General features: G+C 38.0%; 1 protein-coding gene and 1 pseudogene across 1 annotated transcript; one reads left to right on the forward strand and one right to left on the reverse strand.

Annotated features, from left to right (window-relative positions):
• Window positions 1-7,226: 7,226 nt before the first annotated feature.
• Window positions 7,227-30,201, reverse strand: LOC122115520 (ubiquitin-like modifier-activating enzyme 1). Its single transcript, XM_042689016.1, has 25 exons — window positions 30,094-30,201; window positions 29,927-29,982; window positions 29,679-29,847; window positions 29,458-29,592; window positions 28,489-28,595; window positions 28,151-28,241; window positions 27,718-27,850; window positions 24,822-24,919; window positions 24,577-24,723; window positions 24,265-24,441; window positions 24,063-24,167; window positions 23,899-23,979; window positions 23,406-23,561; window positions 20,051-20,216; window positions 19,723-19,919; window positions 16,564-16,628; window positions 12,056-12,251; window positions 11,361-11,435; window positions 11,053-11,242; window positions 9,113-9,201; window positions 8,835-8,927; window positions 8,530-8,721; window positions 7,708-7,809; window positions 7,504-7,604; window positions 7,227-7,362 (listed from the first exon to the last, which is right to left on the reverse strand). Exons 1-25 carry the CDS (start codon window positions 30,199-30,201, stop codon window positions 7,227-7,229), a joined length of 3,165 nt encoding a protein of 1,054 aa, XP_042544950.1.
• Window positions 30,202-65,713: 35,512 nt separating this feature from the next.
• LOC122115528 lies at window positions 65,714-66,375 on the forward strand (annotated as a pseudogene).
• Window positions 66,376-72,089: the final 5,714 nt, after the last annotated feature.

Raw genomic sequence — 72,089 nt, forward strand, 5'->3', positions numbered from 1 at the left:
GGGGCAGCCTCTGGCTCTGTTTACTCAGTGAAGAAAGTCACTCCTGGGGGTGGGCAGATCTTTCTCTGCTTGGGCAGATTGAGTTTCCCTGGATGGAGCCTTGCCTCCCAGGTCAGTTCAGGTTCCTGTGACCTGCTAAAAGCCTCTTTTGTTTTCTTCCAAGGCCTGAGGTGGAGCTAGCTGCTCAGCTGGACCTTTGTCAGTATCAAAGATGGAAATCTCTGGTGGTGGGGGAGGGGTGGCCTTCCCTCTTCTGCTCCCCGAGAAGGAGTGAGGATGTCAGGGTTCTACTCAAGCCAAAGTCTTGGTTCCTGGGCCATCTCTGGTCTGTGATCTGCAGGATGAATATATCTGCTCCTTGTCAGTTCTTGGTGGTGTTGAGTAGAATCTGCTTACCCACTGTGTCTGGCACCTTTGTCCCAGACTTTCTGTGTTGTAGGTATGGCAGCTACAGATGCTGCCACTGCAGCCGCCACTACCAGTAAGTGCTCAGATCTGTCTCCTTGCCTGGGTTTTCCCACTCTGGCCAAACTCTCTGTACTGTAATGGCACACTTGGTGTGATTCTCTAGCCTAGGACTGTTCACTGGAGCACTAAAACTGCTTTCTATGCAAGAGCTTGTTTAGCCTCTAGCTTCTCCTCCACCATCTTCCTCCGAACCTTAGCCTGTTACCTTTTTAAAGAGAGAGAGGAGTAAAAAAATACAGAAAATATAAAGGTCTAAATTCAGTCAGTACTGTCTTTATAGAAGTTTGCCATTCACTCCTCCCTTATCCTCTCCTCCCATCCACCTAAGTCTTGTTTTAAAAATTCTCTGCATTCCTAGTCTGAGAATTCACTCTGTGAACTGCCTTATATAGGTTACAAGAAACTGCTGGGGTGCTCGCAGTTTTCTTGTCTTTTTCTCTGCAGCCTCTGAGAGCAGACTGTTTATCCTCAGCTCAGTCTGCCAATGCCCTGAACACCAGCTAACAGTAAGGACCTGTTGAATGTGTAGAGTTGAGTGACAGGCCATCTTTCACTGTCTGTTCAGGATTCAGGTGTCCTGTGTGTGGGGCATTGAGTGTGATATAGTATCATTTTCATTCTGGGAATCAGAGATCATACATCTTCCACACATGTCCTAAGGTTGTAGCAAAGTTTGCCAAATTTCTCCCAGTTTGGAACACCTATCCCTGGTGGTGGTAAGGTTCAGCATCATCTCATTCCTGGAGTCTTCTTGGGCCTCTAGGTGGTTTTTCTTCTGGTGAATGAAGGTACAAAATAGTCTTTGTTAACTACCTGTCTGGGGGGAGAATTGTGGACATTTATGTCAGAAACTGTAAGCTCCTGCTTTGCAGTAGCTATTGTTTTCCAAGACTTCAGTCCTCCAAAGCTGGAATTGTTGGTCCCTATCTTTTGGCTTGTGGTGGGCACATTAGTTTTTTTTAACAAGAAAGAAAAAATGAGGCAGAGCAGAAGCAGCTAGCTAGACATTTCTGCCAAATTGCAGTCCAACAGGTTCAAAGTATGTTTATTGTTTTATTTATTTTTGCCTTTTCCCTTCTTCGAAGCTTTATAATCTAATACCTGTTGGTTGCAGTCAAATTCTGACCATGAATAATTCTCTCCTGGGCTGGATTTCTTTGCCAATTCCTATACCTCTATTTAATCTGACCTTTTTCTGACTTATTTTCCCAGAGTGATAATAAGTATCTCTAATGACAAGGATGAAATGAAGTAAGAACTAGTAGCTAATAATATGTCAACTCATCTACCAAAGCAAACCCAAACTCATACAAGAAAAGATATTAAAGGTCAGATCACAGAGCAAGGAAAATAGCAAATTACAGTTACCCAATAATTTCCTACAGTACCACAACTAAGAACAAAAATTATTACCTGCATCATGTCACAACACAGAGATAAGTATATCTTTAAGACACAGAGCATAACATTAAACAGGAAGCACATATAGACTAGGTGCTATCTAGAACTTTACAGATTTGAAAGAAAAACAATGTGGGGTAATAAGTTGACAGAGAAAAGTATAATAAGTGGGAATTTTCCCACCAAGTACTTTAAAGCCAAGAAAAAAGCCTCCATGTGCTCTGCAGATTCAAAACCTAGCACTCTGGGGGAGAAAAAGATCACCTTATGCTTGCTACCAGAACACTGGATAAAAGTAAGCAAGCAGGAAGCTCTTTCACATATGCCAGAAAGATACTTAGGCCCTTTGATAATTGCCTTTCTGGGTCTGTTGCACAGTTGCATCTGTCTTCATGTTCAAGCAATCAAACCAGGAAGAAGCAATGAAGGTTCAAGACCAGGATGAAGAGCTGGGGACTTCTGACTACCTGGTGATATGGGGAAGGACCCTTCTGCCTTGGGATGTGCTCAATCTCTAGTAAGAAAAGTGAACTCTTGCCAGGCACCAGTGGCTCATGAAAATAATCCTAGCTACTCAGAAGGAGATTTGAGGATCAAGGTTCAAAGCTAGCCAGAGTAGGAACATTTGTGAGATCCTTATTTCTGATTAACCACCAGAAAACCAGAAGTGCACTGTGGCTCAAATGGTAGAGTGAACTAAAGAGCTGAGGGACAGTAGTCCAGAGTTCAAGCTCCATGACAGAGAGAGAGAGAGAGGGTGGGGGAGGGAGGGAGAGAGAAAGAAATGAAGAAAGGAAGGAAGGAAGAGAGAAAGAAACAAAAGTGAACTCTCTGTATGTGAATTTCAATGGCAGCTGAGACAGTGATGGTATGGCCACAATAGTTGAGATCACACATTGACTATATCTGTAGATCACTTTCTGTGGCTGGACTGCTTTCCACACTCCCAGGGTCTTTTGGTGGAAATGCAGCTAATTGTCAGGCATTTACCACATTCATAATCCAATAGTATGTTTCCAATACAGCAACATGAATACAACTCCAACATTTTCTGGATTGCCAGACCTGCATACACAGATCCTACAGGACATTCTTTTAGCAATACCAGTAGATCACAGTGATAAAGGCAAGAGTGATGTGCCCAAAGCATTATCAGTTACCTACCAAAAATGTAGCTTAGAGAAAGGTGACACGTCATGTAAGTCAGTAAAGAAATTATGGGTGTCCTTTCTTCTCTATTGTTATAATTAACTTCTTTCTCTTTCCTCACCTTTCACATTTCTTTTTCTTACTCTATATTAGTTATTATGCTACACTTACCAGATTTTCAAATACTAGTTTGTCCTGGAAGCTCTTCTCTCTATTGTTCTGTGAGTTACTCTCTTTCTTACCTTTCTCCATAAAGAGATGTTACTTAAAAAGGAATAATTTTAGTATCTGGTGGTTAGTGACTTTAAAAATCATTTAATGAATAGAAAGTTTTTTGACCAATGTCATGTTAGTGATTTTTTTTTGTAACTTTGATGTGCTTTCTCTTCTCTTCTTGTTTCGTAGTGTAGATGGAGACTCAGGAAAGCTGCTCACTGAAGACACTCCATATAAAAATGAAAAGCTGTAAACATCCTAAATATCATACAAATGACATCAAAGAAAACACTATGAATCCTCTAAAAGATCATAAATTTGAAAATACCTAAATGGTATTTAAATGGGAAAGCTCCCATTAAGTTCTATACCTTTTTGTTTGATATTCTCCTTTCTTTCAACACATAATCTTTGAATTTTTGGTTGAAAATTGGACAGTTAAATCCAATAATGTACTAACACTCAAACCATAATCTCCCTATTTGTGTTCAGTTGTTGGCCCATTATGTTTTTCTTGCAGTAAAACTGAGTACTAAGGGCTTCTTAGTTTTTATACAAGTTCTTTACATGTGCTATGAAAAATTGTTTTCTAATTCTCTGAAATATACAGTTGTGACTTCAATGTCCAGTTCCTCAGTATGGAAAGTAAAAAATAAAAGACAATGGAGAAAAAGATTAGTATTTCCCAATTCCCAGAAGTGACTAACGTTGCTTACATTGGGAGAATTACTGCTACCTCTTTGTCTTTCTGTAGTCAAAAAAGGCAATCTTGAGCCAGATCTCTCATAATTAAGAGAACAGAGTGTTCTTTGCCCATCCTTGTTCTTGCAAGCCATTCAATTTATTCTAAAAAGAGACCGAGAACTATCAGGGGAGGGAAAGATAATGAATAGCTACCACTTATTGAAGAGATGTAATGGAGTGAAATAAACTACAGATTCCTAGCTAAGTCTTCTGTTACTTGTACCCTTTAAAAATTCCAACTCTACTAGGTCCTTGTTATCCAGAATTGTACCATTCTCAGAAAAAAAGATTATCTGTAATAATCAAGCTATGCAGAGTTCAGTACTGAATGAATTAATTCATTTCTTCTGCAAAACCATCCAACTTATACTAAGAACATGCTACTTTTCAGCAAGCCTTGTATTTTCACTTTATCTCCTTTAGTTTGTCTTAGGAACTCCATTTTCTTATGGGAAGGATTACTTTCACAAAATTAAGGGCAGACATAAAATTAGAAACCATTTTAAACACAACTCAAAAGTTGGGAATTAGAGTTTTTAACAACTAAGATTGGTAATATGCCAATCAAAATCTAAGATTTTGTCTCCAAAGTTTCTTTTGTGTGTGTGTATGTGTGTGTAATTTAATTATACCTGGTGAAACACAGCCTAGTGGTGAGTTTTCAGCAATCATATAATAGGCTATGCCACTGCAAATGTTTTCTAGGTGGCTAGAAAAAAATCATGCTTTTTACTCAAAGCATCATCCTGAATTCCTGAGGAGTCTTCAAACTATATTGCCTGTGTGTTCAAAAATATAATCTCAATATATAGAACTGTAAACTTTGATCAAATTTTAATATAAGCCCAGAAGCCTTCTGTCATTTCTGGTTCTTGGTTAAAAAAGTTTCATTTTACATTATAATTTCTATTCTCATTTGATTTCTGCATGCCTGATACATTTTAATCATGTAAGCAGTACAGCTTGACATGAGTGCAGCCATTTTGTTCCCCAAGAGATCCTGTCATAAGCTACAAGAATTATAAGTTGTTGTTTAGATTCCCAAGATTGGAGTGCCAGCCACTCACAGGTAGTGAGAAATGATGGGGACATAGTGGTTGATTATGGCCCTCATTTGCCTATATTGGCATATAAACCCATCTTATCTTAGATGCAGGGAGCCATCTATTGTGCTATAGATATATTGTGTGAAATACATTTATTTCCACATAAATTGAATTGTGTGCAACCCTGGAACCATCTTGCTTTTGGTCTCAAAGCACCTTGTGTTCAATTCTCAGGGATTGCTGAAGTCAGAATTTGTAAATTTGCTTTAACAGATATTGAACATACCAGGATTAGATATTCTGGGCACCAAGGCTAGAGGCAGAGATTTGTTGGACATTTGTCAAGAACTTAATGATATGCTTAGAGAAGTTTCTTGCTCCTATAGGTTTGTTTATTGTTTAAATGTATATTGTTTAAATGTATAAAAGATACATCCTCTAAAACTTATGTAGCCTGCCAACATAGGAGCTGTGAGATGAAATTTAATCCTTAGAACTGCCCTTCATACCTTCAGGATTTTGCAGGGGAATCACCAACAGGACAGGTACAATGAAATATTTTTTCAATTACTTCATGCCATGCTTACAATTTGGAGGTTTCCACACTTGTCAATAGACAAAAGTATTCCCAGACCTTTGTGTCAGAGATGGACCCTATAGAATCTATCCTGTAACCTGATGCAGTTAGTTCACATGTAAATGTACTGATCAGACCTCAGCTAGACTGGATGCATTGTCTTCAGACTTCTCATTCCCAGGGCTCCTTCTCCAATGCCTTGTGCTGTGAATTCTAGATGTCTTCCAGATTCATAGTTGTATTTCTCCAAGGGCTCCATTTAGGTTACCTTGTTCTGCCACAGTCTTAAAATTCAGCTGGGTACCAGTGTCTCATGCCTGTAATATCAGCTATACAAGAGCTTGACCTCTAAGGATCATGGTTCAAAGAAAGTTGGGCAGTTAAGTCATTATGATTCATCTCCAATTATATGCCAGAAAAGCTCAGAGACAGTGCAATAGCCTAATTACAAGCCCAAGGCTTGTAAAAATTTTGACACAGTGAGATACACACAGGCGGTTCTCAATTTTCCAATGTTTCTTCTAGAAACCTTCCTAATGTCTGAAAACCAAATTTAGGTTGCTTTTCCCTTTAAATATTCTATCTGTTTGAGATGTAAAGAAAATTTAATCTCCTATTACTGATACACTTCAAAACATGTTTTAAATCAAGGCTTTATATTGTCTTGCTGAATGCTATGGTACTCCTTATGACCTTCCTTAGGCTGCTGCTCTCCAAGTAGGAGGTATGGCTATTCTTTAACAAGAGGGAAGAATACGGTTGAAGGAGGTGATTGGAACTTGACAGGACCTGAAAAAATGTATGCTTACCATTATATATGTGGACAGTGATACCTCTCAGTCTATTGAAGAGTTAAAGTCCTATATATAGAAACTCTGTCCAAGTTCCATGGACAAAATGTCGTGAGGTTGGCTAGCCTGCATAGATAGGGAGATATGGAGAGACTATATATTAATAGCAAATGTATTTGCAAACATATACTATGTATCAATTGCTAAGTAAGATTTTCACAGATATACTCATTATCCTTTCTCTGAGACCTTACATTCCTTCCCTACTTATTCATGTGGGAGTTTAAAAAAGAATATAACAAATCCACTGTCTTGTCTCTACAAGGAAATTAACTCAAATTCAGGTAAGCAAAGTATAGAATCTCTACTTGTCCCCTGTCATCATCATGGTTGAAGCTGGAAGTAGAAAAGCCAATGGGTCAAATGGATTGAGGTTGGGAATGCTCAATGATCTTATAATATAGATTTCTTGACAAAATGTGCAAAAAGAGCTGTCATTGTATCCCACATTTGTAGGTACAGGCACATTTACTCTTCTTTGTCTTGGATTTGGGACAATGTCCATGCCATTTATGTGGGATCAGAACTTTGACGTCAACTATTAACCTATCTTAGTTGTACTAAGTATTGCAAATATGCCCTCCTATGAAGGGCAAGACTCTCACTTAGCAGAAAAAGGACACACCACAGGTAGGCAAACTCTTTATTATGTATTCCAATTCTAAACAAACAGAAAACTACATTGTACAGAGCTCTTAGAAAGAAGACACATGGGCTTGGCTGGAATCACATGTAGGAGGGACTTGGAAATAGACTGATAGGGTTCAAGGTGTATCAGCGTATGATGTATCGTACATAAGGGACTTCGATGTCCTCTCCACTTTGGTTGTTGCAACATAGTTCAAGTACCAGGGTCCGTACGTGATGGCCTAGGCTTTGCTTTGAAACACAGCTCACAATCTCAGTCATTCTAAATCAAACAGCAGAGTGTCAGGAAGCAGAAATCAAAAGGGGAAATTCAGATGGAACAGTGAAGATAATGAACTTTGAGTGGTACTGCAGAGAGTTTAAAGTATCATACAAAGCCTCCTCCTCCCTGCCCAGAACTCACCGCTGATTCAATCTTTCCTTAAGCTTGGTGGCTGGCATAAACATGGAATAGAGCATAGACACACCCTGAGATAGCATGGTGATCTCTAATCTGTGCTCCCTCTGGAGAGAAGAGGAAGAAAGGGAACAGTGGTTTCAGTGAGCTGGGACAGTACACAAGTATTAGCCCAGAGTTAGTGGTAAGTAAAGGTGAATAGAGCCTTACCTTAAAATACTCTAGGAATTGCTTCAGGGTCATCTCTTCACCATCAGGCTGCATGCCTTGTACCTCAAAGCGATCCCACAAAGTCCACTCATGCTCATAATACTGAGGGACAAACAGATATGACTAAGCATAACCTGAAATGGCTCTCACATCACATCTCCAAAACCTTATTGTTCCCCACATCTTATTGCAACCAAATCCAAACAGAAATTTGTATAATGACCAGCAAGGTATAATATTGGAGTTCCTGTGATCTCTTTCACTCACAGACCATATCCACTATATTTCACAGTTTTCCCCAACTACAATGACATTCCTTCTTTTGCAAATGCAGTAGTCAAGAGACTTATTTTCCATAAGCATATCTATGGCACAGAATGATAATGAAGTAGGCTATACATGTTTGAGTATATACATACCATGTTTTGTAGGTACCATGTTTTATGATCCTATTCTGAGACCTAGAACTGGTTAACTGAAGTCATTTCCCTTTTTCTTTTTTTTTTTTTTGGGGGGTCCGGTCCTGGGGCCTGAACTCTGGGCCTGGGTGCTGTCCCTCAGCTCTTCAGCTCAAGGCTAGCACTCTACCACTTGAGCCACAGCGCCACTTCCAGCTTTTTTTCATTTTGCTTATGTGGTGCTGAGGAATCAAACCCAGGGCCTTTGGCATGCAAGGCAAGCGCTCTACCACTGAGCCACCTTCCCAGACCCATCCCTTTTTCTTTTTGTCTTTTACTTTTCTCTTTTTGTCTCTCTGAACCACTAATAGACTTATAGAATGAGAGGTAACATGGAAAATTTCTAGCCAGACAGCACCCCTACCTGGTGATGTGGTGGAGGAAGGGGTGCAGAGAAGCTGAAGAAGGGCAGGGCCAAGTTGATGAAACTGTTTTTATATGACTCAAGCTGCTGGTGTCCCTGGACCACCTTGTACAACTCCAGACACACAAGGCCAACTATAGCTGCTGTGGTGGTCGCAATGGCAGGGATGATCTTCCCTGCAATCAGCTTGCTCTGTTATAACAGGCCCAGAAGATATCATGGTTCAGAGAGAGCAGGTTCAATGGGAGGCAAGAAATGTAAGAAACCCAAGTTTGGCAGGAGGGGATCTTAATTTAAGCCTTCACCTTATGCCGGTCTGCAGGGGAAATATCATAGTTCTCTGCCCGGAGGTTGGATGCAGCCAAAATGAAATCCATATGGAAGTTACTGTCATCATCCTGTTGGCAGTCGGAGAATCAGATGAGAAAAAGACTTCTGTAGCCATTTGGGAAGACAAATAACTTCTAGACCCAATTATGTGGAAACACATGGAACAACTGAGCTACCCCAAGAGGCTAATAATCTTGAAACAAGCCCAGCAGTGAACAACCCTCCTGTGCATTCCAAGACCCCTGTCCAGCACCTTTTCAAAGTCAATAGGGTACATCTTGAATCCAGGGAGCATAACTGGACTTGGAAGGGTCGCAATGATTTTTTCTAGTTGGACATCATCTGTGGAGTGGAATGGAAGATGAATACCATCAGCCCTGTCAAAACCAAGCAAATGTCTGAGGTAGAAGCGAAAGTTCACAGTATAAGTATTCAAGCAGGTAAAAAGCTTGAAAAAGACAGAAATTCTTGAAAATAATAAAGGAGAAGAGAAAAAGAAAACAACCCAACCATAGTACGGCAAGAAGTAATTGAGTTGTCAGAAACACAAACAGATGCTAACTCTGGAGGTTCAAAGGACCAGAAATGATAGAACTATGTAAATGTTATTTTGTAAGGGCCAAAAGGAGAGAACCATGGAAATTTTAACACATTAAAAAGAAGACTATTCAGCCTTACTGGGAAAGGAACTTCTTACGTAAAGAATGACATTGACAATGTCAGTAGGGAGTATGTATCTTGGAATCTGAGACTACTTTCCTTCGTGAAATAAGCAATTTCTTATTTCATGATTTCACTTACATATATGATTTCACTTACATGACATAAAATTTCCATTTTAATGGAATTGAGAGAAACAGAAAACAGAAGCAAGTTGCTAGGGTCTGTGAGAAGGGAAAGATGGCATAAACTGTTTAATGGACATACACTTTCAATTCTGTAAGATGATAAAAAGTCAGAGACATGTTGCACAGAAAATGTTAACACTGGTGAATACAAACCCTTAGAGTTAAGATTTAAATCCTGTAGGTGTTTTGACTGCATTTAGAATACAGAATAAGTATCAGAAAGCATGCAAAGGAAAAAATAACATGATGGCGACCCTGAAGGAGAAGATTAGAATGAAACAAGACATCGTAGGTGAAAACAAAGAGAACAATAAGAAATTTACTTATTTTCTTGCTCATGTAATTGTATCCCCTTTGTACAGAATTTTTTACAATAAAAAGTGTACCAAAAAAACAAGACATGGGAGCTTAAGACAGAAATGAGATGTAATAGGGCAAATAGGAAGAGAACTTCAAGGAAATTCACAGAAAATGTATGTAAAATTTTGGCATGGAATAATGGGGAACATTCTGAAGAGACAGAGAGGTAGAACAGAGAGAACAGTAGAGCTAAGGGAATGAATGATCATTTGTTTACTCAACAAAATATATAGACAAGGACACAGCTGAAAAATACATGTATTATAGAAGCACAGGAAGAAATATCAGAAGACAAAATACTTGTAAAAGGAAATGGGGAAAGTATGAAAGTCAGAGATAAGCACAAGAGATAAAGATAAGAAGAAAAGGAAGAGATAGCATGATACATAATGATTCAGAAAGAGGGATAAAGAGCTGAACACTGAAATAAGAGGTTATTACCAGGTACATAGTATACAGAGTCAAATTTGAAGTAGATATGCAGCCTGGAAGGCAGGAATCATCTCTAAGGACATATATCATGTAAAGAATCAAGGGAGGAAAAACAGTTAGAAAACATGTTCCTTTCCTTTTCAGAAAAAAAAATCAAGGACAAACTAAGTAGGAGACAAATGCACATATGAAAAGGAAAGAATATGCTAAATGGGTATATTCATAACTTTAATTCCAGAACTTGGGACTCTAAGGCTGTAGAATTCTAGGTTTGAGTCAGCATCCAACTCAAAAATGAATGGTGGCATTACAGTTCTGAAATCTTGCAGAGGAAGCAAATAGTGAATTTGCCTCATCCAACTTCAATCCTTGTTTTAAATACTTTATGTATCCCCACAATATATAGAAGATGGAGGTGCATGAGAAAGGTGTATGAGTAAATCTTGGCCACAGGGTCACACTGCACCACCAATGGCAGAGGTTACTGAGGAGGCATACACAGATAAGCAGGGAACAGGCAGCGACTTGTTGACCCAAGTCTAAATACTCTCACCAATAGAAGCACTGGCATTCTGTAGCTCCTGGTCAGAAACATGAATCTTGATGCCAGACTTGGGAGTAAACTTGGGGACCTGAAGGGATTGTAGGAAGCTTGCTACAGCAGTGCGATCCTGAGACCCTGTCAGTCCATACGTCTGGGCAAACAGATTGGCAGCAGCCATCACATAGTCCAGATGCAGGGCCTGGGGAAAAAGGAAAGCATAAAAGAGAGACTACATGAGACTAGGGTAAACAGTCTCTGCCAACTTCTCACCCATCCAACTGCCAGTAGATGCTTGTGAACCCTCTGAGAAGACTTACGTTGTTCACATCAAAGATGAGTGGATGAGGGCAGCGTTTGGGCCCAGACCAGAACAACACTCCTGAGCTTGAAAGCTATGAGAAAAGAAAGTTGTAATGTTTTTGCTGTTGCTGGGTTTTGTTTCATATAGGATATACAATGAAAGACTAGGAATTCTAATTTTGGTCCTTGAAGTCCAAACTCAATTTTTACGCAATTTATATTGGTTCAGATACACACTTTGTTAACAAACTTGTAAATATGTTAATATTAACAATGAAAATTAATCTTCACAAGTCTCCTATGCGATAAACAGTCATCATGAGACATATCTGGATATGTTGGTAGAGAGAGAAAATGTGTGCATTCCCTTAGGCTTGCTGAGACTTGAGTCTACAAACCTATCTATTCTGTGTAACTCCAAAATGTCTCACCATTAACATGTACAGTTCTCAGTATTAATTAGGTATGATCCAGTTCCCCTAAATATGCACTAGTAAATGGAAGATTAACCCCTATTTGAGTGACAAGGCAGGCAAGCCTGTATTTGAGCAAACAGGACAAAACTGAATGTTTGCAGAAAGCACTGGCATAAACAGTCAGTGACTTGGGAAGGGTGTAATACGATAGCCTGGAATAAGCTATACTGAAAATCTAGGTTAAACTTCTGTTATCCAGAAATGGTTGTCACAGAGACCCAAGAAACAGGCAGTACCTGGTTAGGAGGGAAGTTGTACAGCAACTGCTGGATGTTGTCAGAGTACTGGGTATGCCAATGGTGGTAAGCCCATGTTACACAGTCACACCAGCTATGGGGCAGCTGTAGCACCAAGCTACGCTGCACAACCTCCAATACTTCCAAAGGCTGGTTCCCTGCCAGACGTAGTGTTTGCTCCACAAACTTGGGATCTCTATTAGGAATTTGAGAAAGAAAGCAAATAAAGTATTACTTGACAGATCCAGTAGTTCTTTGTGGAAGAAAACTTTTCCAAAGAATCCACTCTTGAGTCCCATGAAATGAGACGAAGACTTTAATTAATTCATTCAGAAAATCTGTCTAATAAAGTCAATTCTTTAATGCCAATGTTCCTCTAACTATTCCATGAGGTACAAAAAGAAGGAAAGCTAGCAAACTGACTAGATGAAGCTAGTATTTTCTTGATATCAAAACCAGACAAGAATACAACAAACTTACACACAAACTTACATAGTAGGGTCCTGACAAAAACAGCCATAAGAGTATTCCCAATAAAATATTTGCAATAGAAACAAATTGAGACAACCAGAAACCAAGACCTATTTGGGACATCACTCTGGGGATGCAAGGATGGTTCTCATTCACAAATCAACATAATACATTACTTAATTCATAATTCACAAATACACATAAAACAACAAATAAACAGAAGAGGAAAATCAAATGATCATATCAAGTCCTTCCAGACAAAAAGCCTTTACAGGATGGGCACAAAAAGCTAAGATATGAGGACTGAGGTTGGACAAGGGCAGAGAAATACCATCAGACTCTTATCTACAATCTACTACATACAAACTGGAAATGGGATTGTGGCTCCAAGAGGTAGAGTGGTAGTCTTGAGCAAAAGAGCTCAGGAAAAGCACTTAAGCCCTTTTCCAAACAAAACAAGAAAAAAAACCTTCAAAATATTTAACACTATTTCACAATAAGCTTTGTAGGAAAGTAGTAGCAGAAGATACATAGCTGCATATCACTATCTGATAAACATACAGCCAACTACATTCTTCACAAGAAGCCATTGAAACCAATTCCTTTAAATGGAAGAATAGGCCTAGGTATATATGCCCTCCACTCTTCCAGTAATTAGCTTGAAGCCTTAACCAGTGCAGTAAGGCAATAGAAACGGAAGAAGTCAAGTCATCCCTATGGTCAGATTGTCTGATACTACATATTAGTAGTTCTATAGCAGCCATCAAAACAAAACTACATCTCATCAATACTTTCAGCATAGTTGTAGCACACAAAATTAACATACAAAAGTCAGAAATGATTATATGTACAAATTAGGCCAAGAAAGAAATCAGGACAACAGTTCTTACAACAGGCTCAGAGAAAAGAAACAGACATCAGGAATCAACTTGACTAGGAGGTTAAAAGCATTCAATGTTTTAACTTTATACAATATTGGGAAGTATACTAAAAATAATTAGGAAAATATAAAATTGTATGCAGAATGTTCGTTCTTCACCATCAATTCTAATCTAAAAGAATTTAAAACCAGAAAATTGCCATATAGTGAGGTTGCAGCATGGTTTCTTTTCAGTCATCAAAATGGTGACTTAAGCAATGTGTCTTTATCATTGGATGCATCGATGTTAAAACTTCTAAGAATGTGAAGCACTATGATACAGACCCTGAAGAAACTCAGAAGAAGCTGTGAAATGATGTTGGAATAAAATTAATGACTGGGCTGGGAAGGTGGCTCAGTGGTAGAGCGCTTGCCTTGCATGCCTGAAGCCCTGGGTTCGATTCCCCAGCACCTCATAAGCAAAAAGAAAAAAGCCGGAAGTGGCACTGCAGCTCAATGGTAGAGCGCTAGCCTTGAGCTGAAGAGTGGAGGGACAACGCCCAGGCCCAGAGTTCAGGCCCCACAACCAGGCCCCCCCAAAAAAAAAGCATTCAAAAGAAAAACTGAAAAACACCAAAAAGAAAGGAACTGAAGTCACAGGAAGATAGTAAAGACCTGTTATGTTCATCGATTGGCAGAATTTAAGAAATTCCAACCAGAATCCTAACGTTATTTTTCACAAAAATAGGAAAATGCTATGGACACAGGAAAGGACCCAATAGTAGAAGAAATGCTGATGGAAGACTACAATCCTGGATGTATATAAAAAAAATACATACACACAAAAACTGGCCCCAAATTTTACTCCAGAGCAGGAGTAATGAAGTATTTTTGTCTGGCACTGTCACAAGAACAAACACACATACAGACCAGCGGAACACTGGTCCCAAATTTTATAGCCATCTGATTTTTAATGAGAGTCAAAACACATCAGACAGGAAAAACAATGTCAGTAACAAAAGAAAACTGAGTTACAGAAGACTGAAAATTAAAACCCTACTTGTCACCTTGTACAAATGCTAACTGAAAATGGATCCAAGGCCTCAATGTAAATTATGGGAGAAAACACTAATAAATACAGGTAAAGGTGAAGCTCTTTCCAAATAAGAATTCAATACCCCATGAAATAAAGAGCAAGAAGTAACTTTTGGGAGGGCATTACGGTGAAAGCCTTCAACAGAACAAGGGAAAGTGTTACTAAAAAGAAGAGAAAATCATCAGAGTAGGCAGAATAAACTTCTGTCAGCTATTAGCTCACAAAATTAACAAAAGCCCATATCCATTCTCAGGGTGGTAGTGGCACATGCCTGTCACCCCAACTATATCATAGAATATAAAGATTAATTTGTCTCAGAAATCAAAACAATAATTAGAACATAAAGAGGACTTGGGAGCATGGGTCAAGTGGTAGAGTGCCTGACTAATTAACAGAGGGTTGGTTATCAAAGGTATCACCAAAACCAAAACTCAAAACAAAGAACAAAGGAAATTGAAGGATACAGCAAACACACAAAACTCAAAAGATGTACAAACAGCCAATACACACATGAAGATGTAGTCCACATCCCTAACCATAAAACATGCATACTCAAAAGACACTGAAATTCCTGTCTCCCCAGTGAGATGGCTAGCATCCAGTAAACAAACAAAACAAATAATGGTATCCATCATGTGGAGTAAAGCAAACTCTCATATGCTACTGGTAGGCATGTAAATTAGTGCAGTTCATCTGGAAATAAATATCAACGTTATTCATAAAACTAAAAACAGAACAGGTGATGATGGCTTATGCAACAGGTGAGATACCCATGGGAAAAAACCTGCAAGTTTCTAACTCCAATTCACCAGGAAAAATGATTGACTTGAAGAGACAATGCCAGCCATTGAGTATAAAAACAGGCCTTGAGTTAAAACCCTAGTACAAGTTCACACAGATATACGCACACAAACATAAAACCTAGAACTACCATATTACCCCACCTGACATAGAATTCATGGGCATATGAGTTGTAGTCTAACTCAAATTACCATACATGAGATCCATGCAAATTACTGTTTGGCAAACTACTGTACACAAAAGACAAACTTTATTATTACCCTATGTGCAGCATTGATAAACAAAGAAAATGGGCTATATTTACAATGTAGTATTATCTGGACCTAAAGAAGAATGAAAAGAACAGAAGAATGAAAAGAAAAAAGCCTAAAATAATACTACTGCTGCTGTCACTGTAACTACTATTACTATACTACTAATAATGAGACCTGAATGTACAGGTGGAAGTGACAGGGGAACTAGGAGGCAGAAGGAGAGAAAAGAAGGGGTGAAATAGCATTCATGTATATACATACATTAATACACCACAAAACCAACCATTTATCAATAAATACATATATATGTGTAAAGGTATTTGTTTATATTCACGTTTATATACAAATATACAAACATACACACACACATGCAGATATATACACACAAATATGTTGTGTGTAGATGTGTCTGTATATATGTATAGAAGTATTAGTGATTACAGAATGGGTACCGAATGTTTGTTATTGTACTGTTTGCAGTATTCCGCCCCCCTTGATTTCCTTTGTTACTGTTTTTGATTTCTGTATCCTTGGTCTTCTACTATATAAGTTTATCTGATTTGGAGACAGGAAGGGGAACCACAGAAATAGTGGGACAAAAGTGAACCAATTCAGTAGTGAAACTCACTCGACATGATGTTGGGAATGAACTTTACAATCTGGAGGACAGGTGGCTGGGAGGGGAAATAGTGGGAGAAAATAAAGGAGGGGAAAACATTGTTCAAAAAGAAGTGTACTCATTATTTAACTTATGTAACTGTAACTCTCTCTCCACATTAACTTCATAATAAAATTTAATTTAAAAAAATAAAGGCAGGGAGGCAATAGGAGATAGGAGAGTACAATGGGGAGGAATGAAGTTGATCAAAGAATATTGTATGTGTATATGGTTGTGATGCAACCCCTTTTTGCAATTAACATTAATGATAAGGAAAAAAGAAAACTCCCTAGTGCCTGAGTGTGTATGTTAGGGAACAAGGGAAGTGCTATAATGCCTGGTTTGATAGGCAGAGTGAATTAGACGTACATGAGGTAATGGTTGACGATTTCTGCCGGCTTCTTGAAGAGTCCTTCAAACTCATCCCGAGCCCACTGCAGACAGAGCAAATGGAATTATGTAGTGCACTGGCTGATAACATAAGTCTCCTTAGATATTGGAAAGTCAATTAGTGAACAGGTCCAGAGGAAATGTACACAGTGCTTCTAGGTGGGAATTCATTGAAGCTCTCACAGAAGCTCCTAAACAATCTCCAAACTTTCTTGTATTTCACCTAAACTATAAAAACTAATGAACCTGACTAGCACAAGTATTTACATGTGAAAACTTCTGTAAGGGCTTTATGTCAAGTATCTCAATAAAAAGGAAAAGGATCAAAATTAAAATAAAGATATGATCCACTTTTGCAGTTCCTGGGTTCTATGCAATAGACATGATGTACATCTACATGGAGCTTGACTTAGGATGTCTCTGAGATTACATGATCACTGACTCTGGCAGCCTCTATCTAGACTCTGGATATTCAGGCTCAATTTCAATTCCCCACACTACCTACCTTTCTGACTTCAGCAGGTACACAAAGAAACACCCAGGTCTTGGTATTTTTTTTAAGTAACATATTTACAACAGAAACATTTATGCCTCATGAACTGCTATGAAGAAAAGAATAATCACATCTAGACTTAAATCTCACCAGTAGCATCAAGTACATGGAACATGCCAAGTGCTTTGCATATGAGAAATACTCATGACATGCACCTTTTGGAGACAGAGAATCTCAGGCATTTGTAATCCCTGATAGCAGGCACAATCTGTTTTAAAACATCCTTTGAAGCATTCCATCATACTGGGCAGACAATAAGAAAACCAGAGTTTACTAGAGATCTAGATGCGAATAGATAGACACTGATAAATGCAGCACACATATTCTGTAAAGATTAAGGTATCAATAGGACTGGATTTTTATCTCTCTATTTCTTCCATCTTACACTCCTAACATGCCTCAAAACCTGAACTAAAAACCTTCTGAAAGCAGAATCTTTATTCAAGGGTTGAAAGAAAAATGGAATTACCATTTGGTTCTTATAGAGTTTCTTACATGTATTATGTCCAGCTAGAAAATACATACTGTTATATGTTTAATACATGACAGAAACTGAGATGACCAACCAGCTGCTGAGTACATTTTTCCCAACAGTTAGGAAAGCCTAAATATATAGGACATTCTAGAAAGAGTAAAAGTGATGCAGGGACTACAATATATTAGCTATTTGTGAGAACAAGATCTAGAGCTAACACAAGCACATTTTTATGATCCCATCTTAACAAATATTGGGAAGTTATAGCACATTGTGTCCATACATCTACAAAAAGTAGAAAATAGAATGATGCAACTCATGCCCAGGCTTATGCTGGGCAAGAAATTGAGACCTTGCCTCAAAAATTAGCAGACAAAATGGACTTGGGAATCATAGCTCAGCACATACCTCATAACTACAAAGTTCAAATACAAGTAGTATAAAAAGATATTTTTGCCAGTCATGGGGCTTGAACTCTGAGCCGGTAGACTGTCCCTCAGCTCTTCAGCTCAATGCTACCACTCTACCACTTGAGCCACAGCACCATTTCTGATTTTCTAGTGGTTAATTGGAAATAAAGAGTCTTACAAACCTTCCTGCCTGGGATGGCTTTTAACTGCAGCTTAGGATCTCAGCCTCCTGAGTAGCTAGAATTATAAGCATGAGATACTGGAGCCCAGCTTTCAAAAGTTTATAAAACTTAAAAACATTCTCGGTTGTCTAGATATGCAAGAACTTTATATAACCATTCTATTTTTTTCAAGATTAAAAAAATGGAAAAAAGTGGTGGATTAGAGGTGTGGCTTAAGTAGAAGATAAAATGCTAATTTGTCAATAGCAAAAAGATCTAAAATCAAATCCCAGTACTACTCAAAAACAAACACACAAAATCAAGTAAATAATTTCTGATAAACATAGTTATGCTGGTAGCTTTAGTATAGCCTTGCTTGTGATCATTTCGGTAAATGCTTAAAAGTGGGATTGCTGGGTGGGTCATAGGGGAGCTCTATGTGGAGTCTTTTGAGGAACCTACATACTACTTTCCAAAGTGGTTGAACAAGTTCACACTTCCACCAACAATACAGTAGGTTTACGATATCTAAGATATGGAACCAATCCAGATGCCCCTCAGTAGATGAATGGATCAAGAAAATGGGATATATATATGTATATATATATATATATATAAAATGGACTTCTCTGCCTTCATCAGAAAGAATGACATTGACCCATTTGTTAGAAAATGGAAAGACTTGGAAAAAATTATATTAAGTGAAGTAAGCCAGGCCCAACAAAACATAGGACCCATGGTTTCCCTTATTTGCATTAACTAATATATGTGTAGGACAAGCAGAAAATGTCAAAAGCTATGTAAATATGACCATATAGGAGGTGGGAGGGAAGGAATGGTAGGGGGAAAACAAAGGAGAAGGCAACTATGCTCATTACCTTGCTCATGTAACTGTAACCCCTCTGTACAGCAATTTTACAATAAAAAATGTAAAAAAAAGGAGATGATGTTAAGTCAAAGTAACCCCAAGACAGGGACATAATTTGTTTTTTTTTTCTTTCTTGCTATTGTTTTTAATGTATCTAAAACGTACTATGTGATTTTTTTGTTTCACGGTTTTCACTGTATTTGATGTCAATACCCTGCATCTTGTATATACATTTTTCTAATTTGGGAGGGGAAGGGAAATAACAAAATGCTGAAAGAAGGATACAGGTTGACCATTGTAACAATGAGATGTATAAAACACTATGTAGAAAATGAACTTTACAACTTGCCGGGGGGGGGGGGGGAGGGGGGGGGCGGGGGGCGGGAAGATGGGAGTTAAGGAGGTGGGATGGGAAGCAATGGTAGGGGGAAAACAGGAGAAGGTAACACTGCTGGATAGGAAATGTAATCATTACCTTACTCATGTAACCCCTCTGTACACTATTTTTACCATACAAAACACAAAAATAATTTCTGAAAGGTTATGCTGCTTGTGCAATCTCAGAAAAAGTTGAGATAATAAAATTTGGTTTGCTACACTTAAATAACAAAGGGTGATAGGACATCATGCATCTGTCTATCAATACCACTTCTACTCCTAAGATTGCTTACCTGCAAGGTGTGCTCGATAGCGTTAGGGAAGTTTTTCAGTGTGCAAAGAGGAATAGATTTCTCAGGTGGGTCCTGGCTAGAGCTGTAAGACTCAGTCAGGTAGGGAATGACCACCTGCACATTCCCTTTGGTCCCCAGAGTACCAGATTCCAACAGAGGCTTACGATAGTACACACAGCGGCGGTCCATGTATAAGCCTTCAGGGAAGAGACAAAGAATGGCATACAAACAGGAGGAATATTGGGTAAGACAGGAAGAGAACCATTCCCCAATACCCTTTTTCACACCTCTGCTCCCTGCATCCTTATCCACCAACCACCAAACTTACGTGCATCCACACTGTCCAAAGCATTGGCCACACCGTCCAAGTTCTGGAAAAAGTCATCGTCATAGACATGCTCTGTATCAGGGCCCACACGGTTCTGGTGACTCATCACCCTTATGTGGGGATTAATTTGGCGTACTGCTGTGGCAGCTGTGTCAGACTTTAGTTTCTGGGTGGCAATAGGGAACAGAGATATTTCTCATGTATCCACTTACATGTTTACCCTGAATACAGAGTTACCTACACAGTTCTGGTGGTTTATCACCCTGACGTGAAGATTAAAATTTGGTGTATTCCAGAAAACCAGAAATTGCACTGTGGCTCAAGTGCTAGCCTTGAGCTGAAAAGCGGAGGGATAGCACTCAGGCCCAGAATTCAAGCCACATGACCAACAACAACAAAATTTGGTACACTGCTTCAGCAATCATGTCAGACTTTAGCTTCTGGGTGGCAACAAGGGAACACATATATTTCCCATGTAACCACTTACATACTTAACCTAAGGATGGATTTATGAATGATGGTTCCAAGTTTAGCAGGGGCCCTGATTAACAAATGATACTACCTATGACAATGTCACAAGACTTTAACTATGAAAAAGGTGAGAAGAGGGGAGAGAAAAAAGAAACAACTCACACAATTAAGAACCAATAGATTAGAGACACCTCACCAACATTTAACATTTCTATTTTAATTAGTGACACCCAGAGTTGGATTATATTTTACCCAAAGATAATCAAAGTGGAAATGTTTGGGATAAGTAAAATCTGTTCAGAACCCAAGTCATCCTCCCCCTATCAAAAACAATCTCTATTAGATCCCACAATTTCTTGGGATAATTTCTTTCCTCGGATGTTCTCTTATTCTCCTATGTTCAGGTCTTTGAGCAGATGAGTTTTTCCAAGTATTCTTTTCCTTTTTCACACTGCACAGTAGCACACTCTATGGCACCTCCAATTTACTCTGTTTCTCACAGAGCTTTTGTACTTATTGGAATCTTTAACAATGACTTTATAACTTGTGATTGTATTTTTCTTTTGCAGTAGTGAAGAATCATAAAGAAAGGTTGGCTTTGAATTGTGATCCTGAGATCTCAGCATCCTGTGCAGCTAGGGTTACAAGAATGAACTATCAGTACTGGGCTCAGAATTTTATTTTGTTAAAATCTTTCTAATGCTTGTTTTTGCCCAAATAAGATATTTAAAGATAAGAGAATTAATCATTTTAAATTGCACATAAAATATATAGGAACACAGCCAGACACCAGTGACTCATGTCTGTAATCCTAGCTACTCAGGAAGCTGCGAACTGAGGATCAGGTTCAAAGCCAGCCTGGGCAGGAAAGTCCGTCAGACTCTTATCTCTAATAAACTACTAGAAAACCGGAAGTGGTATTGTGGCTCAAGTGGTAGAGAGCTTGCCTTGAGTTGAAGAGCACAGATATAAGGTCCAAGCCCCATGACACACACACACACACACACACACACACACATAAACACATACCCCTGTACAAAAGACAAGGTGGTTCTAACACAGGGACTGTTTAATGGGAAAAGAAAAATAAGCAGGGAACTGGAAGGGATAAAGAAGTGTGGAGGTGAGTCAATTTCAAAATGCAACTTATTATGGACATGGTACAAAAATCTTAATGAAAGAGGCTGCTGACAACAGGGATGGGTATGCAGGGAATGAGAAAGCAAGGAAGAGAATTATTCTGGTAAAAAGTAACATATGGGCCATATGCCATGGCTCATGCCTGTAATCCTAGCTAATCAGGAGGCTGAGATCTGAGGGTCACGGTTCAAAGCCAGCTGGGCAGGAATATCTGAGAGCCTCATTTCCAATTAACCACCAGAAAACTGGAAGTGGTGCTATGGCTCAAGTGGTAGAGCATAAGCCTTGAGCTGAAGAGCTGAGCAACAGTGCATAGCTCTAGAATTCAAGCACCACAACCGACAAAAAATAAAATAAAACAAAAAATCATGGAAATAGGATGGTGAGAACCTTGGTACAACAATGAATACACTTAAAAAGGGGGAACAAACCTCAAACTTTCTTTTGTTGTAGTTATATACCACTGGAAGGTAGGAGGATTAATGGACTTGATAAATAAGGATGAATGGATCAAAGAAGTTCATGTGTACTTATAAAAATAAAACACTGATGATTGAGAAGGTGCCTCAGTGGTAAAGTTCCTGCCTTTATGCATGCGGCCCTGTGTTTGCTATCTCAGCACCACATAAGCAAACAAAAGCTGGAAGTGTTCCTGTGGCAAATAGTAGAGCGCTAGCCTTGAGAAGAGCTGAGAGACAGGGCGCAGGCCCAGAATTCAGGCCACATGACCAACAAAAAATATTAGAACACTAAAATCTGTTGAAACATTTTAGGAGGGGTTGAGAAGACAAGGGAGGGTGATGAGGAAATCAGTCTGGAGAAAATTCATTGCATTCGAGTAAGCAAGAACACTATGGAACTGTGTTGTTAAACTAAATTTTGCTAATACAAATTATCTCATATTCATTTTGAAAATAACATTTCACTGAATTACAGGAGGCTTTCTTAAAGTAGGGCCAACTTTTCCTCCAATTGGATGAAAGGAATTTGAGTGAGAAAGTACTTTCTGCTGTTGTGTCTTGGGGGTACTGGGGTACCTGCACAAGCACGTTTACTACAACGCACTTTCTTCGTTTAGTTATATTTCACAAAAGGGCCTGAGTCCAGGCCTGGACCATCATGCTACTATCCCTGTAAACTCAAACTTTTAAGTCCCCACTAGGTTAGGTTTATTCTGAAGTTCACACTCTAACTTCTTCCCAGAGCTGGCCTCAAACCAAGATCCAATCTCTGCATCCCACTAGCTGGAATGACATGCATGAGCCACTGTATTGGCCAACCCACATGGCATCACTATCATGTGGACTCATGGAGAGCTAACAACCACAAGGAGACTCAAGATACAGTCACTTTGAGAACTTCTCAATTACTATGCAATCTTCCTGTGAAAAGAAAGCCTTTCAAGAAACTTCTTTTTGGCTCTGTTACCTATTCTAAATGTCTACAGCCTAGAATGTGGAATAAAGACAAATCAAGGGCAGGTAAAAGTAATACTTCCTTTGACACTTAACAATTCCTTAGATACTGTGGCTATGGTCTTTCTCCCTACTACATCTGCAGAGGCTAAGAATGCAAGAAAACAGAGAGGAAAACAGTTGTAAAAACTGACAAAAGCATACAAACTGACAAGAACATACAAAACCATTAAAGAAATACCTAAGACTGAAAGGCTGTGGAAAACAAATAGGAGAAATCTGCAAAAGAATAACCTTTTGAATTTTTATTCCATCATACTGGCACTTACTGCAACATCCCAGGGACGGAAGAGAAACTGTCGATTCAGATTAGACTTCTCAATGGTGTCCATGTCTGTTACTGTGATTTGGCCATCTTCCCCACAACCTAGCCCAATCATGGCAAAGTTCTTGAGCAGTTCACAGCCAAGAGCGCCTGCACCCACCTGAAAGGAGTAAAGCAAAGGTCTAGTTAGAATGACTAAATGAAACATAAGGTCTCTGACCACTCTTCTCTTGCACTGCACATGTCCCCAGAAGATAAGAGGATGGAGTGCCACATTTGTTGGTCCCAGGATCATAAAAGCCTATGGTTACCCAAGAGAAGAGGAATCAGATAGGGGAAATTAAAAGTTGTGTGAAGCTTTTTCTCAATGTATAGAAAAATAACACATGATCAGACATTCTATAATGATACCCCAAGAATCAGAACCAAAGCCCACAAAGAATGGATGATCAGGGATCAGAACATGAAGGAAATGAGGGCCCATCAGTATCATTCACCAGGAAATATTTCTGCTTGCCAAGCTTCTCTTGCAGGTCTGATCCAAAAACAGCCACTTGTCCATCATAACGGTTCTGGTGCTGGTTCATGTGAAAACAGGCAAGTTAGTTAGAATCTTCCCCAGAGATATTTCCTCCAATTATAGTACTTCTCACTAACTTACCGGCAGACACCTGTCTTCCATAAAGGCTACTTTGTCCTCAGGGAGACATTCAAGGGCATCAAAATACAGCCACTGCCTGATGGGCATGAACTTTCCAGAACAGGCCTATGGAAGGAAGGACAAATACAGGCAGACCACAAGTGATGGAGTCAGTGGGGCTCATGCATACCATAAAGCCATGCCCTTCCCCACCCGCACTGACCTTCATGACTTCCTGAGCAGCCAGGCCTCCAATGAAGGCGTTCATTGGTGCCAAATCCCCAGCAGCTACATAGGACAACTTCTGGATGAGATCTTCATCCAGATTTTCCTGCTGAACTGCAGGTAGAGCTTGAGCATTCACAGCTTGTGCTAAGGCTACCAGTTCTACTGCATCTTCCTGGTAGGCCAGAATGACCAAGAGAGAACCCAGCATTACCATGACAGCAAGAGGAGGGAGGATATAGAGAGAAGCACAGGCATGATAAACCTTTAAGCCAAGAACCCTGGCTGGCTCACTCACCCACCCACTTACCTCATTGTGGGGCCTAGGTGCCCTGCTATGCTGAGCACAGAACTGATGAAGAGCCTGGAAGCCAACATGCAGCTGAGCAGGGCGAGAATATTTAGCAAAGTCTGTTATTACAAAGTCTGGTTCTGACAAAGAGGCTCCTAAGGACTTCTGTGGAAAGTGAGATACCAAGACCATTGCATAAACAAAACAAACTAGAAATGCGTAAAATACCAGCTTGCCTTCTAACCCTCCCTTCCAATACTCACAAAACCAATCTTCTGAGATACTTTGACTTGACTGACAATGCCTCCACGAATATAGTCAGAGAAGTTAGAGGTATCACATATACTAAAGGTGTAAGGACCTGGAGAGTAACATAAATTGGACAGAAACTGGTCAGACCATGTAGCATCTCTGCCCTTGTAAAATCAGTGTCAAAATCAAGACAAGAATTAAACAAGCCATTTTAAACTACGTAACAGTGCATTTTTTTGGCCAACCTCTGAATGCGCAAACAATCTCCCTTCTGAAAATATGCCTGTATAATACCAGTGCTAGCACTCAGCAGGCTGAGGCAAGGGTATAATTAATTCAAGGCTAGCTGGCCTATTCAATGGGGTGCTAAAATATCAAACCAAATGCCCAACCAAAAAGACAGAAAGAGACTAAAAGACTAGGGTCATAGTTCAAATGCTAGACTGGTAACAAGGTCAGATACCGAATCAAAACAAAATTAAGGAAAGAAACCAGTAATTACTTTGCCTTCTGCCCTGAATCTAGGCCCAAACCCCCACACACTGTGAATTAAGTGCTAGAGAGGCTACTTTCTGGGTTCATGTTTCTTTCCACTCCATTGTGATTTTTGTCACCCACAGAACACATGCCCAAAAGACTAGCTCAAACCCAAAGGTGCTTTTCATTAAGCCTCCATGGCCCAGCTACCCACACTTCAGAAATGACAGCAGCATCTCTTCTGTATTTCAAACTGTCCAAATACAACTCAAAACCTGGACTTGTAGAAACTCTATTTTCTAGCCCCTATCTCAGATTTTATCTCTGTTTCCCCTCAGGTCAGATTCTAAAGATATGTCTCCTTACCCAAAATCTGATGTTCAACTTAAAATCCCAGGATCTTGATTCTCTTTAGTTCTTAGCCTCACCTAACTTGGTCCTCAGCATAGCCCCTCTATTCCCAAGGCTTAGATCAAACCCAGACACAATATTTATTGGAAAAGGCCAACTACAATAAAACCTCATTGGTTTTCAGGCACCTCCTTATTTCAAACAAAAGGATCAGAAATTTTCACTTTTGGCCATCAGTTATCTTTCAACCTTACCAACCCCCCCAAAAACAAACAAACAAAAGAAAACCTCATCTCAGCATAGTAACATAAGCCCAAGTAACTGGATCCTGAGATGGAAAAAAAAGGATGAATTCCCAATATTACTCTTGATGAACGGAAAGCAGGAAGGAGGGGAAAGCCAAGTGAACTCCCTTGGGTTGAGACAGAAGCAAGAGTTCAAAGGCTAACAGAGATCAGAGTTTATAGGATTCAGCACAAGAAAACAAAACTGAGGAAAGGAAACAGAGAACGAAGCAAGACCGTAGCTCAGAGAGAGCCAGCCCACAAAAGAGCTTGAGGCATGGCTGGGTAGGTGAGCCTAGCCAAGTGTGAAATTCAAAACTCCATTACTACACCAAGAAAAATAGAGCTCAAAAATAGTAAAGAAAAAAACTAATCCAGCACCAGCCAATTCACAATAATCTTCTACTCTTATTTGTGTTGAGATTTGGAGAAAACTGTCGTCTATAAAAAGCTTTCTTTGGCTTCAAACATTCTCCTAAAATTCTTTGCATTTGACTTATTACATTCCTTGTATCTGGTAATAGATGAATATGTCTAGTTCCTACATTAACATGCCCATGATTTTCTATAATGTCTTGAAATGGAATATTTTTGTAATACCTATTTTCAGTCTTCTCCACTAAATTTCACATACTGAATGGGATTAGAACATTGAAAACATTACAATATTAATTTTGACAAAGTAAAACAAATTATCCAAAACATAAACAAAAAGGAAAAAATGAAAAGTGATCGAAATCTCAGAGAAATTATGTTTTGAAAACAAATCATGTCCCATATCCTGACAAAAGAAAAATATATCCAAACTGGATAACAATGTAAATACACAGATAATTAAACTGAGCCTAAATGAAAACAAATGAAAAAAAGGAAACATACAGAGAACACCAAAATCACAACACCTGGAAGAAGGGATACAAAAAGTAACCATCAACACTACAGAAGAACAAAAATAAGAAAGAAAACAAAAGCAATGAAGGAATACATTGTCAATCTGGAATTCTATTCCCACAATAAAGTTCCTCTAGAAACAGGTATAACAAGCCTGGAGGGAAATGAATCATGAACTGGTAGCTCACATCAAACAAAGGATGAAAAAATTAAATTAAATTAAATTTTAAAAACTCCAGGATGACTACAAATGATAAAGAAAAAAGAAAAGAGGAGAGAAAGAAAGAAAATAAGTCTCATACAATTAAATCTAAAAGAATTATCAATAAGCCAAAAATAGGACAATGTTAAAAGGAACATTTTTTCCGATGTAAAGGTAAACAAACAGCAAATAATGAAATTGAAGGATGGGTGAAATTACTTGTTTTGAGAAGCTTAGAAGTTTAAAATACAAATATATGGCACCAAATTAACAAGTAAATAATGGTACTCTGTTGTACGGTGTTTTCATAATACTCAGATTTTGTTTGCTCAGTCTGCTTCCATGAAACACTTGTGCAATACTAGATATGTATCAGCCTCACTTAAAAAATGCAAATGACAAGTGAATATGACAAGAACACTGAGTAGACTATTTCAATGACTTTGAAGCAAATATTCAAAGAATATAGCTATTAAAATTAAAACAAAAACACAAAAAATAGAAAATGAAAACAGGAGTGGCCATAAATTCTACGTGAGCTTTTTATTTTTTTCCTTGGTCATTTCCCATGATCCATCTCTATGTCCTACCTCAGATTCCAGAAACACACATTTCTCCTTATCCTCTGGGAGTGCCCAAAACCAAGGACAAGGTTTCCCTTGTTCTGGCCAACCAATTCTCACCACTACAGTTTTGGCATACCCAGCACTGTGATCTCAGTGGGATGGAGGCCATTGAGTTCACTCATTCCCTGGACTTCTGTGAATGATACAAAGTCACCACTCTCAAATCCATGCCGAGATTCATCTAGGCAGGTGACAACTCCAGGGTTATCCTAGTTGGAAAAGAAGTAACATTTAGAGGCAGCAATTTCAGGGTGCTTGCAGAAGAATAACTGTCATGTACCTGTCTACAAGAACAACTCCCGGGGTCTGGGAAGTTGGCTCAGTGGTAGAGTGCTTGCCTTGCCTGCATGAGGCACCACAGAAAGCAGAAAAAGCCAGAAGTGGTGCTATAGCTCAAATGGTAGAGCACTAGCTTTGAGCTGAAGAGCTGAGGGACAGTGCCCACGCCCAGAGTGCAGGCCCATGACCACCAAAAAGAAAAGAACAACTCTCGGGACTGGCCTCCTTACCTTGGTAACCATAGAAACCATTGCACTGAGTGGTTGCTCTCCAGTGGAATCTACAAGTATCATTTCCTCACCAAAATCACAAAAGAGTTGCCTGCAGAGGTAAGGAATGTGATTGGAGCATGAGATCCTGCACAAGGCACTCACTGGTCCATCAAGGTGCAGTGTGCTTGGCAAAAAAAAAAACTTAGGATATTACTGGTGAGAATCAGATGGCTCCAGGGCCACATGGAAATGAACAAGCAGAAAATCTGGCAGGCAAAATATAACAAGAAAGGAGTGGGAGCCTTTTGGCCTGAGGGGGAGGCAGGGGATTAAAAGGAAGAAGAACAGACACTAACCCAAACAGGCCCCGGGTGTCTGCAACCACCAGCTTGATCCTATGGTTATGGCAAATCTCACCCACCTGCAGCTGATACTCTAGAGGAGTGTCTGTGAGAACCACTACCTGTAAAGACAAAAGATACAGGCTGAGGACCTGACACTTGGGCAATGTTCCACAAAACAAATGAACTATTGGACAAACATGAACTTCTACCCACCTACACCCTATTGTTCTAAAAGAGATTAAAGTTCTAAAAACCTGGGTTTCCTCCTAATACACATGATGTGTATCAGTTCTCAAAAACTAACTGCAGGCATGAGTTGTGAAATTTCTGTCTCCAGAGTGGGAGACAGAGTGGGAGATTATATGTCTATTTTAGAAGCTTTGGAGGATTAGTCCTCTCACACATCACAGGGCAGAAGACAAGCACACACAACTCCTCTGTGCACTCCATTTATTGAATAAACGTTTATAAGATACCCTCGTTCAACCCTCACAAAAGCTCTACTAAGTAGATACTTTATTTTTCCTGTTTTTAACAGGAAATTCAGGCAGAAGAATTTAAGTGGCTTTTCCATACCCATAAAGTTACAAAAACTCAAGGCTACACATCAAGGCAGTTTTGCTCCAGGGCTCATTTCACAATACTACAACCAGTACTACACAACACTACAACATGTGGACACATACATTCAGCTCCTGAAAATCCCAAGAAAAAATAATCCAAAGTTGAATTTCATCCTATGTGTCCTAACCAAGATGCACAGGACTGCTAGTGTGACAAATCTTCGCAAGTCTGACATAATGGGATGGGATATAGCTTAAGAAGTAGGGAGCCTATTGAATAGCAAGGGGAGACATACAATTCAGGAAGAGCTGGAGAGAAACAGAGAAAACCAAATCTGAGATATTGGATAAGAATGGGAAAATTAGAGAATGCAAGAAAGATTTATCAAACTTTAATCAGGGTGATGCTATTTAGTACCTGGAAACCACTAAGGAAGTCTTCCACCAGGGGCCCAGTATAGACGCTGACAGGCACATAGCTGTTCAGTTCAGCAAGATGGGGCTGAGATACTTCAGCTCGGTTTTTGCCAATGTCTTCTTCCCGAAGGTAGAACTAAAGGTAGCCAAAGCCAGAACTGAGATGAAACTGCTCTCAAGAAAGGCTGAAACTTTGGCAAGGGGAAGGGAGTCAGAAAATACCTGTGAGGACAGGTCAATCCACTGGGCAGTGCCTTGGTCATGCAGGGTGACAGCCTTGACCCCTGCAAGGATGATATTCTTGGCAATTTCCACACCAAGGCCCCGCAGGCCAGATATCAGTACACTGGATGTCTGGAGATGCTTCATTGCCTCATGACCCAGGACATACCTGGCAAAACAGCATCTCTAGGTCAGGATTTACCCTATGTCTCCTCCCACCATTCATTCCAATCATAGGCAACACTTACAGCTGCCTAGAGTAAAGACCTTCATCTATGTCTGTTTCACCAGCTTTTGGCATTGCCTAGGGATACAGAGAAGCAGTTTCAGGGGTTTAGAAAGATACAGACAAGGTTACATCAGCACCTTCCCCTTGAACATCCCACATGCCAGAATTCAAGTATAAGACACTCACTTTGTTTGTTCCAGAGGGAAATCCAAACATTGGAGAGTTTGTAGTAGAACAGTCCTTGGAATCTGCTCCAGACAGTCGACGTTTCTTACAAAGCAGTTTGCTGGACATCTGTAGGGTAAAGGAACATCAGAATTGAAACACACATGAGTAGACCCTTTCTGTTGGAAGAAATTCTGGGAAAGGTGATGACAATGGTTAAAGCTAGGAAAAAAGTTTCCTTACAAAAGTAGAAGAGGATGTAAGTCTGGACAATCCAGACCCCAAAGTTCAGTAAGTAAATATTGGCTAGATGCTTAAAAGGGATTTTATGTCTCTAACCACTCATACAGAACCTCTTGTAAAAGCTGCCATTAAAAGTAGAGACAGGTATTGCAAATAAGGGAAACCATGGGACCTATATTTCTTTGGGCCTGGCTTACTTCACTATATGTATGAGTCAAGCAGAAAAGGTCAGATAATGTGATGTTAGGAAAATGAACCCTTAGATATGTATTTTAATGTATTTTCTTTCATGCATTTGTTTCTAACACATTTATGAGATTATCTCTTTGTTGCTTTGTATGTCCCGCCCCCATAGTATAACCCTTGCTTTCACTATATTTGATGTCAGTATAACTTGTGGAGGAGATGGGGAAAAACAAGTCATTTAAGGATACAGGTGGACCTGTTGCAACAATGAGAAGTACAAGTTGTCAAGTAGAAAATGAGCTTTACAACATTGGTGGGGGAGGGGGAGGATGGGGGGGGAGGCTGGGAAGGGATGTGAAGGGTAAACAAAGGAGGAGGCCGCAATGCTTTCTAAGAAATGTACACATTATCCTGCCCATGTAATTGTAACCCCTCTGTACAGTATGTTCACAAAAAAAATTAAATTAAATTAAAAAAGTAAATAAAAGTAGAGACAGGTGAGATAAAAGTTTCAAAAGTGAACCTATTAAGGTGGGTTGGGACCAGAACTGGTACGCTAGGGAATGAAATCTTGGGAACTGGAGGAAGAAGCAGTAATTACATGCTCAAACAACTTCTGCTTCATGTCTGGTTGTTAGAGATGTTTGGGCCACAGGGAGACTTTAAGGGTTATCTCAGGACCATGAGTATTAGAGTAATGCTCAGTGTTTGTCCCTAGAAAATCAAGATGGCCTTCTAAGAGCTGGAATTGGAGAGGCAGAACAACTTTCTGGTATCAAGGCTTTTCTATTTCCTACTGAAATTACTCCTCTGAGGAGTAGAAAGTTTGAAAAAGCATATTTCCAGGGAGTCATCTGGATAGAAAACATGGACCCATTAAAGGCCAGAAAATGCTTAAGAGCATTTTCTGAGTGAAGAGGCCACTAACAAAGATGGTCCATGTCCACACAGTCCTTTTCTTCTTTAGTTCTATACACTGGTTAGAAAGGCAGGGGAGGGAGTAATATCAGAGCTAAACAGTCAAAAAGAGTTTGTTGTTTTTACCAAAAGGCAAATGAGGCTAAGTAGATCAGGCTCCCGTAGGTACCTGACAGGCTGGGAAAGAGGAATCAAGTACTGGGGGGGGCAGGAGGGGGGAGAGGAGAGGGTGCTCATTTGTGCTCTTAATTCGCTAACTGTATGCATCCATGTAAGGACACTTTAAAACGCCTCAATTGAAAAAGTTACTGGTGCGATCTGGGATATTTCAATTAACGTCGGCATTGCGCCACCTTCCTCTATTCGCAGAAGTATCTTTAAAGGCACAAAATGAGGATCCCATATTTGTGGTGGCTAATCCGATGCTCATGAAAACCTACTAACCACTAGTGAGAGTTGTACATAAGTCCAAAAGTGAGTGGAGGTTCCAAGTGTCCATGTTGTGCCTGGCAATACAAGCTGACCCTGAGCCAGGAATGCACGTGGCTGTTGCAAGATTCCTAGCATGGCCTTTAAGCAAGGAAACCACGACCCTTGGGCTTCAACTACAGGTTGGTGATGTGAAACCCACGTCCGGATTGTGGTCCACCTCCCTTTCCCTCCCTTCTGCCCAAGCAGCATAGGAACCCCCACAGTGAACTAGGTGCAGACTCAGGCCCCTCCCTCGACCGCCTCCCATAGCCTCTCACTATGGTGTGCGCACAGAGAAAGGCCCTTGGTTACAGAGGTCGCCGCGCTGAGGTAGCTCACACCCAGCTTGGCTGCCACCCTCTCCCTAATTTTCTCCCCGCACACTGCGCCACCCCACCTATAGCTGTGCCTAAGCGTACCCCTTCGCTGCCGACTTGCGGCTGTGGTCGTCCTTTCCTCAGAGTATACCTCCTGCGCCCTCACCCTGAGGCTCCGCCTGCGACAAGATGGCGGCCTCAACTTCCGTTTACACAGGAAGCCTGAAGCAGGAGCGGAAGTACCATTTCCACGCCTGAATCACTTATGACGTCAACATGCCTCACATGACTCGGTATGTAAAGGCGGGGCTGGTAGAAATGAAGGGACTTCGTGCGGCACCCATGTGCTCTCCTGTAAGTATTGTTGACATGACAAGGTTGTTGGAAAGCTGACAACTTTTGGGCAAAAGTGATGCATGACTAAAAACCTAGTGAGATTTCATGCAGGAAATAGTGTCTGTGGTTGGGGCTGGCATGATTGCCCTTGTTTCCCTGGCTACTTGGGAGGTGGTGGTCAGAATAATTCCGGTAGGACTTAGCAAAATTTACTAAGGCTGCACATTTTCCTTCTCATTAAATATACTGTCGAACATGGGGTGATCACAGCTACCTGGAGGCAAAGGTCAGAGGATTGCTGTCCTCAGCCAGCACTTGGCAAAAACACTAAACTATTGGACAAACACTGAAGACACCACCACCCATCATGATCAATGACAATTTTTTTTTTAAGAAATGTAAGAGAAAAATGATGGCATGTGTCTTTGGCAGTAGAAAAACTTAGGAAGAAACAAAAAAAAAAGGAAAGTATGGGGAAAAAACAAAAATGCATCAAACAGGACCAATACTAGTATGTAATTGACCATGCTGCTTATTTTGAAAGGACACTAAGAGTTCAGTCAGTTCCCACGTCTTGCTGTTAGTATTTTGCTTTTATTCTCAGGTAAATAATAGACAACTTTGTTTTCCATGGCCGGGAAGCACTATGAAACACAAAACAGTAGCTTTTTGGGAAAACAACAAAATGAAATCCCATCAAATTGTGAAAAGTCCTGGATTCTAGTAAACACCAGATAGCACATTTTAAATTAAAATTTTACCCAATTTCACAATTCACCTGATATGTTTCTGACTTATGGTCTTCAGGTCAAAAGCAATAAAGGGAACAGTAACAACTACCATATATTTAAGCAGGCAGCTCAAAAGAGGATGGAAGACACAGTCACATACAGGATATAGTTTATTTGCCAGCCAAATCTGATCAGGCCATTCTCCCTATGGGACAATTAGAAATCGAGCCTGTCCTTTGTTCAGGTTCAAATATGTAGTCAGGGACTAGGTGGGGCAAGTAAGGTAAGTCCTCATACAATGAGCAGCTGAACAATAAAGATGACACAGGATGGTTTGTAACAGTTATGGATAAATAATATTCCCCTGACACCTAACCAGATCAATTGGTTTTATTGGAGTGACTGAGGACCTGAGATACAGGGAACATTAAAAATAAATATGCAAGCCGGGCGCTGGTGGCTCACGCCTGTAATCCTAGCTACTCAGGAAACTGAGATCTGAGGATCGCGGTTCAAAGCCAGCCTGGGCAGGAGAGACTGTGAGACTCCTATCTCCAATAAAACCACCAGAAATCCGGAAGTGGCGCTGTAGCTCAAGTGGTAGAGCGCTCGCCTTGAGCTGAAGAGCTGAGGGACAGCGCCCAGGCCCAGAGTTCAAGCCCCACGACCGACCAAATAAATAAATAAAATAAATATGCAGAAACAAGAAGGGAAAAGTCTTGCATGAACAGGGTTATCACTCTTCATAGTTTTCACCTCTTCTCACAGGAACAAATGAAGTTTGTCCCCATTTGCTCTTTTACTTGAACACATATAGTTTCAGTGAAGAAGGAAATGCCACATGCCAGCCAAATTATCTTGGATTTTCTGTACTCAGACCTGTGAGACATTAATTGTTTGTTTACCAGTGTTGATTTGTCCTTACAGCCAGACAAAAGTAGACCAAGATATTAATTCTTTCCTGCTTTTTGGCAACCTACATTGTTTAGTTCAGTCCTCCTTCCATTTTCAAAAATACCATTCCATATTCTGTTTTTATATTGACTGTTCCTTGGGTTTTGTCTCTTCCTGCCACCTATATAAGCGCCAATTTAAGACCAGTTTTTCAAACCATATTGCTTCGCTATTAAAAACAACATTTTTCTATATGGGGCAATTCACATAGTTTAAATTTGCTAAGTGGAGCATTTCAGGTAATTATTTAGCCATCTACCATCACAGGTAAAATACACAGTGAAAATGTCTTCAGTATTTACCTAGGCTTTTACTTCTTCTCTTGCCTTTTTCCTTCATCCAGTAAATTGCTATCATTTGTGCTTTCATTTTCCCATCACAATCTCTCCTTCTTGTCAATAAATTCTTACGTTTTTGCATTCATTTCCTTCCTAAATTTCTTTTTACTTTTTACTTCTTTTCTTTCTTCTGTCCTCCTTTACTTCTTTATATTTTTGTGTGTGTGTCCTGTGGCAATCCCTGGGTGCTATCCCTGAGTGTTTATGCTCAAGGCTAGTGCTCTAATACTTAATCCACAGTTCCACTGCTGACTATTTTCATGATTAATATTGAGGGCTACTACTACCCATAGTCGGCATTATAAGTAAACCAGTAACAAAGGCTGTGCATAATCTTATATTGCAGATGCAGAAATGTGAGACAAAAGCAAGGAAGATTTTCGTTGTTTTTTTTTTTTCCAACTAAAAAAAACCCACCAAATCATTGTATTTACTTATTCACTTGTATTGGTCCTGGGATTCAATCTCAGGGCCTGAGTTCTGTCCCTGTGCTTATTTGCTCAAGCTAATGCTCTACCACTTGAGCCAAAAACACATTTCCATTTTCATTTGAGAGTAGTTAATTAGAGAGAATAATCTCCAGGTCTAGCTGGAAACCTCAATCCTCAGGTCTCAGCCCCTTGAGTATCTAAGATTACAGATGAGATATGTAGATATTTGTCTGATGTGTAGCTGTCTTTTAGCTTAGTAACTCCTTTATTTTTCATAAACTATTTGGCTTAATATAATAACATGTTCTCTCTAGAACTTAGAAAGTGTCTGCCTATGCTGATAAATTCTAATGTATAATCTAGTACTTTCAGTAGTGGGTCCAAGCTTTCAGATCTTATGCTGAAATTTTTGATCCATTTTGAGTTGGTATAATTACAAAGTAACAGACACAGATTAAGTTTCACCTTATCTGACCTTTTCTGCTTGACTCATACATATACTAGATATTGCAAATAAGGGAAACCATGGGACCTATGTTTCTTTGGGCTTGGCTTACTTCACTTAATACAATTTTTTCCAAGTCTTTCCGTTTCCTAACAAATGGGGCAATGTTACTCTTTCTGATGGAGGCATAGAATTCCATTGTGGAGGCATAGTATTATATTTGTAAGTTTAACATGGTTTAAGTTAATTGGACAAGCCTAGTGAAAGATGTTCCCAATAACCTGTCAATTTCTATTCTGTACACAATACCAGATGTCCTTCCTTCTTTCTTTCCAATGAATTTTCTATATGGGTATATTGAGTCAGTTAGAAATTCAATTGTATCTGAAAGGATGGGGAAATCCTTTGAGTGGAAAAAATGTGGGGCTCTTCCTCAAACTTTTCACTGTTTCTACCCAAAAAACTCTTCAGAGTGAATGCCACTTCTGTTTCATTAAAGAATGTTGTTGGGATATTGATGGGTATAGCATTGACTTTGTAGATAGCTTTGGGCAATATTGCCATTTTCATGATATTTATCCTCTCAATCCAGAAGCATGGGAGGGTTTTCCACTTTATTGAATCTGCTTTAATTTCCTTTTTTGGTTTTTATAATTGTCATCAAAGAAATCCTTCAACTCTTTACTTAATTGCTAAATATTATATGTTTTTAGGCTATTACAAAGGAGTTGCTTTTCTTCTCTTCAGCCTCACTCTTTTCATTGTTGGCATATAGAAAAGCTATACCCTCCTACTTTGCCAAGGTTTTGGATCAGCTTGAGCAACTTGGGAGAGAAGCCTTTAAATACAGGATCTTTAAATACAGATTTTTAAAAAACAGGATCATGTTATCTGCACATAGAGAGTTTTACTTATTCTTTTTCTGCTTGGATCCCCTTGATATTTGTCTCTGGCTTTATTCCTCTGGCTAGGCATTCAAGTAGAGTATTGGAATACTATATAATATTGGAATACTATATTGAAGATTCCTGATTTTAAAGAAATGGGTTTAACCTTTAACCATTAAGTATAATGCTGGCTGCAGGTTTGTCACATGCATCCTTTATTATATTGAGGAATATTCTTCCATTCATAAGGAAATAGAAAAACTTAGAAAAAGTCATATTAAGTAAAGTAAGCCAGACTCAAACAAACATAAGCTCCATCATTTTCCTCATTTGTAATAGATAGTATATGTCTATGATAGTCATAGCCGAGGATCATAATAGCTCAATAGTGATGTAAATATACAGTGAAGATAATCAAAATGAAGTACAGCTATATATAAGGCAAGGATTTTTCTTTTTATTGGACTGTGTGAAGTTAATTCTTTTTTTTTCATTGCCCTCCTTTGTTTTTTCCCCTGTTGTCACTGTTTTTTTGATTTTGGTACCCTGTGTCTTGTATATATGTTTATATGACTTGGGGATGGGAAAGAGACTAACAAAATGGTGAGACAAAGGACAAAAGATGAAACAATGCAACAGAAATACTCACATGACACTATTTGGAAATGCATTATACAACTGGAGAGGGAGAAGTGGAGGATGGAAGTGGGAGAGGAGAAGGGATGGGTAACAATGTTCAAAAAGAAATGTACTCGTTACCTTACTTATGTAACTGTAACCATTCTGTACATCACCCTTAAAAAAATTAAAAGCCAGGTGCTGGTGTCTCATGCCTATAATCCTGGCTACTCAGGAAGCTGATATCTGAGGATTGCAGTCCAAAGCCAGCCTGGGTAGAGAAATCCAATTAACTACCAGAAAAGTGGAAATGGTGCTGGTGCTCAAGTTGTTGAACTCTAGCCTTGAACTGAAGAGCTCAGGGACAGAACCCCATCCCAGAGTTCGTGCCCCTTGACTGCCAAGAGAGAGCGAGAAAGAGAATTTAAAAGAAGAAAGAATGCAAATAGTGAGCAATGAATTGAACCATCATTTGCTGAAGGATGATGGTTTTTATTAAGCCACAACTGACTATGTCTCTATGCATATCACTAAATAACAATAATGTTATTATGTTCTGGGATGTGACACAAGGCTGACACTCTACCAATTTAGTTAACTCCTTTTCTGTCTTTCTGCTGGTTATAAATAAGAGTCTCACAGAATTTCTTTGCAAGGCTGACTGAAATGTGATCCCCAGATCTCATTATCCAAGTGCAAAGGATTACAGATGTAACCCACTGGACCCTTATTTTTTTCATGTCATGCTGAGTCATGAAGCACACATTGATTGAGGCAGAGAAAGATCCACAAATGTGGAATATTGTGGAAGAAAGTGGAGAGAAACAAAGGATATCACATATTGAAATCATGTCCTTTCATGATAACCATTGCAATATGACTTTGTCTCTCATATGGACACTGACTATACTATCCTGTGTGTGTTTGTGTACATATCTGTGCACACACTCTCATGAAGCAAAAGACCACTCTCTTGAATGAAGAATGGGAATATAATGTGTATGGGAATATAACACATTTTACTTCCAGCAAAGAATACTGTGATCCCTAAAGTGATCAATTTTGAGTAATCAGTAACCTTCTCAGGTAGTAGACAATGAGTAGGTAATATTCCATGGAGCAAGATTGACAATAAGGTTTCTTTATTTCAATAAGGTTTATTTCTTCATGAAATAAACACACTTTAGTAATTTTGGCTTTTTAATGATATCAATAGAAATCAGACCATCAATCAAATATATTAATCTGTTTATGTACAGCCACTAATCTCTGTGTTAGACATCAATCTCTCCTAATGGAAAATCATGAAAGATGTTCATGTACAAATGAAGATTCTAACCTGTATAGCAGGAAATTAAGATTCTGTCTTTCAAAATTAACATCATCAAGTCATGAGAAACTCTATGAATCTATGAATATCTGGGGGCTATTTTTTGTTGCTATGTGAAGAATATTACCACACATTCCAATGAGTGAACACATACATTTGTGTTTGTACTACACTGTGGATACTATGCAGGGATATAACATGGTATACAAGCTTCTTTCACCTTGATACTTTATTGCACTAGTAAACCAATTATTTGTTTTTCTTGATATTTTGCAAGCTCACTTTCACAAAGTCAGAGACACAGCATGTTAATAGGCAAGAAAATAATTCTGTAAAATGAAGACTAAATCAGACTTTTGCAACAAAGGGAAAACATTTTCCTTGTTGCAAATTTGTAACTCCTGTTTTCACCATAGAAGGGTCAGGCAGATTGATAGCTGTGGTGAACATAATTATAACTATGTACTTTTTGTTGTTGCCAGTCCTGGGGTTTGAATTCAAGGCCTGGGTACTGTCTCTGAACTGCTTTTGCTTAAAGCTAGCACTTGAGCCACAGCAACACTCCTGTCTTTTTCTGTTTATGTGGTTACTGAAGAATCAAATCCAGAGCTTTATGCATGATAGGCAAGCACTCCACCACTAAGCCACATTCTCTGTCCCAGCTATGTTATCTGTCTTATATTTAGATACAAATTATAAACAGTGATTTTACCACCCTACAGTAAGGAACCCTCCTATATCTGGATTTCTGGCATGTACTTGTCTCCCGGCCCATTTTCAATCCTCTTTTCATATTTCCTGTGTCTTTTGCTCCTTAACTCTTCTGATGATCTGGTCCCACTCCTGGTTCCTGTCACTAGGATGGCAGTGGTATTCAGCTGTTATTATTACATACTTTCTGGCATATATGTGTCTCCAGGCTTATTTCAATCCCACTATATGGCCTCTTTTCACATTTCTTGTGTCTTTTGCTCTTTAACTCTTTTTTTTTTAAGTTTATTGTGAAAATACCGCACAGAGGGGTTACAATTACATGGGCAAGGTAATAAGTACATTTCTTATCAAGCATTGTTGCCTCCTCCTTTGTTTCCCCTTCCCATACCTTCCATTTCCCCCAACCCACATTCCCCTCCTCCCCCTCCATACCCCACCCCCCTACCCCCCACCCCTGCCAAAGTTGTAAAGTTCGTTTCTCAACATAGCATCTTGTACATCTCATTGTTGCAGTGGGCCACCTGTATCCCTATTTAAACAATTTGTTTTTTCCCTTCCCCTCCACATAGTATATCAACATCAAATACGTGAAAACAGAGGTTATACTGGGGGAAGGACATACAAAGCAACAAAGAAGCCATCTTATAAATATGTTGAAACAGTCGCAAGAAAGAAAAACCATTTGAGTCTTTATCTTGGGTGGGGTTCATTTCACCTAACATCAATTTATCTGACCGTTTCGGCTTGTCTCAGATATATACTAGTTATTACAAATAAGGGAAACCATGGGACCTATGTTTCTTTGGGCCTGGCTTACTTCACCTAATATAATTTTTTCCAAGTCTTTCCATTTCCTAACAAATAGGGCAGTGTCATTCTTTGTGATGGAGGCATAGAATTCCATTGTGTATATATACCACATTTTCTTGAGCCATTCACCTACTGAGGGGCATCTGGGTTGGTTCCATATCTTAGCTATGGTAAATAATGCTGCAGTAAACATAGTTGTACTGGAGGCTTTAGTATGGTCTTGTTTGTAATCATTTGGGTAAATGCCCAAAAGTGGGATGTGTGAAGATCTTCACTAGCCATACAATGGGCAAGGGTCTCATATCTAAAACATACCTGGAACTCAAACAATTAAATCCCCCAACAACAAATCCTTAAAGAAACAACTGCCCAATACATAAGTGGGCTAAAGACTTAAAGAGAAACTTCTCCGAAGAGGAAAGAATGATGGCCAAGAAACACATGAAGAAATGTGCAACCTCCCTAGCCATAGAAGAAATGCAAACCAAAACAACACTGAGATACCACCTCATCCCAGTTAGAATGGCTATACTCAAGAACTCTAATAACAACAGTTGCTTCTTAATTCTTATGATGATCTTGTTCTCACTCCCAGTTCCTGTCACTAGGATGATGGTGTTATTCAGCTGCTATTATTACATGCAGAAACTTCAGAGGAAATTTCTAGGATATCTTCACCTAGATTCCAATTTACTGATAGAGGATGTTATTTTTTCTTTGTTTTATTATGAAGGTGATGCACGGGATGAGGGGGGGGGAGAGAAAGAAGATTGGCAGGTTATAATTATGTAAATAAGGAAATGAATACATTTCTTGTTGACCAGTGTTACCCTCTCATTTTCTACCGCTTTTCCATTCCCTGACTCTCTTTTCCCTCAAGTTGTTAAATTCATTTCCAACATAGTGTGTGTGTGTGTGTGTGTGTGTGTGTGTGTGTGTGTGTGTGTGTGTGTGTCTGTCTGTCTGTCTGTCTGTCTGTGTCTGTGTCTGTGTGTATTTCATTTTTATAATGCCAGTTCTAGGGCTTGAATTTATAGCCTGGAAACTGAACCAGAACTTTTGTCCTTAAGACTAGAGTTTGTTTCTCTGAATCCAGGGGTCATTTTCAGCTTCAGTTAGTTGATTGTAGATTAGAGTCTCACAGATTTTCCTGTCTGGGCCAACTTTGAGCTGGGATTCTCAGATCTCAGCCTCCTTAGTAACTAAGATGATAGGCATAAACCCCCAGTATCTGGCTTCATGGAGGCTTAAAATGTATGTAATTGTGTCTAAGGACACAACCAGGACTACTCCTGGTTTAGTGAATTTACATAAAACTATTCTCTGACCTCAATCTTTCTCTTCGCCCATTCAGAGTTGACTTTTTCCAGTTCAAAGACACTAACATATGAAATATAACACATATAAGATTAATCATGATTTTGGAATGTCTTTCTATTCCATGTGTTCAAACCTTATGAGGACTTATTCCAAACCCTGCCATTTTTCACTAATTACAGAAAACAGTTATGAAATGAGTCTCAGGAGAGTCTTGCTAAGAATAATTGGAGATTCCATTTGTATTTCAAAAGATGGGGCAAGCCCTGTGAAGAAGATTTGTTTTGTGAATGAAAAAAGTAAGAGTAAAACATGTTAATACTATTTCTCAGGGCTAAAACTGTTCCTACAGTTGATATAAGCTTAGAATTTCCTAAATGTGCAAGTTAATTGGAAAGCTGCTATCTTAAGGAAAATAATCTTTTTTATTCCATAATACATCATATCTTTCTGCAGTATCTCCAGCCAAGGATTATTAACATTAGGTACTAAAAGTATTTTTCTAGTTGGGTGCTGGTTGTTTACACATGGAATATAGAGGAGACTAAGGATCATGATTCAAAGACACCCAAACACAAAAGTACATAGATTCTTATCTCCAATAAGCCACCAATTAATCCAGAAGTGGAGCTGTGGCTCAACTGGTAAAGTTCTAGACTTAAGCAAAATTAAGATTTTCAGGGACAGCCCCTATGCCTGGCTTGAATAAGCTCACACATGTCCTTATAGCCCAGGGCTAAGACCATCAGTTTAGTTCCAGTGTAATATGTTGCATTGGGGTATGTGTATGTGAACCATGAGCTACTGATCATCCCCTCTATTCTCATATAATGACTCATAAAAGATCTGTATCTGGAGAAACTCCAAAGGGACAATGGTGTATCACCTTTAGACTACAGCTTTGCTGACTTTCTTTGGATACTTTTGTTCTGGAATTAGGTGATGAAATCCTTACCCATAGCTTCCTGATTTTCTTTCCCCATTAATACTGATTTCATGTTACTGGGAGACAATCTCAATGATTCTACTACTCTAGGGATGATATCCCACCATAGATACCAATGTACATTGAAGCTAGCAGTTGCCTTACTGATTCCTGGGTCCCTTGTAAATAAGCTGATATTGCCAGTTGCTCATATTTTCCAGTGGTAGGAGGACTGTTAAGAAGGTTATCATTCAGGCTAGTGCCTAGGATAGAATATTGCTAGATGAAGAAAGTTATCAAGAAGCCAGATGATTTCCTTTCTATTTTCATCAGTACTTTTTTTTTTCTATCTCAGGCACTTCAAATGCATTCATATACACATATCTGCAGACTCCTGTCACCCATTTACTTCTCTTTCTGGCTATCCAGAAACAGTCTCCTGATTCTTCCACTTAGTCATGGATGTCACACTCTTCTCTGTGTATATAGAAGATCCTTGAGTGATAGCCACACATACATTGCACCTTACAGGATTCACTAGTATTGGCATTAGCATCTAAAATAATGTGGACACTCATAAGACAGTATGTTGGAAATGATCTGTGCAACTTGGGGAGACTAGAGAGAGGGGAAATGGGAGAAGAATGAGGGAGGGAGTAACAAGTTTGTCAAGAAATGTACTCACTACCTTATGTTGTAACTGTGCATCACTTTAATAATAAAATTAAAGTTAAAATGGGGACAATAGGAAATAACAGAATGGTATTGCTTAATTCTTTAAAATTAATTATCTCATATATAACTCTCATATGTATGAGTGTGTTGTTATGAGGAGTTAAAAAAGAAACAACTTCTATTCTCTGAATACTCATGTACAGGATATTTTGTAATGTGCTTTATCTCTAATCCCTTGGCAAGAACAAGGCAAGAATTAGGAGAATTTTTCTTAACAACTTCACTAGCAGGGAATGTTCAGAATATGTTAATAAAAGAGTTTTATCTTTCATTCCCAAATTCCAAATAATAGTAATCAAGCAGCAGGGTATAAAATCAATCCACAAATATCAGTAGCTTTTCTCTATGCCAACAATAAGAAGAGAGAGGCTGAAATTAGGAAAGCAACTCCATTTGAAATATCCCCTCCAAAAAAACCCACCTAGGAATCACCCAAAGAAGAGAAGGACATCTATAATAAAAATTCAAAAATCTGAAAAAGGAAATTAAAATGGACCTCAGGAAGTAGAATAACCTTCAATGTTCCTGGATTGGAAGGATTAGTGTTGTGAAAATGGCAATATTGCCAAAGGCTATAAACAAGTTCAAAGCAATACCTATCAATATCCCAAGTTTGTTCTTTAATGAAGTAGAAGAAGCAATCCAAAAAGTCATATGGAACAGTTAAAGACCCCGAATAGCAAAAACAATCCATCGCAGGAAGAACAATCCTGGAGGATTCAATACTGAACCTCAAACTCTATTACAAAGCTGTAGTACTCAAAACAGCTTGATTCTGGTACAAGAATAGGCTTGGGGACCAGTGGAATAGATTCAAAGACACAGAAATGAACCCATGGACCTATGGCCAGGGATCTTTGAAAGGGAGACAAATTATACAATGGAAGATAAATAATCAATAAATGGTGCTGGCAGAATTGGCTAATCACATGTAGAAAACTAAAGTTAGATCCCTCCCTATATATCACTCTGCACCAGAATCAACACCAAATGGATAAAAGACCTTGAGGTAAAAGCAAACACCTTGAAGATACTACAAGAAGCAACAGGAGAAATACCAGGGCTCTTTGGCACAGGACAAAACTTTCTTAATAAAGACCCAGTAACACAACAAATCAAGGAAAGGCTGGATAAATCATACTGCATTAAATTGCAGAGATTCTGCATGGCAAAGAACATAGCTAGCATGATATATATATTCCATAAACTTGGAGTAGATCTTCACCATCCAACAGAAAAGGGCCTCAAATCTAATATACCAACAATTCAAAAAATTAAATTCCCCCAAAACACTCAAAGAAACAACCACCCCATTAAAATGTGGGCTAAAGACCTTAAGAGTGACCTCTCTGAAGAGAAAATACAAATTGCCAAGAGATACATGAAGAATTGCTCAACATCTCTGACTATAAAAGAAATAAAAATCAAAATAACATTGTGATTCCACCTTAGACCCGTTAAAATGCCCATAATCAAAAGTCTAACAACAACACATGATACAGGGATGTGAACAACACTACTTACTACATTGTTGGTGGTCATGCGACTTGTTCATCCACTTTGGAAAGCAGATTGGAGGTTCTTCAAAAGAGTACACATAGACATTGCCCCATTTGTTAGGAAATGGAAAGACTTGGAAAAAATTATATTAAGTGAAGTAAGCCAGGCCCAAAGAAACATAGGTCCCATGTAACTAGTATATGTCTGAGTCAAGCAGAAAAGGTCAGATAAGTTGATGTTAGGGAAATAAACCCTAAGATATGAATTCAAATGTTTTTTTTTTCTTTCATGCGATTGTTTCTAACACATTTACAAGATTATTTTAGTTGCTTTGTATGTCCCTCCCCTACGGTATAATCCCTGCTTTCACTGTACTTGATGTCGGTATAATTTGTGGAAGAGAAGGGGAAAACAAATCGTTTAAATAGGGATAAAGGTGGAACCATTGCAACAATGAGATGTACAAGTCGTTATGTCGAAAATGAACTTTACAACTTTGATGGGGAGGGAGAAGGATTGGGTAGGGAGACAGGTAGAGGATGGGAAGGAGAAACATAGGATGAGGCTACAATGCTTGATAAGAAATGTGCTCATTATCTTGCCCATGTAATTGTAACCCCTCTGTACAGTATTTTCACAATAAAAAATATAAAAAAATAAAAATTAAAAAAAAAGTACACATAGAACTCCTCTATGACCCAGCAGTTCCACTTCTTGGAATTTACCCTAATGACCACAAACAAGGCTACACCAAAGCCACCAGTACAACAATGTTCATTGCAGCATTATTACCCATAACAAGTATATAGAAACAACTCAAAATGTCCCCAGTAGATTAATGGATTAAGAAAATGTTATATAAACTATGTTTCCATCAGAAAGAATAACATTTCCATTCATAAGGAAATGGAAGGCTTGTGAAATATCATATGAAGTAAACGAGACCCAAAGAAAAGTACATCATAATGTTTCCCTCATTTGTAAGAAATAGAATGTGAATATAATATTCTTAACAGGGGCTCTCAATAACCCAAGTGCTTAGTGCATAGGATTATATGTAATGAAACATATTAACATGAACTAGAACTTATGGAATCAAATGCAACACAGAGCAAATGGAATTAACAGACATCAGCATTTCATCCAGTAATGGCACAATACACATTCTTCTCTGCAGTCCATGGAACTTCCTTCCTAAATAGATCACAAATTATTCTGAACAAATGCAAGAAAATTTAAATGACCAACTATAATGAAAGGAAAATAAGCTGAAGAGCAAAAATAAAATGACAGAAAATATTTAAAAGCAGGACATGTGGATTACTGAATAAATAAAAATAATTCCCAGAGACTAATAAAAATGAAAAATACAATGGAACTTCTAGGGTACAATAAGGGCAGTGTTGATGAGTTGAGGAGTAAACATAGTTTACATGAAACAAATGCCTAGGTTAAAAATAAAGAAGTGTTCAAATACATAGTTTTTTGTTGCAATTTAAAATTCTACAAATAGGAACAAACCAATATCTAAACTAGTGGACGAGGAGAAGTAGAAAAAAGAATAGTCAGCAATAAAGAAATGGTAACAAAACTATACTAATAAAACAAAAAAGTTATTCTTTAAAAAAGTGAACAAGATTGTTAAATTTATAATCTGACTAAAAGAAGTACTGAAGAAACTCAAATAAGTAAATTAGAATGGAAGTAGAAATATAATAGAAGACTTTTCTGCCTGTACTGGCTTTGAACCACGATCCTTAGATCTTAGCCTCCTGAGTAGCTAGATTACAGGCATGAGCCACCAGTGCCCAGCTTGTTGGTCAGTCTCAGTGGTTATCAGCTCTTTTGAGGTTTTCTTTTAGGTTGCAAAAAGACTGCTTTATTCCCCCTGGAGTTGGTTTTCTTTTCCTGTTTTAATTCCTTTACCTGGGTGGCCATCTTTTCACTGGATTCTTTCTCATTCTGTTGGAGTTCCTCCATCATTTTATTTGTGGAATCCATGATTTCCTCTATTAATTTTTGATTGGCCTTGTTTTGTTCTTATATAGCCCTGTGCATGGTGTCCATCTTTTCTCATCATATTTACCATGCATGCTTTTAAATTGTTTTTAACATTATCTCTAGGTTATTCCTGATTGTTCTATTGCCTGTTTTTGTGGAGTCTGAGTTGGGGTTAGTTGATCAACCATTTTTCTTGTATTTCTGTGGTTAGTTCTGCTCATTTTGAGACAAGAGCCACTCTAATATGACAATAGGACACTCTTTGGGGACAGGAGACAATCTAGCAGCATATCCATGTATAGACCTTAGGGTTTCAAAATTACAGGTAGGTATTCCCCTATTTAACTATCCTTTTCTTTATTTGGAGAGGTATGTGTAGTTCAGGAGTGGAGATTATATATAGTTTTAACTTGTGAATTGGTCTGTGTTAACTGTTAAGTACTCTGAACCTTAAGGTTAACAAGATGGGCCCCTTGTACTCAGTCAAAATGGAACTGATTGCAACTTGGCTCAAGTACCAACAGTTAAATATCAATGGTCTGAAGAAAATGGAGAAGAGAAGGATTATGAATGAAGAGATATGAGTTTAATTGAAATGAGAAGAATTTGGTATAATGATAGTAGAGGGGTAAGAACAGCATAGAGGAGAGGGATATGTATTAAGAAAAGAATAGAAGGCAGGGAGCTAAGACTGTTTCAGACTGAAGAAATGAGAAAAATAATTTGAAGAAAGATTATGTAAGGAATAGCTTAGAAATATAGATGAAAATAAAAAAAAGATATACATATATATAATTGAAAGTAAAGCTAATATTAGAAAAAGTACTATAATTGGAAGAGTAATGGAAAGTTGATTAAGATAATTCCCAATTTAATAATGTTCACAAACAGTGAAGGCCTTGAGTCGGGGGCATTGAACTCCAAAGAGAATTGCACCTCCTAGGGAAATTTAAGGTTGACTACATTATTCAAACAGAGCCATCTGTGTAAGGGGAACATGGAGCAAGAGCTTGAGGACCTGACTTCTTGATATTGACAACCAAAACAAACAAAAAAACCAAGAGGCTACAGAAACACTACCTCTAGAATTTAAGATCCCATCTTCAGGATATAAAGGCTCAATAATCACTACTATAAAATGACTAATCAAAAGGTGACTTGATTAAAATCACTCTGCATGTTGAATGCAAAGAATTGCAGAAGAGAAAGTATTCATCAGTTTGTCCATATTAATATCCATATTACACAAACTGTTTATGTATTTGAATTTAAATCATGCTCAAATCTATCTTTCTCAACTATTTTCTAACAGGAACTATGTGTCCCTACATATGTGTCTTTTAATGATTTTTAAATACATTTTTATTGTAAAAATCAGGTACAGATGGGTTACAGTTACATGAGTAAGGTAATGGTGCATTTCCTGTGGAGCATTGTTACCTCCTCCTTTGTTTTTTTCCTACCATCTCTTTCCTCCTCACCTCTCCAGTTCCTCCCTCCCTCCTCCCCACAAGTTGTAAAGTTCACTTTCAACATAGTGTCTGGTGCATCTTGTTACAATAGGTCAACTTGTATCCCTATTTAAGCATTTGTTTTCCCTTCCTCTCCCCAAATTAGAAAAGTGTATATACAACATGCAGGGCACTAGAATCAAATATAGTGAAAACAGAGGTTATATCATGGGGCAGAACATACAAAAGAAACAAAAAATAACATAGTACATTATAAGTACGTTAAAAACCATAGCAAACAAGAAAAAAACCACTTGTGTCTCTGTCTTGGAGTTACTATACCTAAGATATAGAACCAACCCACCTGCCCCTCTGTAGAAGAATGGATCAAGGAAATGTGATAAACAAGTCATTAGAAGTTCTCCCATAATTTATAACACTTTTTTCCATTGATTTTTTAAATCTCTTCTCATTTCCCCCTCTTTTGGCAGTTTATTTTAAGTTGTAGCTCATTTTCTGGCACCAAACTTACAGCTCAAGATCTTAAGTTCATTGGCTTGACCTTTACCACTTAAACCACCTCTGACATCTGGACTTTCACTGGTTATTTTGAGATGGAGTCCCAGGTACTTAAAGTAACTATCCTCTAGACTGCAGCCACTTCAGTGGCTCAGATTACAGGAATGAACTAGTAATGCCTTGCATGTGTTAGTTGTTTGAAAGATAACATCTATACAAAGTGATATTGAAATAGTACCATGAAACAAGCTAAATACATTTACTTCATAAGTTTTTTCCATCTGTTTCCACTCACTATATTTTGGTCTGGGTTACTGGTACTAGGACCTGAACTCACACTTCTTCTAAGACTTGCCCAGTATTTTTCCCCCTAGTCTAGTGCTCTAAACCTTATGCCACATCTGGCTTTTTTTCTGACTAACTGATGGTAAGGATGTGATGGTTTTGTTTGCTTACTTGTCTAAGAAAATGGAGTGAGGATCTCAGCTGCCTAAGTGCATGAGGATTTGGGCATGAATCATAGGTCTCACAGCCATTTCTGATCGTATTACAAAACAGAATATACATAGTTCTAGCTGATATATAAATTTAGAAACTGAGGGAAAAACACCAATATTATGAAGTGCTGAACATAAGTAAGATGTTAGGAAAAGATGCTTAGTTTCCATTCATCTATTTGGCTTCCCACTGATCATCTTCTGAGCTTTCAAAAATGATGAAACAAAAGTAATAAAAACAAAGCCTCTAGACCTCTTGGTTTCCCCATGCTTCAGCAAAACAACCACAACGTACAGAAACCATTTTAATTTTACATAAGTAGGTTGAGATTAAAAATTCATACAGGAGGCTTTCTAAATATAATGGGCACAGCATTGCAACAGTATTTCAGATTTTTCTTAAAATCCCCACACTTTACAATTTACATTTTTTGTTGTGAAAATACCATACAAAGGGATTACAATTACAAGGACAAGATAATGAGTACATTTCTTATCAAGCATTATTGCCTCCTCCTTTGTTTCCCCTTCCCATCCCTTCCCATTTCCCACCCCGTCCCCTCAATACCCCTTCCCTTATGCCCTTCCCCCTCCCACTCAGAGTTGTAAAGTTCATTTTTTGACATAATGACCTGTATATCTCATCGTTGCAATGGGTCCACCTGAATCCCTATTTAAATGATTTGTTTTTGCCTTTCCCTTCCACAAACTATACCAACAGATGCTAGAGAGGATGTGGACAGAAGGGAACCTTATTGCATTATTGGTGGGAATGTAAACTTGTTCAGCCATGTTGGAAAGTAGTATGGAGGTTCCTCAAAAGACTCGACTTAGAGCTCCCCTATGACCCAGCAATCCCACTTTTGGGCATTTACCCAAATGATCACAAACAAGACCATACTAAAGCCTCCAGCACAACTATATTTACTGCAGCATTATTAACCATACTAAGATATGGAACCAACCCAGATGCCCCTCAGTAGATGAATGGATCAAGAAAATGTGGTATATATACACAATGGAATTCTATGCCTCCATCACAAAGAATGACATTGCCCCATTTGTTAGGAAATGGAAAGACTTGGAAAAAATTATATTAAGTGAAGCAAGCCAGGCCCAAAGAAACAGGTTCCCATGGTTTCCCTTATTTGCAATAACTAGTATATGTCTGAGACAGAAACTGTCAGAGAAGTTGATGTTAGGTGAAATGATCCCCAAAATAAGGATTCAAATATTTTTTTCTTTCATGTGATTGTTTCTAACATATTTATAGGATGATTTGTTGCTTTCTATGTCCTTCCCCCACGGTATAACCCCTGCTCTCATTTGACATTTGACATTTGACATTTGACATTTTGACTGATACTTTCAGTATCAACCATAAAATGTTTTAAACTAAGCCTATTACATTATTTCATGTCCTATTACCACTATATATTTGCTATTTTTTTTTTATTTTCCGTGTTATAAGATGCTTAGGGCATTGCAATAAGTCAGTGCTTTCTTTTAAAAGTAGTTCTTTTAATGCAAGTTTCAAGAAGAGGAATTTTACTTAGCTGCTTCAAAGATAGTGTTCAACATGCATTTACCTATACAGAGACTAAGTCTAAGACTTACCTTATATTATGTGTCCAAAGTTATAAAAGATCCCTTCAAAGGCCTTTTCACTTGTCTCTTCCCTCAGGCCTCCTAAAGGTTCCTAAGCTGATCAGCCTCCATCAGTTTGCTATAAGTGGCAAAACAACAACAAAAAAATCCAAGTTTGTCATTGTGCATAACAGTCAAGTCAAGTCAAAGCATCTAACAAGGGAGTCCTATTGAGTCTTACCTCTAAACAACAAAATCTATAATATATAAAGCACAAATATTGGCCTACAGATGGTACAACCTTTATAAAGTTCTGATAAATTTATTTCAGGTAAAAATGTATTTTTAATATTTAAATGTAAGGTGTGTCACTTTTTTACCCTATTCATTAAAATATATTATTTAAATTTTTCATAAAAATATTGTATAAATATATGGGGGATACAACAAACAAGACTAGGTTGAGACAAAGTAATTAATATCCACATTGTTCACATATTTAATTGCTTCATGAAAGTACATTGTAATTATGCTTTTCACTCTCTAAAATACAATAACTCATTCACTATTAAGTCTTAAAAGTGGTATTTTTATCCTAAAATGTCAAAAACAAGGAAATACTGGTATATGAACATATGTAACAGTTACTGTTACAAGGTTTGTAAGATATTCAAACACATTTAGTATTTTCAGATATTTTTTGTCTGCCCCATTTATCACAATCAGTAATAACATTTTCTTTCAGCTTTAATGTTGTGCTTGCCAAAGCCTTTTCTTTTCTTGGTGAATGGTTGGGCTTGAAATCTGGGCCTGCGAGCTATTTCTGAGTTAAGAGTTGCATAGTATCTGTTACAGAAGTGAGAGGCAGGGCAGATATTTTCTGACTCACTATATGACATCAGCACTATCCCAGTAAAAGACCATACAAAGATATGGTACCAATAGAAGATTTTGGTCTAGTAAGCCATCAATGTAAGTAAAAACAATTCTAACAAATATAAGCAAATGGAATCCAGCAGTATATATAACAAATGACATACACAACTCAATGCAATTTATCCCAGATATATAAATCTGGTTGAATATCTAAAACATAATAATACATTTTTCCAACAAGAAAAATAGCACAGCATCATGCCAAGAAGATAAATATCCCACTTCATTTATGATACCAAAGAAAATCAACTTTGTAGCAACTAGGAATACAAGAAAACTATGTCAAGAATATCTAGAAATACACTACAGTAAATAATAAGTCACAAGAATATCTACAAATATACTAGAGTAACTAACAGTATACTAATACTTAAAACTAGGATCAAGGCAGGGATGTTATCTCTCACCATTTCTTTTACATTCTAGTGGAGGTGTCTCTATGCAATGTAAAATATGGATGAAAGAAACAATAATGTCTTGCTTGAATTAGTAAATGCCATCATGAATGTCAATGCAGAATGTATACAACAATAAAAAAAATCTTAGCAATAACAAGTGATCATACTTCTCAAAGGAGTGGGTATTAATATACTAAAGTAAATCATTTTCCACATGTTATCATTGAATAAATGAATGAATTTGAAACAAATAGTATAATATAAATGGTATTAATAGCTAAGTAAGACAGTTTTATAAGTATCAATATAAGTCTAAGCTTTACGTGGAGGAACCAAAGCAAATGTGATGATGAAGAAATATCATTAAGTATCTTCAGAATTCTGAAGGAAAATATCAGAGGATTGATACGACTTAGTTTGTGAATTAAAAGGTGCAATTATCAAAGCAGTGTGTTAATAGAAGAAATGAGTACAAAACATCTAAGGAGTAGAAATGGACCCACAGAAACATTGTCAACCTACCATTGCAGAAAGAGCAAAGAAATTTTCAAAGCAGAATAGATAGTCTTTTCAAAATATTGGTTATATAATACCAAGACATCCATTTATAAACAAAAATGAACATAAAGATGGAGAATTTATACCATAAAAATTCCAGTTCATAATTGATCAAAGGCTTCAGTGTAATATAATACAACACCACAGAATTGTGTAGACAAAAGGAGAAAATAATCTATGATACTTTCAGCTTGGAGATGACTTTTTTGATACAACAGCATCAAAAAAATTATATGCTAAAAAAGACTTCATAAGCAGAGCAACAATGTCTTGCATCTGTAATTCTGGATACTCAGATGGAGAAGAATAGGAGAATCTCTGAGGCTGTCAGTCCAGGCAGAGCCCATCAACAACACCTGGTCACAGTTGTGTATAACTGTCATCCAAGCTACCCAGGGGGCCAAGGTAAAGAGATTCCAGGCCAGATGGAGGTGATGTAGGTGGGTGTTTGCAATACTCTATGTCACCAGTGAAAACCTGGAGGTGATGGTCCCTTCATGTCACCCTAACTGTGGTAAAAATATCTACATCCACACTATCATTGACAAAAATCAGGATGTCATCTGGAAAAGAACCAAACAAGAACGAGAGCAAGAAGTGGCTTAAGGAAAACAAAAACTTTATGACAAGAACAGATCCCTGAGGTCATATCCCAGAACTAACCAAAATAAGAGACAGAGAGAAGAGAAGAAGAGGAAGAGGAAGGAAAAAGAAAAGTCAGGACAAATGGAAGGGAAAGAGATGGAAAAATAAAGACTGTATTTAAGCACATTAAAAAGAAATCTGTTCACAAAAATCCTCTAGAGAGGGAAAGAGATTGTAGAGTGAAATTTAACAAACTACATTTAATCTATATAAGAGGAGGACATTAAAAAAAAACTCACTGAGAGCTGTTTAAAAATGGCATGAGGAAAGAGAGGACAAGAGACTAAAGTATCATATAGACCCATAAGGAATAAGATGATGAAACCCCTTAGTAAAATTATTATTCAGTAAAAGTGAATGACAGAAGAATAAAACATCTCTGTTGATGGGGGTTGAGTGCCAACAAGAGTGTGGAGTAGAGTGAATGAAGTGTTTGAGGACAACATGGCCTAACTTCTCTAGATGCATGCATGCAAAGGAGCCAATGAATCTTGTAGAATTTGTTTTAAAAAGGAAGAAAAACCAAATATATCAACTATGATCTCTGCCAGTATAGGTTCATTGGAAAATGCAGTGAGACACGCAAATAATTGCCATTTATCTCTCATACTTTTGCTTCAGCAGCCGAGCTAGAACAACTCTAACTTCTGATGAGGTTGGCCTAAGACCAAGTAGTAGACCTTGTCTTGGAGTCAACTGCCAAACACATAATGGTGAGATCTAACATCCAGTAGAAACTGAAGATTGTGCAGGCATGCCAGAGGTCTCAGAACAGATAGTGCACTGCCAATATTTGGTAGAGGCCAACGGGACATGCCATTAATTTCAGCCCACATCAGGCCCAGCCTTGTCATGAACCTGGAAAAGTCACACCAGCCAAGATCTTTGAATTGCACAATCCTTTGCAGCCATGAAACTAAAATCTGAACCAGCACACAATCAGCCATTTTGGCCAAGGGTCAGTTTTCACTGTCAATCGCTGGACAACACAGGTTTTAATAGGCCAGTGCTCACGGATAGAGCTCTTAAATAACCTGGACCCAGGCAGAGACCTAATCACAATAGAAATAGTCTCACACCATCACCAGCTATGATGTGAATACTGGTACATCCTTGAGATTGGGTAGTGCCTTGTGACAGTGACAATCAGACACAACCCAACTTAGCTGAAGAAGTGCCTCTCAATAGTTCCCTACCTGCAAGCAGCGGAGGGTGATGCAACAAGACCCCATTCAATGGGATTAGAGTAGGGTATTAAGCAGTAGGCTTTCTCATGGTACTTAGTGCTATTGAGTGAAAACTAACACTTGTGGCCCTCATCTCAAGACCAGCACATGGACTGAGTATCTGGTATAACAGCAGTACCATCCTATACTCAGTCCTGAGAATATAAGACTTATATTCCCAAAGCATTATGCATGGCCTGTTATAGTGATCATAGGACACAAGTCAACTTCAGCAATGGGTAGCCTAGAAAATTCTGAGCTTTACTCTTGACCCTGAATAGGACTGGTGGGCTTTAGGCATGTGATGTAACATAGGATCTTCATGTCTGGATCTCTATGCCCAGTTATCAGTAGAATCCTCCAATGTCTACTGTATGCCAGTAACTGAAGATAATGTGATTGGCTTACCTGGACCCAACAGAGAGGACTGTGGGGACAGACTACTCACCCTTTCTAGGTATTTTTCTGTTTCTTTCTGAGCAATTGAGGCATGAACAATTGATTGCATAATTCTCAATTGTGAAACAGATAAAACCCATGGCAGGCTCATAGTACATCTGGAGATAGGTTCCACACAGTGCTAGAGTAATGGAACTAACTACAGAACTGGGAGAAATAAGCATCTTGCTTAGGAAATTTGGAATAAATATTGAGGTAGTATATCATGCATCCCCTAAATCCTCTGACAGTTGTGAAAACTATAACACCTTCTAGTATTCAACATAGGATGGCTATAAATGACCAGGACAGACAAATGTTGACAGAATTTAAATTACTTGTTTTAAGGAAAGTCAGTGAACTAAATGAGGAAAAATTATGGGGAAACTCAATGTTTTTTAATAGAAACACTACAAGACAAACAAGAGAGATGGAAAAAATCTATATATATACATATTTTGTAAATTATAGGGCTGAAACTCTGGGCCTGGACACTCCCTGAGCTCTTTAGATCAAGGTGAGTGCTCTACCACTTGAGACACAGTGCCACTTCTGGTTTTCTGGTGGTTAATTGGAGTTGGGAATCTCATGAATGTTACTGTCCAGGCCAGTTTTGAATCGCAATTATCAGATCTCGACCTCCAGAATAGCTAGTATTAAAAGTGTGAGCCACCAGTGCCTGGCCAAGATGGAAAATAATTTATAATCTGAAAATACAAATAGTGAAATTTGTCATATAGGAAAAGACAGCCACAACAGCTTAGGTCAAACAGAAGAATTAGTTAGCTAGGAGGCACTCTATAGAAAATAATGAGGTCAAGTAAAAAGTCAAAGTAAGGGAAGATTTTTAAGAGCATTGGAAAATTACTTAGAAGATTATATTTTATGGCAGGAGGTAGAGAAATACTTGAGAATAACAACAGGATATACACCTTACTCAAAGAAATAATAACAGAAAACATACCTAAGCTACAGAAAGATACAGTTGTTCAGATAGAAGAAGCCCAATGGCCACAGTGACATTGCATTCAACCAAGTCTTCCAAGATATACTATAATGAACTATTGCAAATGAATGATAAAGAAAATTTTAAGGCCTCAAAAGTAATATTATATGACTGTCTTATTTATGAAATAAAATTCTTGGCAGAAATCTTAAATATTAGGAAAGTGACGAGATTTTCTACATCACTGAAAACAAAAGGAAAAGGCCAAAACAATCACAATAACTGAAAATAGTGTACCAGCAAAACTATCCTTTGGGCATTAAGGACACCAAAGAATGAACAATCTCAGGCAAAAGCTAAGACAATATATCTCTATGGGACCTATTCTTCAGGAAATGCTAAAGGAAATTCTTCATACCAAAACAATGAAAATAAAGGAATGAGGAGGAAATAAGGAAGAGCAATTATCCTGGGGGAGCACATGCTGGAGGCTGGAGACTGGAGGCTTTGACTTGAGGCATGACCTGCTCTGTTGGTCTCACTCTTACCTCTCTTATCATTTCTCCAGTCATGAAGAAAAGATCCTAAAAACTAACATTGCATTTCATGGTAACCCTTTTGTTATAAAATGACTATGTGAATAGCTAACAATCCAAGAGGAAACTCCACTGGGATAGGCACATTTATTAGCAAGATAGAAAAAGGATGATGGCTGTTAGTTGTGTTTATGCTTCTTGTGAGAAAAGCACATTCAAGTGTTTAAATCAAATGAATGGGTCTCTTGCTTCCTGGCAATCCACCAGACTCTATAGGTATAGATTTAAAGGGGTCTTGAATATTTACATCACTTGATCAATCCAGGGGTGTCTGTGAGATCATATGACAGCAAATGGCTTGCCTGAGATCACAGACAGCAGGGCTGATCACAGAGCAAAATGAAGAGGAATGTTACAATGATTACCCCACATCTAAATCCAAATTTTTCTCATGAGCCTTTTAAAGAACAACACCTAAATGAAAATGCCAGGGAAGCAGATGGGTGGTAAAAGAGTAAGAATAAAGGAGAATTTAGAGGAACAGTCTTCCAGTTACAGGTTCTTCAATTATAGCAAATGTAACAGAAGCATCGTCTTCATAACAAGATCAAGAGGAAATAGTATAGTCATAGCTTCAGAGAAGAAGTCAGCACTACAGAGAAGAGAATGATGAAAAGTGTGAAGAGGAAGAATCATCAGAAGAAATAAAACACAAGATTTGGATGCTGCCTTTTCTGTGAATAAAGGGAACCTTCTAAGGAAAATAATCAAATGGAAGAGTCTGCCCCATCTCATTCTGAGAGAGATTTATCTGTATGCAGTGGTTTTGACTGCCAAGAGAAAAGAGTTAGTTAGATTCAATTCCACTGACACTGAAGAGACTTTATTTCAGAAAAATGAAAATGAATGCCCTGAAGTCACAGAAGATGAACCAGCAGAACAAAAGTAAATTCATTAAGCATTTCTATTGCAAACAGCGTTACATTTGTGGAGTTTGAAACTTTTATGTAATAAAATAGGACTTCTGCTTTACAAGACAATCAGGAGGTAAAACAAAGTATTTTAACATTAAATTCTCTTAAGATCTGTACGTGTAAGGACATAAAGTATCAGGTCTTTTGAATCCTCTTGAGGGGAATGGGTTTCTACCAAACCCACTGTTCATTGGGTTTGTAATTGTTTTTCATGTTCTCTACTGGATTTTGAATTACAACTTTAAAAAAATTTACTATCTGTAAGTACAATGCACCATGACAGTGCTGACTCTTCCATCATTCTCCTGTGTCTCTCAAATACACCGATCTCCTCAAGTTTTAAATTTGTTCTTCACATGCATACACTGCACTTTATGCCTGTATTCTCCCATGCTTTTTCTCTTCATTTGCCTACCCTTCTCCCATTGATCTTACAATCCCCCAACCCAACAATGTCACCTCAAATTTGAGATTTTTGATATTCATTTTGTTAGACCATAAGTTAGTTTATCATAGGAGTTACACCATTACAATTGTCCCTTGAATATATCATATTTTAGTACATATATCCATGTATAATTGTACTGTGATATACAATTATGTATACATTTACAAATTAAATCCAACTTCCACATATGAGAAAGAACATTTCTCCATTTTTCTTCATTGACATGTCATCCTCCTGATAGATGAGTGAATATATTATATTGAGATATATTAGATACAGATACATACCTAGATAGATAAATCAGTGTATACATATGTATATAGAGATCTCTATAGCTACAGAAAGATGCATATCCGTATCTATCCCAATCATATGTGTGTGAGAGAGAGACAGACAGAGACAGAGACAGAGACAATGTCTTGATCCATTTTAGAGTACAGGTCTTTGGGGCCATTTCATGTAGTTCAGCAATGAACATGATTATACAGGTGTCTTCATTATATCCTGACTTGAAATATTTTGGATAAAAGCCTAAGAGGAGTGGTCACTGAATCATAGAGTAGTTCTATGTTTAGACATTGAGGTATCCCCAAACTAATTTACATAGTTGTTGCACAAGTTTATGTTCCTAACAATGGTGTATTAGAGTTCCTTTTCTTCATGTCCTGGCAGGCATCTGTTTGTATTTTTTTTTAGTTTTTATTTTTTTATTCTGAAAATAGCATACAGAGGGCTTACAATTACATGGGCAGATAGTGAGTACATTTCTTATCAAACATTGTTGCCTCCTCCTTTGTTTCTCCTTACCATCCCTTCCCTTTCCACCCCTCCCCCATCCTTGCATCCCCCACCTCCCCCCATCCTTGCGTCCCCACACCTTCCCCTCCCCCCCAAAGTTGTAAAGTTCCTGTTTAAACATAAGGACTTCTACATCTCATTTGTGTAATGGGTCCACCTGTAACCCTATTTTAATAAGTTGTTTTTTCCCTTCCCCTCCACAAATTCTATCAACATCTAACTCAGGGAAAACAGGGCTTATACCATGGGGGAGAGACATACAGAGCAACAAAGAAATTATCTTATAAATATGTTGGAAACAATTGCAAGAAAGAAAAAAATACATTTGAATCCTTATCTTGGGGTTCATTTCACCTAACATCAACTTCTTTCTGTTTGTCTCAGACCTATACTAGTTATTGCAAATAAGGGAAACCATGAGACCTGTATTTCTTTGGGCCTGGCTTCTTCACTTAATATAATATTTTCCAAGTCTTTCCATTTCCTAACAAATGGGGCTATGTCATTCTTTCTGATGGAGGCATAGAATTCCATTGTGTATATATACCACATTTTCTTGATCCATTCATCTACTCAGGAGCAACTGGGTTGGTGCCATATCTTAGCTATGCTAAATATGCTGTAATAAACATAGTTATGCTGGAGGCTTTAGTATGGTCTTGTTAGTGATCATTTGGGTAAATGCCCAAAACTGGAATTGCTGGGTCACATGAGAGCTCTATGTGGAGTCTTTTGAGGAACCTCCATTCTACTTTCCAACGTGGTTGAACAATATACATTCCCAACAACAATGCAGTAGTGTTCCCTTCTGTCCACATCCCCTCCAGCATCTGTTGTTATTAGAGTTCTTGATTTTTGCCATTCTAACTCCGGTGAGGTGGTATCTCAATGTTGTTTTGATTTGCATTTCTTTTATGGCTAGGGAGGTTAAGCATTTCTCCTTGTGTTTATTGGCCACCCTTCTTTCCTCTTCAGAGAAGTTTCTCTTTAAGTCTGTACCCTAGTTATTTATTGGACAGTTGTTTCTTTGAGGATTTGTTGTTGTGGGATTTAATTTTTTGAGTTCCAGGTATATTTTAGATATGAGACCCTTGTCCATTGTATGGCTAGTGAAGATCTCCCAATCCGTGGGCTTTCTATTGATCTTGCTAGCTATGTCTTTTGCCATTCAGAAGCTCTGCAATTTCATGCAATCTATTTGTCCAACCTTTCTTTGATTTGTTGTGTTTCTGGGTCTCTATTAAGAAAATTTCAGCCTGTGCCAAGGAGACCTAAAGTTTCTCTTATTCCATCCTGTAATGTTTTCAGAAAGTCTGTTTTGACTCCAAGGTCTTTGATCGATTTGGAGTTCATTCTGTACAGGGTGATATATAAGCATCTAGCTTTTGTTTTCTACAAGTAGTTAACCAATTTTGCCAGCACAATTACTGAAGAGGCTGTCTTTCTTCCATTCTATTTTTTTTAGCTCCATTATCAAGGATTAGATGGCTATAGGTCTGTGGGTTCATTTCTGGGTTTTCAATTCTGTTCCATTGGTCCTGAGGTCTGTTCTTGTGCCAGTTCCAAGCTGTTTGATTACTATGCCTTTGTAGTAGAGTTTGAAATTTTGTATCGATATTCCTTCAGCATTGTTCTTTCTGTTAAGGATTGTTTTTGCTATTTGGGTCATTTATTGTTCCATATGAATTTTTGGATTGCCTTTTCTATTTCCTTGAAGAATGAGGTTGGAATAGTGATAGGTATGGCATTGAATTTGTAGAAAGCCTTGGGAAATATTGCCATTTTCACAATGTTGATCTTTCCAACCCAGGAATATGGGAGGTTTTTCCACTTTCTTTTCCACTTTCAAAGTTCTGTCTTGATTTCCTTTTTCAAGTTTTTAAAGTTTTCATTATAGAGGTCCTTCCCTTTTTTGGTTAAGTTAATTCCTAGGTATTTTCTTTTGTGAGGTATTATGAAGAGAGTTCTTTCCTAATTTCAGCCTTACTTTTCTCATTGTTGGCATACAGTAAACACATTGATTTTTGAGGGTTAATTTTATACCCTGCTACTTTTCCAAAGTTTTGAATCAACTTGAGTAATTTGGGAGTGGATTCTGTGGGATTCGTTAAATACAAAATCATGTCATCTGCAAAGAGGGAGAGTTTTATTTCTTCTTTCCCTATTTGGATCCCCTTTATGTTTGCATCTTGTCTTATTGCTGTAGCTAGGCATTCTAATACTAAGTTGAAGAGAAATGGAGAGAGTGGACTTCCTTGTCTCGATCCTGAATTAGGAAATGGCTTTAGTTTTCATTAAGTATAATGTTCACTGTAGGTTTGTCATATACTGCCTTTATTGTATTGAGGAATGTTCCCTGGATTCCTAGTTTTTCCAGAACCTTCATCATAAAGGAGTGTTGGATTTTGTCAAATGCTTTTTCTGCATCTATTGATGCATAAGAACCATGCGGTTCTTATCCTTGCTCTTGTTGATGTGATGGATTATATTAATTGATTTGTGTGTACTGAAGTAGCTCTACATCCCTGAAATGAATCATGTTTGATCATGGTGTATGATTTTTTGAATGAATTGTTCAAGTCAATTGGCCAAAATTTTGTTGAGAAGTTTTGCATCAATAATCATCAAAGAAATGGGTCTGTAGTCCTCTCTCCTTGATGAGTCCCTGTCTCAGTTTTGGCATGAAGGTTATGATGGCTTCATAGAATGAGTTTGGTAGTGAACTTTCCCTTTCAATTTCATTGAAGAGTTGGAGGAATATTGTTGTGAGCTGTGCTTTGAAGGACTTGTAGAATTCTGCTGTAAAAGCATTGTGTCCTGGCTTTTCTTAGATGGGAGGGGTCTTATTGCTGTTTTTATTTCACTGCTTGATATGGGCCTGTTAAGATAGTTTACCCCATCTTGGTTTAGTTTTGGCAAGTAGATATTTTCTAGGCAAAGGTCCATTTCTGCCAAGTTCTCAAACTTATTAGCATAAAGGTTTGAGAGGTATTCTCTTATAATGTTCTGAATCTTAGTTGTTTCTCTGGTGATGTTTCCATTCTCATCTCTGAGCTTATTTGGTTGTGTTCTCTTCATTTTCGGTTAATATTTGCTAATGTCTGTCAATTTTGTTAATTTTTTTTTGGAGAATCAACTCTTCGTTTTGTTGAGCCTTTCTACAGTTTTTTGTATTCTAATTTGTTTAATTCTGATTTAATTTTAATGATTTTTTTCATCTACTGGGTTGGGGTTTATCATGCTGCTCTTTTTCAAGTTGTTCAGATGTCTCATTAAATTTTTTGGTTTCAGATCTCTCCAATTTTTTGATGTAGAAACTCAGAGCTATACACTTGGTGATTCAAGAGTATGTTGTAGAGCCTCCAGGTTTTACAGGATATTCTTTGGTGGCTTTTGGTGTTGAGTTCTAATTTTATTCCTTTCTGGTCTGACAGAATGGAAGGTATAACTTCTGCATTTGGACAAGTTTGCTTTGTGACCTAAAATATGGTCTATTTTGGAAAATATTCCATGAACAAAACATGTATTCTGATGCTGCTGGGTGAAATATTTGGTAGATGACTGTTAAATTTTGTTGGTCTATACAGATGTTTAGATCTGCATTTTCTCTGTTGTGTTTTTAATGAGTTGATCTATCTAGTGGGGATAGTGGGGTGTTAAAGTCCCCAACAATTAATGTCTTTGGATCTATGTGATATTTGAGGGAAAATAGTATTTCTTGGATAAATTTGGGTGCTCCATTGTTTGGTGAGTAGATATTTAGAATTGTAATATCCTCCTGAAAGAGAGATCCCTTACTTAGTTTGTAGTGACTTTCTTTATCTCTTCTCACAAATTTTAATTTGAAGTCTATTTTATCTGATATTAGGATTGCAACTCCTGCCTGTTCATGGGGTCATTTGCTTGGAAGATTTTATTCCAGCCTTTCACTTTAAAATGTGTTTGTTTTTATGGGCAAGGTATGATTCCTGAAGGCAGCAGATAGAAGGATCTTGCTTTTTAATTCAATTAGACAGTCTATGTTGCTTAATTGGAGAGTTAAGTCTGTTAATGTTGAGCGTTAGGACTGAGAGGTTTTTGGTAATTCCTGCCATGTTAACCACCTCTTTGGTGTCTGCAGCAACTGGGTTCTTCCTATGGTTCTTAGATTCTCAGTTTTGGTGTGTTTTCTTGGCCTTTATTGTGGTCTTGTTGGGTTTCTTTTTGTAGGACATTAAGTATCTTTTGTACGGCTGGTTTAGTGGAGATATAGTGTTTCAGTTTTTCTTTGCTATGGAAGGTTTTTATGTGACCTTTGGTTATGAATGAGAGTATAGCTAGGGACAGTATTCTTGGTTGATAGTTGTTTGTCTTTAGAGCAGGGCATACAACATTCTAGGCTCTTCTTGCTGTACTTGTCTCTGCTGAGAAATCTGAGGTGATTCTAATTGGTTTCCCTTTATAGGTGATTGAACTTTTCTCCTTCACAGCTTTAAGGATCTTTTCCTTGGTCTGAATTGATCCTATTCAGAATATAATGTGATGGTGGGATGCTCTGGTCTGGTCTGTTTGGGGTTCTAAAAGCTTCTTGTATCTGAATAGGCCTGTCTTTTTGCATGTTTGAGAAGTTCTCTGCTAGGATTCTATTAAACAAATTTCCAAGACCATTAACTTCTGTCTCTAGGTGCTCTTCTATACCCATTATCCTCAGATTAAGCCTTCTGATGGTGTTTTCCAAGTGTTGAATAGATTTATCATATTTCTTGGATTTATCTTGCATAGTTGTATGTTCTGTCTCTATATTATCTAGGCTGTCTTCTCTACCCAAGATTCGATCTTTTGCATGTCTAACCTACTGTCAAGACAATCTATGTTGTTTTCTTTTATTTCTCTTCCTTCTAATTTGTTGGCTTTGATGGCTTCAAATTCATTGCTGGAGCTTTGTTTTAGATCTTGTATGGTTTCCTTGGAGTCCCATTCCTTCTGTCAGGTTCCATTCAATATTCCCTTTATGGTCTCCCTGAATTTGTTTAGCCGTCTGTTTATGGATTCTTATGAATGCCCCTATTGATCTTTGTCTATTCTTACCCCACTCTCACAATTCCTTTATTACTCTTTGATTAACTTCCTCATGTTCACGTAATTTCTATAGTTCTCTTTGTTCTCAGCCTGCTCACACAATTACTTTATTTCTCTTTGATTGTTCTCAACCTGCTAATGCAAATCCTTTATTTCTTTTTAACTGTTCTCAATCTGCTCACATAATTCCTGTATCAATCTATGAGTAGCTTTCTTACACAAACAAGATTTCTGTATTAATCTTTGCTTGCCTCCTCTCTTTCCCTATCATGCTCACACTGAATCCTTTGCAAGTTTTCAATCTTTTCATTCACCATGTTTACCAGTAGATCTTTGTAGAGCTTTTCTGGATCTCTCCTCTGTATTATTCATTAACTGTTCTGTCAATGGATTATCATGAGTGGGAGTTGAGATACCCAGACTTGCCATTTTTCTTATTTTTCCAACTTGTTCTGTCCATTTTCTATGAAAGTAACACCAGATTTGTGCTTGAACAGTATTTTAAGGCAAGTATCAACCAAAATCCTGTGATTGCACAGTCAAAATAGCTACAGATACAATCTAGTTCAACAGAAACAATCTATTCAACATCATACCAATGTGGAATCATGGGCTAAGAACAGCAAACAAGAATTTGGCAAATCAGAAATTATCAGGTTTAGGAAGAAATGTGGGGAAAAGTAGGATTAGAGGGATGTGAAGAGGTAAAAGGAGAGTGAATCTAACCAAGTCCTATTATCAGAGAGGGAAATGGATTTGACAGAATGATAAGAAAGAGATTTTTAAAAAGCAAGAAAAATGGAAAAACAAAAAATTGAATTTAAAAAGTGAAACACTTTAAAGAAATGTAAGTTTAAAGAAGTGATATTGAGAGAAGGAGGATAGGATGAGAGTAAGAGGACAGAAAAGAATCATGAAAAAATAAAAAATAAAATCTTAGTTACTTGAAAATTATATAGGTATAAAGATATAATACTGCTATTTAAGAAGTTAAGTCTAAGACGTTGTGAATTGAGTAATAAATTTCTGGATTAAGTATGTATACAATGGAGGATAAGGTCTAATAATCAATAACAGGTTTATATCTGGGGATGAGCAGAAAAGCAATTAAGATGCAAAAAAGAATGAAATAGAAAAAAATGAAAAGAATTAAAAAATGTACAAAAAGGACCAAAAGGTCAAAGGAGATAAAAAAGAAAAAAAGCACACACACATACACCTAAAATAAAAATTATGAGAGAAAAAGGAGAAAAAAAAGATTAATAGAAAACAACTTAAAAAATTAAAAAAATGCTACAACAAAGAGTCCATTGATTTTTGGGGGCAGAGAGGTGGAATGGGACTATTCTGTATCTCCACTGTGTCCATAACCAGTCTCTTGGTGGAGTCTCTGGTCTGCTTGTGGTGTTTGGTTTTCTGGTGGCTTGATTGGTTTTTTAAGTCAATTTGTTTGAGCAGGCAGAAAAATGCTCTGCATTACCCATGATTTTGTGATCCTCCTCTCAGGCTAGTACAATGGGAGGGAAATCTGCTTTGAGTATGACAAAAGAAGGAGATGGCTGTTTTCTCTAATTTGGAGATGCTGTGAAGAGACTATGTTCTGGGTAGGGTTGAGGTCTTTCAGCAAACAGTAGTTTTTCCCAGAAAGGCTAGCTCCTGAGTCACTCACAGAGCCCAGCCTAGAGCCATTCTTAGGGTTTATGTTTACCAAGTTTCAATTGAGTGTCTAGGCTTCTGTAGGGAGGGGCAGCCTCTGGCTCTGCTTACCCAGTGAAGAAAGTCACTTCTCTGGGGACAGAGCATTCTCTGCCTTGCCTGTGTGACTTTCCCGTAGGTGGAGCTGAGCCTGGCAGGGTCAGGTTCCTGTGACCTGCTAAATGATTCTTTTGTTTTCTTCCAAGGCCTGAGTTGGAGCTAGCTGCTCAGCTGGGCCTTTGTCAGTATCAAAATGGAGATCTCTGTTGGTGAGGGCAGCCTTCCCTCCTCTGCTCCCTGAGAAGGAATGAGGATGTCAGTGTTCTACTCATGCTGGTGTCTTGGTCTGGACTGTCTCTGGTCTGCAATATGCATGATGAAGATATCTACTCCTCATCAGTTTTTGCTGGTATTGAGTAGAATCCACTTGCCAGCGCTTCTGACACCTTTGTCCCGGACTCTCTCTGTTGTAGCTAAGGCTGCTACGGCTGTCCTGCTCCTGCCAGAGCCACCGCAGCTGCCACAGCCCTGGCTACAGGCAAATGCTCAGTTCTGGAAAATCCTTGCCTGGATTTTCCCTCTCTGGCCAAACTCTCTGTAATGTGATAGCACACTTGGTGTGATTCTCTAGCCTAGGATTGTTCACTGGAACATTACAACTGCTCTCTATGCAAGGGCTAGTTTAGCCTCCAGCTTCTCCTCTGCCATCCTCTGAAGACCCTGGATGCAACTCGTGTCTACCTCATTTGACAAGTTTTACGAATACTGTATTAGATGATGTTATTGCAGAAGAAATTTTAGGCAAATCAATTTAGCAACTGTGAAAAATTCAACCAAAAGGATACTTGAAATTTATTCACAAGGACATCAAACCGTCAAAGATCCATCTAGACAGAAGTGGAAATATCCATCTCTGTGACCTTGGCATCAGTGAGCAGCTTGTGTACTCCGTCCCTAAGACAAGAGATGCTGGGTATAGGCCATATATGGCATCTAAAAGAATGGGCCCTATATATCTGGACAAGGCTATGACATCCACTGAGATGTCTGGAGTTTGGGAATTACATTGTAAGTGTTGGCCACAGGCCAATTTCCTTATCCAAAGTGGAATTGTATATTTGATCACCTAATAAAGGTTGTGATTGGAAACCCTCACAGCTGAGCAACTCGGGAATTCTCCCCAACTTTCAACAATTTTGTCCACTTGTGCCTTACAAAGGATGAATCCAAAAGGCCAAAGTATAAAGGGCTTTCAAAACATCCCTTTATTTTGATGTATGAAGAACATACCATCAAGATTGCATGCTATGGGTGTAAAATCCTGGATCAAAAACAGCGATCCCCAACTCTCCCATGTATGTTGATTGGTACTGCTGCTACATCTGACTCCACAGAAAAGGCAGAGAGGAAGCAAGATGTGAACAATTTTCATCCTGTTATCACCATGTTTCTACTGCTCATCAAGACAGCATGTGCAATAAGTCTGGTGTTTGTTTTCATTATGAATGTGTACTTGGTCACCTAGGACCTGCATTTCTGTAATGCTCAATCACTCCACAGTGTTTGTACAGGTTAGAGAGGGAGAGAACTTATCCTGCTCTGTTGTGATGAGCCTACTCATGACAAGTGGAAGCTGTATGATCCAGTTGTTGACTGTGTGATGATATCACATCTGAAATCTTTTCTAGACTCAAATCCTGGAGATGTAACTATTGGAATGGGGGTTTTGTCTTGTGACTTCTAGTTCCTGGGACGGTGCATTAATGGATATTTGAACATATAGAGACTCTTGGGTTGTTCAAGTGACAAGAAGACCTTTGCACAGCCAGTGATACATATTGCCTTTCTGGAGCTGGGAGACAGAGGAGGAATTTTACTTTTTCTTCCCCAAGTGCAATAGATTTTCTGATTTGTTTGACACTATTGCTTTACCAGTCCTTGATAATGTTTAGCAACTCTATGTTCTCAGCCAAATTTCCTGTATCAAAATCTTGCTAAATTAGATTGAATTTATCTTTACTAAATGAAAAAATCAGATTGCGTTCCAGGAGGTAAACATTAAACTATCAAGACAGGATTGAATGTGTCTTTTTTCTCCTTTACCAGTACTTCTGCTGCTTATTGGGAAGACCCCACATTTGCCACTTGTCAAAGAAGGTGCTGATCCTAACAATTTTTCTCTCTTGGAATTTGATGTGCTGCCAACTTCATGTTATACCTGCCACAAACCACCAGGGATGAAAAAAAGTTCCAGAGGGTAAAGTTTAGAGATATTTTTAATTGTGGTGTCATATCCAGAATGACTCTGTGTGTGTGTGTGTGTGTGTGTGTGTGTGTGTGTGTGTGTGTGTGTGTGTATTTCCCCTTGGCTTCAAGCTTGATACTTTAGCTATCATTACTCATTAGCAGGAAAAAGTCGCTGGAAGCTACTGATTAAAGATTTCTTTTAGGCAGCAAAAGATGAAAACTCAGTTGTTTGCATTTTGTTATGACTGCTCCAAGTCTTCCCTTTCTAAAGTCCTCTCTTTCCTGAAATTCCTTTAATGCAATTTTTGCCACCTCCCACATATGTATGCTCATAGAATCATGGTTCAAAGCCAGCCTGGGCAGAAATGTCTATGAGACTCTTATCTCCAATTGACCAGAAAAAAGCATGAACTGGAGGTGTGGTTCAATTAATAGAGTGCCAACATTCTACAAAAAGAGCCAAATGTAATCAAGAGATGCATACACAGAAAAAAAGGGTCCCAGCTGATGTAACTGAAGAACAAGCAATTTTTTCTAGAAACTGCCATGACTATATTAGGATCTGTAAGGGCAGTATTTGAGATCAGTTTTTCATGTGCTAAATTTTTATCAGTTCCTTTCTTTCCATTGGAATTCTTCCTCACTTTATCCCTTTATTCCCAATAAATAAAAGGCAAAATTTAAAACTCTGCATAGCAAATATCATAACTTGTTCTTTCTTTCCACCAGCCAGGCTCTTAGTAAGTTATGCTTCAGCCCCTGACACTGAACAGTAGGCCTTACAGAGTAGTGGAGACAGCACTGTGACCAGAACGGTCATGGTCTGAGATGTAAGTGATGAAACGATTCCCAAACCAAATCCTGTGTGTCCTATGTCTCCTCTCTGAGTAATGATCGCAAAAACTTTTAAGAAAATTTGTTAGGAAATGGAAAGACTTGGAAAAAAATGTGTTACGTGAAGTAAGCCAAGCCCAAAGAAACATATAGGTCCCATGGTTTCCCTTATTTGCAATATTTAACATATATCTGAGTCAAGCAGAAAAGGTCAGATAAGGAGATGTTAGGAAAATGAACCCTAAGATATGTATTCAAATGTTTCTTTTTTCTTTCATGGGATTGTTTTATTAGATTATAAGATTATTTCTTTGTTGCTTTGTATGTCCCTCCCGCACAGTATAACCCCTGCTTTCACTGTATTTGATGTCGGTATAATTTGTGGAGGGGAAGGGGAAAAACAAGTCGTTTAAATAAGGATACAGCTGGACCCATTTCAACAATGAGAAATACAAATTGTCATGTCGAAAACGAGCTTTACAACTTTGGTTGAGGGGGTGGAGGATTGGGTGGGGAGCAGGGGGAGGCTGGGAAGGGATGAGAAGGTGAAACAAAGGAGGAGGCTACAATGCTTGATAAGAAATGTACTCATTATCTTGCCCATGTAATTGTAACCCCTCTGTATAGTATTTTCACAATAAAAAATAAATAAAAATTAAAAAAAGAAAAGAAAATGAGAATGGCTTTTCAAGTTAAAAACCTGTGAATTGCAAACTTGAGAAATGGTTTGTCCCAGTTATATTGGCCTGATTTCCTTGTCTCCCTCTGACTGCCATGGTAACCTAATCCTTACACTTCCCAGTGTTCTGAATGGAAGCACTGCTCTGTCTTCCTTGGACTACACCAAGCCGTAATTTTCTGTGACTCCCAGGATTCAAGAAGAATTTGCCTCTTCACTGTCAACTTCCTATCTGACTCGGTGTAGGCTTGCTTGCCATTATGCAAACAGAAATTAAAGTAATTCTGGCTGTCCAGGAGTTATTCTGACCATTTTGTAGTGTGGATTATCACATTGAAAAAAGGCAATAATCATGGGTAATAATACACTATAAACTTAAGGGCAAGGTGTTATTACAGTGTAACTTTATTAAAACCAAAGGGTATATAGTGTTCTCCAGTTGTGAAAATAGTGTGATAACTGTACATTATTAGCTCTGGTTATTTTTCTTGTACCATATAAATAATATAAAATTATGGAGAAAGTTATTGTGAAGGAATATTGCCTTATTAGTAAAAATGGAACACAGTAACAACTGTTTCTTGAGGCTATAGAATATTTTATCCTGTATTCTTGTTTAAATTCCTCCTCTATTTAAGATATATATCTATGTCTACAGACATAGATATATATATGATATACATATATATATGATAGTTAGATTATATATCTATGTCTATAGACATAGATATATAGATATAGATATATAGATATAGATATCCTTTGCCTGCAGGTCTGTTATAATAAATATACAAGGTGACGATGAATTTGTAATTTGCTTTTCCCAAGTTACACCCTAGGAAGGGAGAAAAAGCCAACTAATGATATTAAATTTTTTGTACATTTCACATTGGATTAAAATAATTTCCTTCCAAAAAATTTCTTGCAAATATTTGACAGAAAACAACTTTTTTCATCCATCACTCAAATTCATTGCTGTTGCTGCTATTTTCACAGTTGCCAAGTAAGAACAGATTCAACAGTTATATGGAATGATTTGTATTTTGAACAGTTACAGAGTTCAAGTTGCTATTTATGAGAGGTTAATAGTAGAAAAACACTTTTTTCTATTACATTCTCTTTAAATCTCTCATTCATAGTTTCATATTACAAAGAAAAAAAGCTCGATATAGGATAGTCTAACTGCTTTAAAAATACTTATTAGTCAAATAACATTAGTCTTAAGAGCATATTGGCTCTTCGGGATACATAAAACATTGGAGAAATTTCGAGCTAGGACTGACCTTTGGCATTTTTCTAATTTAATTTTATTTTCAAGGTGATATACAGAAGGGTTACAGTTATATAAGGTGATGATTTCATTTCTTGCCTAACTTGTTACCCAGCTTATTTTTCTCTCTTTCCCTCCCCTACAATCCCACCCCAAATCTGTCTTTTGTGACAGCTCTAATGTTTCTCTTAGTCCTTTAGTTTAAAACTTTAGTTTTTTCCTCTTTAAATTGTAACCCAGGACTTTCTCCATCTGTAGTGATTTCAGGCAACTCTGAATTTTTAGAACTGCTAACAAGGCAAAGGTACAGGCATCCAAACTGTCTCAATCATAATGGATGTAAATGAAATAACACTCTAAAGCCAAGCAACCTTTCCAGGAGAAATCAGTAAGTATTTCCGTACTATCTATGAATTTTCAGTGACATAAAATGAACTGGCTAGTTATTTAAGGTTCTCCTGGAGGTCCAGCATACATTTGCAGTGAACCCAGGTGACAGATTCATATTGGGGACAACATATCCTTTATAGGGGCATCTATTGTTGATGTTTCAATTTCCACTATATCTCCACAAATTACTGTATTTCCCAGCTTCATTAAAGCAGAATCATCTGCTGCAGTAATTGAATCTATGTTGACTCGTGTTCTAAATAGAGTTCTCTTCCATTTGTATGGCAACTTTTTTCAGATATCTCCTATAATTCTCCAGAGATTGCCATCATCTTCCCATATGCTGAGAGAAATACTTCTGACACCTGAAATATTTCTCTTCTTGTTGACAAACTGTACTGACATGACCATTACGATAAGACAATGATACAGATAGACAACTATAGATGTACAAACATTTCATAGTGCATAAAGTCCTACAATGTACAAATTATTAATCTGTTTGTGCTAATACTGAGGCTACAACTCAATGCCTTGAGCTCTTCCTTCACTTTTGTGCTGGATGTTGGTACTTTACTACTCCTGCCACACTTTCACTTCTAGCCGATAGCTGGTTAACTGGAGTTAGGTCTTATGGGCTTTTCTGCCTGGGCTGGCTTCAGTCCAAAATCCTCAGATCTCCTTCTTGGGTAACTAGGATTACAAGTATGAGCCACAAACATACCTTAACATTAATTTAGGAACTTTTTGTCTTTCTGTGTATAGTGCTGGGTTTGATGATGCAGTTATGTGATATGTTGGGATGTTTGCAGCTTTTCATATGTGTTTTTCTTAAGTCTCCATAAACAGGAAGATAAAGCAAATCAAAGTCACAACAAAATAACCAACATGACACTAAGACACATTATATTTTTTAAATGCTTTGTTAAATGACTTTATAAAAGTCACCAAACTATAGCTCCCCTATTACCCATTAATTACACTTTTGGGCATTTACCTGAATGATCTCAAACAAGACGATACTAAAGCTGCCAGCACAACTATGTTTATTGTAGCATTATTTACCATAACTAATATATGGAACCAACCCCAGATGCCCCTCAGTAGATGAATGGATCAAGAAAATGTGGTATATATACACAATGGAATTCTATGCCTCCATCAGAAAGAATGGCATTGTTAGGAAATAGAAGACTTGGGAAAAAATTATATTAAGTAAGCCAAGACCAAAAAAACATAGATTGCATGGTTTGCCCTCTTTACAATAACTAATATATGTCTGAGACAAGCAGAAAAGGTCAGACAAGATGATGTTATGTGACATGAACCCCAAGATAAAGAAACAAGTGGTTTTTCCTTTCTTGCTATTGTTTCTAATGTATTTTTCATGTACCACGTGATTTTTTGTTGCTTTGTATGTCCCCCCGCCCCCACGGTATAACCCCTGTTTTCACTATACTTGATGTTGGTATAATTTGGGGAGGGAAAGGAAAAAACAAATTGTTTAAATAGGGATACAGCTTGACCCATTACTCATTACCTTGCTCATGTAATTGTAACCCCTTTGTACATTATTTTCACAATAAAAAACTCATTATGAAAATAAAAGTCACCAACCATCAGATACTCAAATTATTATTTTTTAAAGCTAGAACTCTTTCCCCTGAAAAGACAGGAAAG

Source organism: Dipodomys spectabilis, unplaced genomic scaffold, assembly GCF_019054845.1.
Source record: "Dipodomys spectabilis isolate Male_0828 unplaced genomic scaffold, ASM1905484v1 ptg000120l, whole genome shotgun sequence".
NCBI classification, from domain to species: Eukaryota; Metazoa; Chordata; class Mammalia; order Rodentia; family Heteromyidae; genus Dipodomys; species Dipodomys spectabilis.

What these genes read in the sequence shown, in the direction of transcription:
- LOC122115520 (XM_042689016.1), bottom strand. Translation starts at nt 30,201, where the DNA reads ATGTCCAGCAAACTGCTTTGTAAGAAACGTCGACTGTCTGGAGCAGAT. An exon ending in TGGAAGACAGGTGTCTGCCG is followed by an intron (nt 23,980 to 24,062) that starts GTAAGTTAGTGA and finishes CACATGAACCAG; the next exon opens with CACCAGAACCGTTATGATGG. An exon ending in ACAACTTCCCTCCTAACCAG is followed by an intron (nt 11,436 to 12,055) that starts GTACTGCCTGTT and finishes CTTTTCTCATAG; the next exon opens with CTTTCAAGCTCAGGAGTGTT.